A 70,309-nucleotide genomic window follows, 5' to 3' on the forward strand; every position below is an offset into this window, starting at 1 on the left:
ACTGACATCCTCTTTCACGCATTGGCAGTTAAACCGGCTTATCAGCCATTATAAGCCGGCTCTGTTCGGCTGGCTATTATAAGCCGGCTTATCAGCCATGGTACAGTATTTTTCTCTCCCAACAAATCAGTCGTACAAATCAGTACAAGCGGCTTATAGACCAGCCGAACAGAGCCTTAACTATGCGGCACCATGGAAATCGAGGCTTTCCACCTATGCAGCACGGATACTGATACGCTTATCGGTATCGGAAGGATACGGCAATTTCTCAAAAAACATACGTTTTACTATTTTTAATAAAAATAAATAATAATGCAAATTAAAAATGTGGCCGGTGGATCCTATGCTAGGACTAGCTAACAAGCAGTCTAGCACTAGCACTTGCGCCAACACTGTTGAAATTTGGAGAGGCCATCTACTGGATGCAACCGACAAGTGCTGAAGTAGAGTTAGAGTACATCAACAATGAAAAGGGAGTGTACTCATGGCCCATGGGAGATCGGCGGAAGCTAGCTTTGCTGCTTAGTGCTGAATCGTGCTCTCCCCTGCATCTCTCCTCTACATTGCGGGAGCTAGCCGCGTCCGTAGCAGACTGGTGGGTGCTTCCTGGCGTGACGACCTGGAGGACGAGAGGTCGATTGAGGCTTGTTGCCGGCGGCTGGCTGCGGTGGCGCATCTCTTGCGCGGGAGGCGGCGCGAGGGGGGGGGGGGGGGGGGTGCACAGGATGCGGCGCGAGGGGGTGGGAGCTGATCACCGACGACTGGCGAGCTGCGGCACATCTCCTGCACGGGAGGCGACGCGAAGGGGCGGGGGCTCATCGCCGGCGGCCAGCGAGCGGTGGCGCATCTCCTACGCGGGAGGCGGCGCGCGTGTGCAGCCATGCGAGGCGGCGCCGTGTCAGGACTAGGGTGTCGCAACAGGGGAGATAAAGGTAGCCTTGGCTTCTTGTTGGGCTGGGCCGTATCCCACAGGCCTGATACGTATCAGGTCACGTACTCAATATTCCAAAAATTAAATAAAAATAGGATACTCGAATGATACGTATCCCAGCCGTATCTGGTGCGTATCCGTATCGTATCGGATACGTATCCGATACGCGATACAACATCTTCTTCACGTATCCGTGCTACAGAGCTTTCCACAAATTATCTAATAAGGCTCTGCCAACAATTTCACTTAACCTTCCAGACTTGAGGTAGTCTCCTCAACCTTTCAATTTGTTGATTTAATTTTTCTTTTTGCTTATTTGTGCCCTATCTTTTTTGCTTCCAAATATGTATGACATGGCAATTACTATGCTAATATAACTAAGGAGACACACTATGATTCTTTTTTAGAATTGCTTCAAAAATACGTTTTTTTTTCTATTTTACCTTCTGTATACTCATGCCAACTGAACAATGTCAATATATTTTTTTACCAAATGAAATAGTATGGATGGCTAGGTTTACCAAATTTATTTACAGTCCTAGAAAGGAAACTGCTGATTTCTTTTTGCCTTTGGCATTTTCAGCTTCCATACCATGTCAGCACCAGAATTGGATTCAGACAAATGTTCTTCCTCCTTTGTCTCTGTTTACTCAACCTTAATTGTCGATCAAATCATATGTAGCTGATTTAGAAGACAATAGGAACAAATTTTCCATCTGTTCCATCCATCAGGTTCAGATACATCAAACCTTTTTCTCTTTCTGCACGGAGCATTTGATTGTTAGTTCAAAGAAGCTATCTGTGTTAGCTAATTTGTACTGCAGTTATTTGGATACAGTTAATAATCGTAATAATACACCATTGGTCTGCGTGCTTCATCAGCATCAAACTGGAAGTGACAGCGAAACATCGTACTATGTACGTGTTCTCCTGAAAAAAGCAGCTCGACTTACTAACGTTATCTAATTATGAAACATCGGAAAAAAGCAGCTGCATTACTTACTGTATCATGTTATCTAACTATGAAACTATGTTATATAAATATACAAAAAGATCAGATTTAGAAAAGCCTTTTTCTTTCTTTACTGAATTGCCCTTCCATGCAAATGGCATCAGGATCTTTTGAGGATGCGGCCATATCAACATACAGATTGCCAGGGCAAGCACTAGGCAACTGCATCATGTCTACAATTACCAAACCGACACAAGGTATTAAAAAAAGAAAACCATCTAATTTACCTTACCCATTATTTTTTTCCATTGCTCATTTCATAGCATGACATGGCAGTCCAATATTTTTTTTTCCATTGCTCATTTCGTAGTATGACATGCCAGTCCAAGAGAAACAACTGTAATTACCTTTATCAAACCAGGATGCTGAAGCCTTCCATCCTAAACGCTATTTGACCAAGGCGCACCCCTGCTTCTTGGTCAGTGTTGTCTGGGTCAAGTACAAGTACAAGGTGATAGTAGTCATTAAATTTTGCTGATCAGATGTTATAACTTTATTCTTTCCCATATTTTTGTGTCCTAGCAAAATGGTAGTAATAAATTAGAACTACAGAGGAATGACAAATCCATGCTTCTAATGCATCTTCCTGTATTTGTTAAGATGCAACTAATAAGGTAATTAATAACCATATGTCTCCATTTGGATTTGGATAAACTCATATGTGGCTGTCTTTAAATTGTGGAATCATTTCCCGGATGTGTGAAAGTTTTCCATTCACTTCATTTTGTTATGTTACTAGGTGTCTATGTTTGTTATTACGCCCCTATTCAACATATATGACAAAAGGTCTCACATTTCTTGCAGATTTTAGTCAGCCGTTTATTTGCTGGCTAGCGGCATGTCAGGTTTCTGCATCGAGATAGTCTGTAACGGATCCATTTTTACATCAAATGGAAGTACTAATGTATGAGGAAACAACCATTCCCAGTGTATTGCCCCCTTTAGGCCTTCTCTTAATATTTGAGTTTTCATAAATTCAGAGTTGTAGTACCTGCCATATACGAGAGAAGACAAGGCTTATGTTCATAAAATGCAAATTGAAGTTGCCCACTGTTGCGTTATGCTCATGCTATGAAGCTTAGTGCCTAAGGATAGCTAATTAAACAAATATATATAGGCATATGCTTCACGAACGGGCGCAGCGGAGCGCGCCTATCTTCCTAGTAAGAGATTTGGATGCACGGGCGGAGCTACGTTGGGGCCAAGCTGTAGCCTGCTATGTCTTGCCTGACGTTTGGAAGTCTCCGCTCATCCCTCTCCCTGGCTGCCTTCCGTGACTCCACATCTAGTCCATAGGTCTGCAGGACTGCGGCCCAGACAGATGGTGACAGCAGGCGTGCTCCCAGCCTTGCTTTGTCTCTGCGCGTATAACATAGGAGTACAGCCTACAGCTACTACTACTACTACTTTTGTGTTCTCATTGGATCCTTTAATTCTTTTTTACTTTCAAACTCATTAATGTGTATAAAATATGTAGGATATTTTTAGTTCTGTATGTTACATGTATTTTAGTGTATATATGTATACATATATGATACATTAATCTAATATTGTGATTCGCCACAGCAAAACAGACCACCAAAGTCATGAAATATCAGTAGTTGGATCAGGCACATCATCTCGCTGTGATTTCTTCCGCACAGAGATCATGAGTGTTTGTTCGACAATTCTGGACCAATTAAATTAATGTGCCTTTAGTATGTAATATATACTTTGATGCACCCCGTTCGCGTGCCCTTAAATCCGGCTTGATCTGCTTCTTTTTTCATCCGGAATAGTGTTTTTCTTTCACAAATTCCTCCAACATTCGTCCAAACCATCCAAATTCCTCCAGAATTCCTCCAGCCGAACACCCCCGCAGAGTTGAGCTGGTAACGTGACCTCTTCTCTTGTAGCATAATCTGTTCATATCACTCTATGTTGTCACTCTGCGTTGAAATGCACATGCCTTAGCAAACTGTCTCTATGCATTAAATGCAGCCATTGCACCAGGTATTTTCCTGTTCGCTTGAACTTGGCTTATCAGGTATGGTACAATATTTTTCTCTCACAACAAAACAGTATCAGACGGCTTATCAGTCGCATAAACCATCGGCAAACAGCAGACTCGTTCCGATGGAGGAGGAGCTCCCAGCCATAGAACCCGCCCCTTTCCAATAAAAAAAAAATCGATCAGCTCTAACACTGCAAGCCTCTCTTTTTTTCCTGTGCGTGGGTCCGGCTATGTAGCCGGGTCTGGTTCCATACACTGCGAGCTAAACGCTAGGACAAGTCATGTCATTTGTGGGACCCACAATAGGACCGCCCCGTTTCACCACACTGCGGACGCTCTAAAGTAGTACATACACTGGGAAGAAGTAACACAGGCGGCAGAATGAAAAACAATAGTTTCAAATCGTTGCATTGTGCAAACAGAGAAAGATAAGCAGTGTTTTCCTTCTCCCTTCTGAAATATGGAATTTCACAAGTACCAAAAGAAATTTACATACACTGCTTGTTCTGAGGAGTTCACTTCTAACAAGATGTGTCAATTATACAAGTATAAACGCTCCAACATGCCCCGGTGGAGTGTAACGGGTGCAGTTCAGTAAACTCCTTCACGGTATCAGGTAGCAAAGAAATCTACATCATCTCGCTTGAATACAAGATGGACGAAACTAGTGAGTAGTAACTGAGGCATTTCTGATTTTCTTCATGGCAAAGCAGAGCAGAGTCCGAGGATGCTTCACCCGCTCAGCTTATAGGATCCAGTTCAGAGGATCCTATGGGGGCTTCCGGAGCGATCTCATTGGAAAGCCCATGCTGAAAACAAGTGCAAAGTGTTCGCCTGCATCCTGGTAAGAGAAAAAATCCTTACGGCGGATAACCTGCAAAAGAGAGGTTGGCCACATCATGAACACTGCGCATTGTGCAATGGACCCCTTGAAACAGGACTGCACTTATCCTTACTTTGCCCTTTCGCCGAGGAAGTGTGGAGCCGGATTCTATCTTGGGAATCTTGGGAGCACTTCGATGGACAATTGATCCGGACAACTCAGGAACCGCTCCAATTCAGGTCATGGTGGGAGGAGGGCAGGAGGCCGAAACTAAGATAGTCGAGGAAGAAGAAGACGCTTCAATGGATTGGTGATCTTCACATTATGGAATTTATGGAAAGAGAGGAATAGAAGAATCTTCAACAATGCTCATGAATCGGCACTGCAGGTGGCTTCAAAGATCAAAGAGGACATAGAGCAAAGGAAAAGGGCATTAACTTGGAGGGTGTAATTCTCAGGGGCAATCTGTAATCCAATTGCACTCTCTGGCATTTCTTTTTTTCTGAGGTGGGCCGAGCCCCCTTGCTCTGTACATAAACCTCTTTTTCCTCTCTTAATTGAAAGGCAGAGCTCCGGCCATTGCATTAAAAAAAAGCTCGAGGATGCTTCATAGCTTTTGAATTGGTCACTTGGTATATCAGCTTCTGGATTTCTCTCCACAGGTACAGGTCTAGAAGACTAGAAGCGTCAAAATATCCCAACACCAACAGATTGCTTATTACGCCGCATGGCACTCAAGTTCTTCATCTACTTTCAAACATGCATTTCATTTTATCTTGACTTTATGGTCATGGAAGACTGCGATTGCAATGGACCTGCAATAATATGCAAGCATTCAAAACTATGCCACAATTCAAATTGTTCAAGAAATGGAGAAAAATAGAGGTTCCATTTCTTTTTCCTTTCTGCCATATCTCTATTAGCAGCAGTGTAATTACTAAAGCAATTCAATTTCAGATTTGAACTTCTTAATATCTTTTTTCCCTAAACATGATGACTCCTCAAATACTTTTTAATTATGTAGTAGTAGCAACAGACCATGCTGTTTATCCAAGTTAATTTTAGGTGCTCAGAATTTCCTCTGGCTTGCAATAAATAGCGCATAATTGAATGTGAAGAACAGAAGTACTCTCCAGCAGAAATTTTACCAAGGAAAATTACAAAGCGTTCTTGCATTACTTTAGGAGTTGTGTCATCTCTGTACATGTACCTTACATCAGTAGAGACGGGCTCAAAATGAAACTCTGTAGCTTGTGAGACACCTTGCAATATAATCTGACCAAGTCAATGATAAGCCATGATAGCTCATCAAATAGCAGTGAGCAGATGATCCATTCTTCTGCGCACCTCCATACCAAAGTGAGTCATCACGTATGGGCCTGCCCTACCTGAAATCAGAATTCAAGTTAGCACACTCACATGTACATAAGTTGCACATTTTTCAGGCGGTGAGCAGGTCATTGTCTTAGGATAAAGAAAGGAAGAAGTAAATTACAGGAATACCTTTAAGCATGCTTTGCTCACTGGCAACCAGTTGACGATGTTGAAATGTGTGCTTCACAACAATGGTGCTGGCAACATGTAGTGAGCATGTCCCTTGATGAATGTATGTGTAGTACGAATTTTGTCAACAACAGGTAAGACTGTACGCAAGCGCAGAAGCCCAGGGCATACTGTACAAGCAAAACTACAAGGGAGCATGCACCTGAAACATTTGCAAAGAATCAAAAGGAATCAGTAAATAAGTTCTCCTGTGAATTTACCCAAGGGAAAGGGAGCTCATGGCTGGAGATAACTATAGGCTAACAAACTCACCAGATGAAGGGCTAGCAGGCAGGTCCCTCATCGAACCCAAACTGTAGATGAGGGATGTGGCTGGTGAGATGCGAGTCCTCCCCAGTTCCTCTCTTGCAGCGCCTCTCCAGTTCAGGGCAGCCGGTGATCTTCAATTTCTGCAGAGCAGGGAGGCCTTGTATCCACTCTGGCAAAGACGTGAGGCCCTGGCAGTGTGAGATCTCAAGCTCCTCAAGGGTGGTGAGGCGGCACATCGACTTGGGAAGGAAAGTGAGGCCCTGCAAACTGGCAATGCCAAATTTGCAGTAGAGAGCAGAGTTCCCCCAGGCTTTCAGGCAATTGGTGAAGTTCATCGCAGCGTTCTATTCGGAGCTCCTGAAGGGAAGCCAAGTGACCAATTATTTGAAGGTCCCTCAGGCTATGGCAGCTCCGGATGGTCATCTTTTGCAGCAAACGGAGTTCCCCTAGCCACTCAGGCAGCATGCAGATAGCAGAGCAGAAGTTAATAAAAAGAGACCGGAGGGATGTGAGGCTCCTCATGCTGTCTGGCAGCTCAGTTAGGCCACCACACTGGTAAATCTTCAAGGACTCAAGTGCTGTCATGCGTTGTAATAGCTCCCATTCATGTTTAGATCCTGATCCAGGTGCTGCTGTTGGTGACGATGAGGAAGCTGCCATACCCCATAGCTCAAGCTTGTTCAATTGGCTAAAACTGCAAGAGGGTGGGAGACTGGAGGATGAAGAGGGCCCTTCGCCTTGGCCCTGTCCTGGCAATAGTAGCAGTTGATCATTGCTCCTCTTCAACACCAAATGCTCTAGCGAAGACAGGAAGCATGACTTCAGCATCAATTTAGGACATTCCTCAATATGTAGATCTGAGAGGTATTTACCAATTTTTATTCTTCCCCCATCCCCATCAGGCAAAGTCTCGTCTGCCATCCGTACCTCTCCCAAACTACGTAGTCCCTCCATTCTTAGCTTCACCAGCTGAAGGAAATGGGCCTCCGCTTATGCTTCTAAGCAAAGGCATCCATTGCAGCTTAAGCTCCTCCAAGCAAGGCAACTCCATGAGACCTTCCAGATTGTTCAAGTTTTGGAAGCCATATAGCGTCATCACAGTCAATAATGGAAACTGAGGACGCCCCTGTACTCCGCCACCAACTTGATTCAGCATCCACCGTGTGCATCGCACACCTGCATACTCACTAATGTAAAGCTCTTTTATCTCTGGTGGTGGTTGCAGAGCATCAAATATAGCTTCTACGTTCCTCTCCTTGCCTGCGTCATTTCTCCCCCAATGTAGCTGTAACCTCTGCAAGTTTGTCTTCTCTTTCAAGCATGCGTTGTGTGCATCATCCAGGTTCATCACACTCACACATGCAATGCCTCTGATACTTAGGTCCCCAGTGATCATCCTAATATTCCCAAGCTCTGTTATTCTCGCAGATTTTTCACCCTCTGCCACAACAAATGTACTCAGAATTTGTATTTGGTTAAGCTTCCCAATGCCTGTTGGCATTATTCTCAACTTATTACATCCTTTTAGGTTCAATACTTCAAGTTTCTCCAGGTTCTCAATACCTTCGGGCAACTCTACTAGCTCACGACACCACTGAAGGTCCAAACACTCTAGATTTTTTAGTAATATGATACTTGGTGGTAGCCTCTTAATTTTTGTATGACTTATTCTCAGTACTATTAACCTTTTATTTGTACCAGTAAATTCTGGCAACACTTCAAATTCAATGCAACCACTAAGGTCCATGTTTGAAATCATGTGGCAACTGCTAACAGAACCTGGTAAACTCTTAAGCCGTTTACAACATGAAAGGTTGAGCGTTCTTAACTTCTTGAGGTTACCAATGGATTTAGGCAAATTGAGAATATCACCATTTGTTAATTGAAGAGCTTCAAGGCTCCAAATATCTGAGATAGCTTCAGGGAGCATTTCACATTTTAAACCAGAAATCTCAAGATACTTCAGATTTTTTGCCTGAAATATGGTTGTGGGTACTGATTCTGCATATTTCACAGTGATACTACGCAAGTGCTTTGCATTTTGCAAAGCCCTTCCAAACTTGAAATAATCACCATCTGCAACATACACTGCGCGCTCTTCTTTAAAAAGATTCTCAGACAGAAGATTTCGTGGTTGTTCAGTTATAGAAAAGTATCTGTAGCTCTTGGTGGAACTGGTTGCTACCTTTGGCACAAGAGGTAAAATTTCCTCATCCATGATGGCCAGGGCAAGATCATGAATCAGATCATGCATGGTGTATGTCACTCTTCCATATCCTTCATACACTTCTTGTAGAAAAGACATTTGCAGAAGAGAATCAAAGCACCTCTGCCCAATATGCTCCAAGTATTCAACACCGTTCTCTGGAGTGATCATATCATGAGCAATCCATAGGTCAATCAATTTTTCTTTATCAATTTTGTAACCTTTAGGAAACACTGAACATATTGCGAAACACTGCTTCAAATGAAAAGACATATTGAAATAGCTCAAAATCAAACTTTCCAATACAATATGTCTTCTGTCCTCAGCATCGAAATAGTCACCATCTCTTCTGGCATGCCACTCTTCTATCTGTAACTATTTGTTATTACACTGAAGTCGGCTCTTTGCCTCACAATTGCAGAAAATTTATTCTTGATTGCCTTCACCTTGTTTTGAAATATCAATGATTTTGGTATTGTGCACATATATTTGGACATAATACCAGACGCGTCATGTTTCTGAACCTTAAGTTGGAGCTCATCAACAAAACTATCAGCAGCATAAGCAACATCTTTCAACTTTGTAAGCCAACTCCCCGGAGCTTTATCTCCAACAGTTTCCAGCCAATTGTTGGCCTCCTCAACAAGATAATGAAGCTCCTGGAGATCCCTCGTTGCACCCACTATAGAGCTGTATTGACTATTTAGCAGCGGAGCTAACTTGTTCCCCACAAACTTCAATATTCCTGACACTACGGCAGCTTCCATGAGGCCCATTTTTTTTAGAGCTTATGTATCACCAGCCCCTAAAAACTGATTTGAAAATAACCTGTTACAACAAAAATAAAAATAAAAATGAGCAAGTGCTAAAATATGGATATTGTGTCACAGGTTGCAAATGGCTGAGTCCTGTAGTGTTGTCGCCCGTGATTATTTCATCCTTATTTTGCTGATCTCAAGTATGAATAATGCAGACCAAGATCTGACAAGGGTGCATGAAACAGAGGTCGATGATATTGATATCTGACCTGGGAAAATGGGTATGCAGGTGTTCCCGTTTGGCTTTTGTATTTTGCACTGCGTCTTTGCAAACAAAATCTCTGTAGCAACCCTGCTGATAAAAATCACCAGGAACCAATATAAGCAACATATATGGGAGGTACTAAAGTACATGGAGGAATTAACGCACTAATTAATAATAACGAGAGGGTTAGTATACCACAGCCTCTAGCACAGAATAATTAATAGTGATCTTGTATGCAATTATAATCCATGACTTATGAACATTCAGGTCGGAGGCACAGAACCTGAAAAAAGGGGCAAAAATAAAGGTCACTATGGAAGGACTTATCTGCCAAAGCCAAAACTGTTGATGTCGGAGAAGAAATGGACTAAGTACCAGGAAAAGAAACGAAACAGATGCCTTTTAGATTGTCCTCAGTCGAAAAGAGTAAAATACCTGGAGCTCAGATCTGTTCTTTTGAGTGTGCCATCTTCATTCTCCAAACGAGTTCCTCCTTTTCTCCTATGCAAATCAGAGGCCTGGGGTCTGCATAAGGCAGGGGAAACTTATTTTGAGCCTAGATCTAGTTTAGCCTATATGGTCAACCAGGGAACTGTGCCCTTCTGGAGTTAGGATGACCACGATGGGGAGCACCAAGGAGGCAAAGACTCTTATCCGGAATCTGTGAAGATGTAGCAATGCAAAGCACCACTATCCTACCACTGAAATTTTATACACTGATGGATATACATACTGAATTATTATTGTGATTCATAAATCATCTGCGTTACTCTGTTAATGGAAATGGGGAAAGCCTCGATTCAAAAAAAAAAATCATCTGCATCACTGAATCTATCAATGGAGTATGTGGTACTCTCCCACAATCTCATCACGGAAATTTTAGTCCGTAGATATTCCCATATCCTGTCCAGATCACAGAACCAGCCCAAAAGTAGCAAGCACTGACTCTCCTACATACTGCTAATATTTGAGTCACTCACAGCCACAGCCCACAGGTAGCAAAAACCAACATTCTGAACTAGAAAAAGGCATAGGCGAATAGTATGGGCTTCCTTTCAGTAGTCTTCTTGTCGTTGTTATACCAATAATATAGAGATTGCTACTAATTAGTTCATGACTAATCAAATTAGATCTACTCCAACATAGTATACATATTTTACGATTCACTGAGCTAGTTGGTTCGATGAAATCAGGATGGACCGTGGAATGAAAAAAAAAACAAGCTCAAGAAAATAACATTTTTCAGCGAGTCAGACTCACAGCAAGCGAAACAATAAGCAGCCAGATCGGCACAAGACGAGAGAAGAGAGCGGATGACGAGCAAGGGACGCACCCGTGCAACGAAAGATCCAGATCCACGCATCTGATGGTAGTCGCCGGCGCCGGAGTGGGGCAGTACAGTGGAAGGTACGGGGCGATGTAGGTTGCCTAGTCCATTTCAGCTTTCGCTGGTTTTTTGGTTCGACAGGCGTAGACCTTGGAGTCACTCAAGGTAATCGTAAAATTTCATAAACCCCCTCCGAAGTCTCTCCCTCTCCAAAAGCGCATTAAACCCCTCCGAAGTTTTCTTCTCCTTTGAACTTTGAACAGGGGCCATAGGAGTAATTTGTACCGAATACTCACTCCGTCCCGATAGTTCCTGCTGGTTAAATTTTCTTAAATCTCCTGCAATTAAAATGAACAAAGTGTGTATATTTTTTATTGCGATATTTATTTTAGTTCGTCCGTCTGCCCACGTCTGCGATCCCACGATATCTCCTTGATTGAATATTGCATGTCATGTGATATAGGAATCACGGCAAAATAGGAAGTGAAAAATTATTGTGCTATCCATATACACATTCGGCCTGTTCGCTGGTTGGTTTCTGGGCTGGTTTGGGCTTGCTGGTGCTGGTTTATTATGAGAGGAAAACACTGTTGGCTGGCTGATTTGGGCTGGCTGAAAGCAACAAGCGAACAGGCTGATTGCATGTTTGCATGCACCAGCATACATGGCAACGAAAAAAGGAAAGAGAATTAACACAGAAGGAAAGAGAATTAAGACAAAAGTAACCTCTTTGCATTTCTGACAACCTTGCCAAATCTGCCTACATTTAATTACTCCTCATCTTTGCATTTGCAAAAGGGACAACTTTTTCCTCATTTCATTTGGTTTCACGCTCACGTGTTCCATCTGCCTTGGTCTCCTCCCTACTTGTCGCTCCCCTTGCGATCGCGGCATCGCTCCCCTCCCCTCCGTGACTCCCCGCTTGGCCGTGCTGCACGCCTTCGACCACCGTGAGGCGGCGCGGCGTCCACGGTGCTGGAGGGCCAGATCGGGGGCACCGTGGTGCTGGTGAAGGTGGCACAACGTCCCGGTGCTGGAGGCGACGCACGCGTCCTTGCGCGGCATCCCGACGACGTAGGTGGTCAACCAGGGTATGCTCACCCCTTCCCAGCTCTCCCTTCTGTGCGAAAAAACGGACACCTAAGTGGGGAATGTAACGCGGGCAACATGTTCGACAAAATGTGTCTCCATGCTAGCAAATCTTGGTGGTTGTGTCCTCGTAGATGCACCTGCGTCGAGAAGGAGAATGACCTACGTCGAGAATTTTTAGCTCATGTGATTTTTAGCAAGTAGTACTATAAAAGGGTCTCCGGAGATTAATCAGTCTCATGCTGCATGTTCCATCTGATTGCACAATTACCCTCTGGATTTTAGCATGGAATATATACTCAAGGGGAGAATGAGGAAACTGAAAGTCGGTGTGGGATTCAAAATCAAACCTACTATGCTTTTATATAATATATCCATACTGCTTTTTCTCTGCCATTTTTACACTGTAAAAATGCTAATTGTTTCTCCATAATATGGACTGTTTTTGTACATCACTCATGTGATGTTCTTTGAGTTGTATGTAGATTGGACAATTGCTAAAAGAGTCTGATAAATAATCTGGACATCAGAATACCACTTCATCATTGTCAAAATTTATTTCGTTACTGGCTCCTTGGTTAAATCTGCTAAGGTTAGCATTTGTTCAAGTTGACTGTCATGAAGATATTTATAGTTTCCTGATAATCAATTTTTCATGCCTAGCTACGGGTTACAAGAACGCTAAGTCTGTGAACATGCTTTGTTGTTTTGTCAAATCAGCCTTTCTAATTGTCAGTTTTGCTGAAAAATTTATGGTCACCTAATATTAAAAAACAGAAAATATGTAAAATTGACTACTTGTGGAACGTCCTACTTGACCCATCCTCTAACCCTTCTCCATCAGGAATCTGAATGACAAAACATGAGTTTACTCCTGCTTTTATTACTTGGTGTATGCCATCATGGGTATTCATCGATTCTCCAGTTTGGTTGCTGCGATGATTCATATCAATTTTAGATAGCTGCACTGTCAGGTTTAGTGTATGCTATCACGACTATCTATGTATTCTCCAGTTTGGGTGCTATGAAGATTCATCGTATCTGCAACCAGTAATTCAGTGCACTTGGAAATTCTTGTGTTTTTCTTTTCCAATTAGCCATTCACAACTAGACCTGAGATGAAAAGATGCAAAAAATAATTCAGTTATTGTTGGGCTTTTTTTGCTTCATAGTGTCTGTTTCTGTTGATATGCTTAGATTAGGTTCTTATATATAAATTTTGAATGCTTAATTTCAGGAACAACTGAAGGAATGACGCAAGATGCTGATGGGGTTTCGGATGCAGTTCAATAAATAAAAGGAAGACCAAACGTTGTATTAATTTCAGGAACAACCTACGTCTAGATGTTGTTGATATTAGGTAGCGTCAATGGAACTTTTTAGCTTGATGGGATTTCATGAACATCTTTCCATCAACATCACAAGGTGTTACATAATTAGCAATTGATATTAGAACCTAAAAACAATTGATCATTCAGGTAGTCAATAGGATCCTGAATGGGCACGATAGGAGGTGGCGCCCATTCAGGTAGTAAATAGTTTTAGCATGTGTGTCTCTAATGATACTTATTTTGTATCATGAATATTAATATTTTCTAATACAAACTTAGTCAAAGTACATTTTTTTAGACGGAGGGAGTATTTCACTCTTTCTAGCGTCAATGGAACTTTTTATCAACTCTCTCATGGATAAGTTTGATAATACGAATTTATTGGTTAATTTTGTGTTCAGTGAAATCACAATGGAACATATGCAAAATAATGAAGGTCGTGCACCATTTGAAGACTTGACAAACATCATCAATGGAGGTAATTATTTATACTCATGTTCATATATGCATTCACTTGTATTATTTATGGTAATTAAGCAAATATTTATCAACTTATTTTCTAACAGGTAACCATACAACATCAAATTCATAAGCGCAAATAGATGAACGTGCGCAGCGTAAAAGAGAAAGAGAAAATTTAATACAAATTGTTTTTTTCATTAATGTTATCTATTTGAGAAGAAAAAGTGTAGTGGGCAACCCAATTGTGGTTCATGAAAATGTAATAATAAATTAATATTCTTGCAATATATGCCCTTATGTATTTTATTTGAGACCGTACTTTTCTATTATATATAGGTGCTGTAAATGCATCCTGTTCCATCGACAAATTGTCACGTGTCCAAAAGAACGTAAGCGTGAGCTAGATAGAGCACGAAGGGCTGCAATGTCTTCTGAACAAAAGGCGCTTTTAAATAAGAGACGACGTGACTTGTATGCACGGAAAAATGCTACAAGAAAACTGCAAATGACTCCACAAGAGAAGGAGTTGAAACGAAAAGAGAGCCAGAAAAAATACAATAGGATGGTGAGAAAACACCGAGCAAACAATTTGCATCCAGACTCAATAGCCATGGAGAGCCCTCACTTTAACCCTCAGTTTATTTTTCCTTCTTCACCTCAATCGCATGAAGCGCCTTCACACGAGATAGAAATACGCGAATTGAGGGGCACGTCTATTAACGTCGCGCCGACTGTAGTTCAAAATCCAGAAGTCTAGACCCCTGAAGTGGCTGCGACACAGACCATACATAGACAATGAGTGACCACTGGAGAGAGAAATGCCCTTCTATCCTGTCGCAATCAGGCTTAATGCGATTTAAAAAAATATCCACGCTTTGTTCTTTTTAGTTGTAGGAGATTTAAGAAAATTAATCAGCAGGAACTATCGGGACGGAGTGAGTATTCGGTACAAATTACTCCTATGGACCCTGTTCAAAGTTCAAAGGAGAAGAAAACTTTGGAGGGGTTTAATGCGCTTTTGGAGAGGGAGTGACTTCCGAGGGGGTTTATGAAATTTTACGATTACCTTGACTGACTCCAAGGTCTACGCCTGTCGAACCAAAAACCAGCGAAAGCTGAAATGGACTAGGCAACCTACATCGCCCCCGTACCTTCCACTGTACTGCCCCGCTCCGGCGCCGGCGACTACCATCAGATGCCTGGATCTGGATCTTTCGTTGCACGGGTGCGTCCCTTGCTCGTCATCCGCTCTCTTATCTCGTCTTGTGCCGATCTGGCAGCTTATTGTTTCGCTTGCTGTGAGTCTGTGACTCGCTGAAAAATGTTATTTTCTTGAGCTTGATTTTTTTTCATTCCACGGTCCATCCTGATTTCATCGAACCAACTAGCTCAGTGAATCGTAAAATATGTATACTATCGGTCTGTTCGCTGGTTGGTTTCTGGGCTGATTTGGGCTGGCTGGTGCTGGTGTGGTGAGAGAAAAACACTGTTGCCTAGCTGATTTGAGCTGGCTGAAACCAACAAGCGAACGGGCTGTATGTTGGAGTAGATCTAATTTGATTAGTCATGAACTAATTAGTAGTAATCTCTATATTATTGGTATAACAACGACAAGAAGACTACTGAAAGGAAGCCCATACTATTCGCCTATGCCTTTTTCTAGTTCAGAATGTTGGTTTTTGCTACCTGTGGGCTGTGGCTGTGAGTGACTCAAATATTAGCAGTATGTAGGAGAGTCAGTGCTTGCTACTTTTGGGCTGGTTCTGTGATCTGGACAGGATATGGGAATATCTACGGACTAAAATTTCCGTGATGAGATTGTGGGAGAGTACCACATTCTCCATTGATAGATTCAGTGATGCAGATGGTTTTTTTTTTTTTGAATCGAGGCTTTCCCCATTTCCATTAACAGAGTAACGCAGATGATTTATGAATCACAATAATAATTCAGTATGTATATCCATCAGTGTATAAAATTTCAGTGGTAGGATAGTGGTGCTTTGCATTGCTACATCTTCACAGATTCCGGATAAGAGACGATTTGTTGTCTGTAGCAATTTTTCTGGTTATGTTGCTCGATTTGAGTTCATATTGGTCTGGTTATTTGCATGTTTTTTATTCATTCAATGTGTACTGTGACCAGAAAATGGACCTGAAGTCCTGAACTGTCAACTGCTCTGCACTTGATCTGAACGGCCGCTGGTCTCTGCTTGGTCTGAACTACCAGTCGACTTATACTTTCCTGCACTTGCAACAGTGCCATATCTTTGCTCCAGAGAGATATTGTTGTGGTTAAGAACATAGAGAAGATGGAGTTGGTTGTAGGTGCTTCACAAGCCACCATGAAGTCTCTCCTGGGAAAGCTGGGCGGCCTTCTCTCCCAGGAGTATACTTTAATCAGGGGGGTTCGTGGTGACATCCAGTACATCAACGATGAGCTTGCCAGCATGCAGGCATTCCTTCGCGACCTCAGCAACCCAGATGATCAAGACAACCGGACGAAGGATTGGATGAAGCAGATCCGTGACATTGCTTATGATGTTGAAGATTGCATTGATGACTTTGCCCACCGCCTCCCTCATGATTCCATCAGTGATGTCAAATGCACCTTCATAGTCATGAGACTCTACGAACTCAAGACATGGTGGCCGCGCCGTCAAATTGCTACAAATATTTCTGCACTTAAGGTCCGGGCACAACAGATTGCAGAACGACGCAGCAGATATGGAGTTGAAAATCCAATCAAAGGCAACAAAAATAGACCTGGAATCCGATCCACTATGTACAGCGACATTGCTGAGCATCAGGTTGCAGACCATCAGCTCATCAATATTAAGGAGCCTGTGGGGATGAATAACATAAAGGAGCTTCAGGAGTGGGTAACCAAACCTCACCCAGAGCGAACTGTTTTGTCGATTATTGGATTTGGGGGTGTGGGTAAGACCACCATTGCCACAGCATTGTACCGGAGAGTCAGTAATGAATTTGACTGCCGGGCTTTGGTCACTGTGTCTCAGAACTATGACGAAGATGCAGTCCTCAGTAGTATTCTGAATCAAGTCATGCCACAGGACAGAAATCAGGAACAACGTGGCAGTGAGGCAGCAAGCTTCGAAAAGAACCTAGTGATACACATTACAAGCAAACTGAAGCGAGCTGTGTCACTGGACCAAGGTGACAGAAAGCAAGGCAATGATGGGAGTTCTGGTACAAAGCAGATCAAGATAAAAACAACGGGCCGCGATCAACTTGTCAAAGAGCTAAAACAGCACCTGGATGAAAAGAGGTATATATTAAAATTATTTCATTGCTTCTTTGTCAATCCATTATATCCATTCCAAACACAACGACTATTTCCTTCTCAATATGGTTTGGTACTGTTAGATGTGTGTGTTAGGTGTGTATACTCACAGGGGTTTTCTGTATATGTACCTTGTACATCTAGCCCCATTGGCAATGGAATAGATTGAAGTTGCTCACTTCTAACAGGTATTCCGTTCAATCTTGTGATCTGGCCACCAGCTTAATGTCAGCAAGAGGGGATGGATATACATGGTACAATCATTGTCATTCTTTATCTGGACAAGGCAGCCTTGCATGTCTTGTCATTGTTTTCCAAACTAAACCTCTTGAGGAATGCTTGAAAGTGATGACACTTGTGTGCACACGTGGTACGAACATATAATATAAGGACTCCAACTTGCACTCTAGCTCATGGGTCATAACACATTAGCATCACAAATTGAAGCACAATCGCTGCCACTGCACTATGCAACACCCTTCCAGAACATGGCATTCATGGGGGTGGTCTTCCTAATGTTTCCTTTCAGCAGCAGGAGTGCCGACATGGCAGCTCCAAACCTTTTCAGTGTTTAATAAACATACATATATATGATATGGGAAGTTGGGAACCATCTTAAAAATGATGAACAACCTAAGAGAAGCTAAGAAGCTTCATCATTATCTTTTTTTTACTATCCTTGAAAAGGTATCAAGAGAGACTAAAAATTAAACATGGATGTGGTAACTAACTAACTAAAGTACCAAAAATCGGTACCTCCTTGTTATCAATGATCTAGGATTTAAACTTGGGTTGCCTGAATGTAAATCCACACCCCTAAGGCCCTAACCAAGCCAGGATTAGTTCCTTATATTTGGATTTCATAAGCTCAGAAGAAGAAGAACCTCACCTAATAATAAACGGAAAAAGTCTATATAACCCCCCAACTATTCAGGGTGGACTACTTCACCCCCCAAACTATAAAACCGAATTTTCTACCCCCTGAACTTTCCAAAACCGGTCAAATAACCCCCCAGAAGGTTTTGGACAGTTGTTTTGCTACAGTGACGGTGGTTTTGTCTTTTTCTTTTTTATTTATTTGTGCTGAATCTTTGAAAAATCGTAGTAAATCACAGAAAAATCATAAAATGGAAAATCTAATTTTGTTGGACTCCACATGAGTAGATCTACACAGTGAACATATAATATGGTATGCTTTATTACAAAGTTTTTGCTGTAGCTTTATATCTATGTTTTTCTATAATTAATTTAAATAATTCATAGTTGCAGCTTCTATGTTCCAATTGTGGTGAAATTTTTATGGTGGGCTAATTATTGTATGATTGAACTGTAGTAAAAATTTCATACTCATTGGATCATGTATAACTTAATTATAGATTTATTTAGGTTTATTCTTGTTAAATCTGTGTTTTATCTATAACTAAGTTATACATGATCAATGAGTATTAAATTTTTACTATAGTTCAAGCATACAATAATTAGCCCACCATTAAAATTTCACCATAATTAGACCATAGAAGCTGCAACTATGAATTATTCCAATTAATTACAGAAAAGCATAGATCTAAAGCTACAGCAAAAACTTTGTACTAAAGCACACCATATTATATGTTCAATGTGTAGATCTACTCATGTGGAGTCCAACAAAATTAGATTTTCCATTTTATGATTTTTCTGTGATTTACTACGATTTTTCAAAGATTCAGCACAAATAAATAAAAAAGAAAAAGACAAAACCACCGTCACTGTAGCAAAACCACTGTCCAAAACCGTCTGGGGGGTTATTTGACCGGTTTTGGAAAGTTCAGGGGGTAGAAAATCCGGTTTTATAGTTGGGGGGGTGAAGTAGTCCACCCTGAATAGTTGGGGGGGTTATATAGACTTTTTCCAATAATAAACCATGTCTTGGACAGAAGATAACCTTGTATCTCATGCAATTTCTTTTTGTTTTCTTGCTAGGTATCTCCTCCTAATTGATGACATATGGTCTGCAAAAACATGGGAGAGTATCAGAAACTGCTTGCCAGATAATAAGAAACGCAGTAGAATTATAGTGACAACAAGATTTCAAGCTGTTGGTGCCGCATGCTCCCGGCGAGAAAGAATTGATCTTCTGCATAGAATTGATTTTCTCAAAGAGAATGACTCCAAGAGCTTATTTGATCAAAGTGTTTCTGAATCCATAAGCAGCAAACACAGTGAGAAAGTTCAGGAAGACAAACACAGAGTTCAGGATCAAGACAAACACAGCCAGAAAGTTCAGGGTGAAGACAAACACAGCGAGAAAGTTCAGGATCAAGACAAACACAGCGAGAAAGTTCAGGATCAAGACAAGGAGATTTGGAAAATATGCGGGGGGCTGCCGTTGGCCATAGTCACCATTGCTGGCCTTGTTGCCTGCAATCCAAACGGGGGTGAAGTTTGTAGGTCAGTATTTCCAAAGTCAGTAGATCGTCTTACTCTGGATGAGGTCACAAGGATACTCGATTGTTGCTATAATGATTTGCCTGGATATCTCAAAACCTGCTCACTGTACATGAGTGTATTTCCAAAAGGTTGGAAAATTAGCAGGAAGCGTTTGACTAGGCGTTGGATAGCTGAAGGTTTTGTTAGCGAGGGGCAAGGTTTGACAGAGGAGGAAGTTGCAGAAACTTACTTTAATCAGCTCATGAAAAGGAAGATAATACGCCCTTTGAAGCACAGCAGCAATGGAAAGCTAAAAACCTTTCAAGTTCATGACATGGTTCTTGAATATATCGTATCCAAGTCAAGCGAAGAGAATTTTATTACTGTGGTTGGTGGCCACTGGATGATGGCAGCGCCTAGCAATAAAGTCCGTCGGCTTTCTATGCAGGGTAGTGGATCCAAGCCTGGAGATTCAACAAAAGGCATGAACTTGTCTCAAGTGCGATCACTGACGGTTTTTGGGAGTCTGAATCAGCTTCCTTTCCATTCATTCAATAATGGAATAATACAAGTGTTAGATCTTGAGGGATGGAAGGGTTTGAAAGAGAAACATCTGGATGACATATGTAAAATGCTTGTACTGAAGTATTTGAGCCTACGACGAACAGAAATTACCAAAATTCCTTCAAAGATTGGGAAACTCATATACTTAGAAACTCTTGACATAAGAGAGACAAATGTAAGGGAGCTGCCTAAATCTGTAGGCCAGCTAAAATGCATCAGTAACATACTTGGTGGGAACAAAAACCCACGGAAGGGGGTGAGATGGCCTCAGGAAAAAAGTAAGGAAGCAAGAAAAGGTGCATTGCTGCAAGAAAAAAGTAAGGACGCACTGAAATCACTTCGTATACTGTCAGGGATTGAAATTGTTGGGGAATCAACAGCTGTAGAAGGCCTTCATCAGTTGACAGGACTGAGGAAGCTCGTCATTTACAAACTTAGCATACCGAAGGATGGTCAGGCCTTCACAGAATTGCAATCCGCTATTGAGTACCTTGGCAGCTGCAGTCTGCAGACCCTGGCAATCAATGATGAGGGTTCTGATTTTATCAACTCATTGGACTCCATGTCTGCACCTCCAATATACCTCGTTGCCCTTGAGCTGTCCGGCAAGTTGGAAAGACCCCCACAGTGGATCACTAAGCTCCATAGTCTTAATAAGTTATCCCTATCCATGACAGTTCTCCGGACAGATACTCTCGAGCTCCTCCGCTCACTGCCTTCACTGTTTTCTCTCACCTTTTCACTGATTGCAGCAAACCCAGACCAGGACATAGAGGACATTCTTGAGAAGAACAAGACATTGTCTGACGGAGAGGTCTTTGTTACTGCTGGATTCGAGAAACTAAAGCTGCTTCGCTTCTTTGCACCTTTTGTGCCAAAGCTAGTCTTTTCAGACAATGCGATGCCAGAACTCGAGATGATTGAGATGCGGTTTGAAGCCTTCCATGGTATATTTGGCACCGACACCCTAAAAAAACTCCAAGAGGTGCATCTCCGAGTTAATGATCATGCTGATGGAATGACCAGGATCTTTATAGATGATTTGAAGAACAATGAGAGAGTGAGGGTAATCGTTGACTACATCGTCACCGCTTGAAATGGCAGGATATTGCTTCCACCCAGGGCACTTAGCTGTCTTCTGGCACTGCACTGGGATGGACTAGCACTACTATTGGTTGTTTTTCCTTTGTGCTACCGTCATGTTTGATCACAGTTTGTACTGAAGAGAGGATCCTGTAAGAACTATTGCAGTCCTTTTCCTGTTGTATGTTCATGTTTTGGTCTGTCACTCTTGTAATATTACTTTAAAAAACTCGTAATCATGTGGTGTATTGGCATCATGCGTCCCTGCGAGATCTCTTTGTTATGAAAAATTATGTCAAACTGTTCTAAGCCTGTCATGTTACCTACAGATCGTCCTGTTTGCTTGGCTTATAAGCCGTACTTTTTTTAGCCAACGAAAAATATTTTTCTCTTACAGCAAATCAGCCAACAGTACTTTCAGCCATAACTTATCAGCCAAAAGAACGGGGCTCTAGATCAGATCACAGTAAAAGCAGCCTGATCATGAGACCCTTGAACACGTGACGAACAAGAAGCAAACATACATTGGCCTTGTTTGCATGGTAAAACGACGAATAATAAAAACGAAAGATCGGGTATACATATATGTACTTCTTCGGTCCATAAAAAATCACTATAGGACTCGTAAGTATTATAAAAATATATTTATTTTAAAAATACTGGCAATTTTTATATCTTCACATAAATTTATTATAAAAATATATTTAACGATCTATCTAATAATAATACTAATTATATGTTATAAATATAAATATTTAGTTAAAGTTAAACATGTTTAACTTCTCAAGAAGAGAGAATATACCATTTAATCATCTCTTCCTAATTCTTTCTATATACTATTCTGCCGTTCACCATTGCGTGCTCAGCCAGGATTGAAGTTTGACCGACAATTTGGCTTCAAACTAGTGCTACTGCTAGATTAAAAAAAAACTAGTACTACTGCTTTTCATCTCAAATTGGCGCCGTTCACACAAGGGACTGCTCTCCTTTTTTTTTTTTTTTTTTTTTTTTTGAAAACCTTGTGGAAGGAAACTCTGGCGGGGTCTTTTTTTCAGATGGAGAGGGGTTCTTCTTTGTTGGATGGGAAGAGGGGTTTTCACTTTTATGGGAGGAAATCAAGGACCTTTCTTTCGCATTCAGAACAAAAAAAAAAAGAACCTTTCTTTGGATTGGGGGTTTTTGTGTTAGGATGAAATCTTGAATCCTATTTGGAGGGGAAGAATTCTGTCTTCTAAGAAATGCTGATATCATGCTGGATTGATTTGATTCTTGAAACTCTTGCCTTTGTTTTGGGTCGCAGTGCGAGACCGGCCACGTCGTGTGCGGTGCCTGTCGCGGCAGCCACGTCCAGGCCTGCGCCGGCGCCGGCACCTACGTCCCCTGCGCCAAGCTGGACGGGATCGTGCGCGACGCCAAGGTGGCGTGCGCCTACGAGGCGTACGGCTGCACGAGCTGGGTCGTCTACTACGAGGCGCTGGACCACCACCGCTACTGCCGGTTCGTGCCCTGCCTCTGCCCGGACCCTGGCTGCGGGCACTCCATGTTGAAAAATAACCGGTTGCTTGCATATTTCTATTCTTAGTTTGTCTAGCGGTGAGCACGGCGTCATCCGCGTCGTGCGTGTTTCCTTTCATGTAGAGCGTGTGTGTGGCGAAGCTTGGCCCGGCAATGGTGCCCATGTTCCGTGGCTGTGGGATGGCGCAGCTAAAACGGGGCGTGGGCGGATGTGCTTATGGCCTTGCCAACCGTGTAATCGTGTGACTCAATAAAAGGAGAAAGAAAACATAAAAGCAACAGTTCTGCGCGCTACACAAAAATCCCTGAGTTCCATCTGTTCGTCGCGTTCGTCGCGAGTTCATCGAACGAGAGAGAGAGGGAAAGCGAGCGTTCCAGCGAGAATTGATCCTGATCCAGTTTCTACAAGTGGCATCATAGCCCGTTTCCATCGCTGGGATCGTCACCGAGCGATTACCGCAGCATTCATGCCGAGAAATTCGAGATCGCCGGGGTGGCGACGGTCTTGGTCTCCAACCGGCAGCCGCGCAGGAGGAACCGGCGGGGGTGACCGTGGGCTGGTGATTCACCGCGCAGTCAAGGAGGTCGGCAATGCTGGGTGGCCGATGTCAACGAGGACGAACTACACCGACTGGGCGGCGTTGATGCGTGTCATGCTGCAGGGCAGGTACCTGTGGGACGCTGTCAATGTCGGCACCACCAACTTCACCGACGACCGCAACGCCCTTGAGGCGCTGTGCAAGTCGGTGCCGACGGAGCTCCAGGGGAGCATGGTCAACAAGAGCACGGCCAAGGCGGCGTGGGACGCACTGAAGACGCGCCACATTGGCGTTGATCGCGTGCGGAAGGCCAGGGCGCAGACACTGCGCCAGGAGTTCGACGCGCTCACCTTCAAGGAAGGGGAGTCCGTCGATGATTTCTCGTTCCGCATCACCAAGATCACCGACCAGCTCGCGATTTTGGGTGATGTCTACGAAGAGGAAGCGATCGTTCATAAGTTTCTTCACGCCCTATCGGATCGCTTTCATCAGATTGCGGTGGCCATCGAGACCCTCCTCGATCTCGAGGCGGTTTCTCTGGAGGAACTGGTTGGGCGTCTGAAGGCGACTGGAGGAGCGATTCGATCGTGGGAAAGGCAAAGGCAAGGCGGATTAGGCAGCAGCTGGCGTCGGCAAGGAGATCGACGATAAGCTTGTACTTCATCCGAAGAGCATGGTGATCGCCCATCTCGCGTCCCGCCTCAACATTAACGCTGACTGGGTCGGCGGCACGAGGCAAGGCGACGGTCGGCTCTGGCAAGCAGTCGCGGCGGACGTGGTCCGCAGGCAAGGAGCGCGGTAAGGAGACGCGCTCAGGACCTCCCAAGGAGGGCCACGGCGGCGAAGTCGACAACGACGACGCCTGCCGCTACTACGGGAAGACTAGACATTGGATCCGAGAGTGCCACAAGAAGAAGCGTGACGAGGCGGCGCAAGCATAGGCAAACCTCGCCCTAGGTGCAGAGGAAGAGTCGCCAGTCGCTGTTCATGGCGGTGGTGGCACCTACCGAGGAAACCGTCCACAGGCGCGCACAGTCGTCGAACAGGTCTTTCCTCAACGAACGCAAGGTCATGGCGGACATCGAAGACGGCAACGACTGGGGAGAGTTGAAGTGGTACCTCGACACAGGAGCGTCGAACCACATGACCGGCGATGCGTCCATCTTCTCCGAGCTGAACCACGGCGTCATCGGCTCAGTACGGTTTGGCGACGGATCGTTGGTGGAGATCGCAGGGCGTGGCACCATCCTGTTCGAGTCGAAGGACGGCGGCCACCGTGCGTTCCATGACGTGTACCACATCCCACGACTCTGGAGCAGCATCCTGAGCATCGGTCAACTCGATGAGAACGACTGCAAGATTGACATCGACGACGGCGTTCTCCAGATGTGGGATCGTGGCAGCCAGGAGCTGCTCACCAAGGTAAAGCGCTCGACAAACCGCCTCTACATCCTCCCGCTCAAGCCGGCGAGGCCCGTGTGCCTGGCAGCCAGCTACAACGACGACGAGTGGAGATGGCATGCTCGGTTTGGCCATCTCGGGTTCCAGGCCCTGCAGAAGATGAGCCACGGCGGCATGGTTCACGGACTGCCTTCGATTGAGCATGTCGAACATGTCTGCGATGCGTGCCTGGCGGGGAAACAACGTCGAGCACCTTTCCCGCAGGCAGCCAAGTACCGCGCCTCCAAACCACTCGAGCTTCTTCACGGTGACCTGTGCGGCGTGGTGACTCCACCAACACCCGGCGGCAAGCGTTATATATTGCTCGTCGTCAATGACATGTCCAGGTACATGTGGGCGGTACTTCTCGCCAACAAGTCCGACGTTGAGGACGCGTTCAAGAAGCTACGCGCCGGTGTCGAGAATGAAGCGGGGAGGCGGATCAAGGCGTTCCGCACTAACTGTGGGGGGGGGGAGTTCACGTTGGCGAGCTTCCACGAGTACTGCTCCGACCACGGCATCAAGCGGCATCTCACTGCGCCGTACAGTCCTCAGCAAAACGACGTGGTGGAATGCCGGAACCAGTCTGTGATCGCCATGGCGCGGAGCATGATGAAGGCCAAGAACATTCTGGCCTGGCTTTGGGGGGAGGTCGTGATGACAGTCGTCTTCCTGTTGAATCGCGCCCCAACGCGGAGCCTAGTGGGGCGGACTCCATACGAAGCCTGGTACGGTGACAGACCGGCCGTCCACTTTCTACGCGTGTTTGGCTGCGTGGCTCATGTCAAGGTCATGAAGCCGAACGCCAGGAAGCTGGATGACCGAAGCAAGAAGATGGTGATGATCGGCTACGAAGCAGGCTCAAAAGCCTACTGGGTGTTCGACCCCGTCGCGAACCGCGTGCACATCACGCGTGACGCGGTGTTTGAGGAGGGTGCTGCCTAGGACTGGAGCGCGTCTGACAACAATGGCGTGGAAGAGAATGACTACAGTGGTGGCCATGACTCATTTGTCATCGAGGAGTCCTAGGTTGAACTGGACGCAGGGAGCCAGACACCACTTCGTCAGCTAGACACGGGTCCGCAACGTCGACACCAAGGGGCGCGTCTCCATTGTCTGACAGCACCAGCATCGCCCTCTCGGCTTTCATCACAAACGGCACAACCGACATCAGTGCTAGGCTCAGCAAATCAGCGGCGTCCACTGCAACCTCATCACCCTGAGCTCCCTATGACCAAGGTGGACCTGTACCATGGCAAGGGAACCTGCCACCGAAGGGCGCAATCCCCATCGAGTTCGTTTCCCCAACATTAGGCGCGCTAGAGACACTAGACGCCACCGACGACAGCGGCCTCCCTCACCGCTTCAGGGTCATTGACAACCTGATGTACGACAACGACGAGCTCGTGGCAGATGGTGATCTGCTCCTCACCGTCGATGAAGAACCCACTACCTACGATGATGCTGCGAACCTCAAGGAGTGGAAGCAGACGATGGTGGAAGAGCTCAAGTCTATCACAGACAACAAGACTTGGACGCTCACCGACGCACCGCCCGGCAAGAAACCCATTGGCTCAAATGGGTGTTCAAGATCAAGCACGACGCCGATGGCAACATCACCAGGCACAAGACCCGTCTAGTGGCGAAGGGGTACGTGCAACGCGCCGGCATCGACTTTGAGGAGGTTTTCGCGCCAGTGGCGAGACTAGAGTTAGTGCGCTTTCTCCTCGCCATCACCGCGCACCACGGGTGGATGGTGCACCATCTCGACGTCAAGTCGGCGTTCTTGAACGGTGACCTGGTGGAGGAGGTCTACGTCGAGCAGCCACCAGGTTTCACAATCCGGGGCAAGGAGCGCAAGGTGTACAGGCTCCACAAGGCGCTGTATGGTCTCCGACAAGCGCCCAGAGCATGGAACGCCAAGCTAGACAGCTCATTGCTGTCCCTTGGGTTCAGATGCAGCGCGGCGGAATACGCCGTGTATGTACGTGGCACTAGCGACAACCTGTTGCTCGTTGGTGTCTACGTCGATGATCTCGTCGTGGTTGGAGCAAACCAGACGGAGGTCACCCGCTTCAAGGAGGAGATGGCAAGGCTCTTCAAGATGAGCGATCTCGGCCCACTCCACTACTACCTCGGTATAGAGGTACACCAAGGGGAGAAGGAGATCACGCTGTGCCAAAGCTCCTATGCTGATAAGATCATCGCCAAGGCTGGGCTCGTGGGCTGCAACCCTTGCATCACACCGATGGAGCCGAGGCTCAAGCTGAGCAAGGTGAGCTCCAATCCTCCCGTTGATGCAATGTTGTACCGCAGCGTCGTGGGGAGCCTGCGGTATCTGGTTCACACCCGATCAGACATTGCGTTTGCGGTGGGTATGGTGAGTCGGTTCATGGAGGCGCCTACGACGGAACACTGGAGTGCCGTCAAACACCTCCTCAGGTACATTGCTGGTACGCGCTCTCATGGCTGTGTCAATAGACGCTGTGAGGGTGCTCTGGAGTTGATCGGCTACAGCGACGCCGATTTGGCCGGGGACTGCGACAACCGAAAGAGCACTTCAGGTGCCTTCGTCCTCGGCCAGAGCCCAGTGAACTAGCAATCGCAGAAGCAACGCATGGTGGCGTTATCATCGTGCGAAGCGGAGTACATTGCCGGCGCCACTGCGGCGTGCCAAGGACTCTGGCTTTCGCGTCTACTAGCCGATCTGGTGAACGCGAAGGTCGTCGTGCCATTGCTCTACATCGACAACAAGTCCGCGCTTGCTCTCGCCAAGAATCCGATGCTTCACGATCGAAGTAAGCACATTGACGTTCGTTTCCACTTCATTCGAGACTGCATCAACAATAATGGATCGTTGGAGACGGACTATGTCAGGACCGGTGATCAACTGACGGACTTGCTCACGAAGCCGCTTCCACGTGAACGTCTCCAGGAGCTACGCATTCGGAGCGGCATCATCAACGTTGGTGCAGCGCAACATGATTAGGGGGAGTTTGTTGAAAAATAACATGTTGCGTTGCATATTTCTATTCTTAGTTTGTCTAGCGGTGAGCACGGCGTCGTCTGCGTCGTGCGCGTTTCCTTTCATGCAGAGTGTGTGTGTGGCGAAGCTTGGCCCGGCAATGGCGCCCACGTTGATGGCGCAGCTAAAACGGGGCGTGGGCGGATGTGCTCATGGCCTTGCCAACCGTGTAACCGTGTGACTCAATAAAAGGAGAAAGAAAACAGAAAAACAATAGTTCTACGCGCTGCACAAAAATCCCTGAGTTCCATCTGTTCGTCGCGTTCGTCGCGAGTTCATCGAACGAGAGAGAGAGGGAAAGCGAGCGTTCCCGCGAGAATTGATCCTGATCCAGTTTCTACAAGCCACCTCGCCGGCGAGGCTGGCCGAGCACTTCTCCATCCACCACGGCTGGCACATCACCGAGGTCGACTACGCGAAGCCGTGCAAGCTCGCCGTCTGGGGCCCCGAGGACAAGCAGGTCCTGGTGGGCAAGGCGGACGGGTGCGTGTTCCTGATGTCGCCGTGCCTGGTGTGCGTGAGGGCGTGCGGCGACGCGGCCGTGGGGGCACCCCAGTACACCTGTAAGCTCTGGGCGCAGGTCGCTGGCAACAAGGAGAACCTGGCGATGGTCACGTTCATGGTGGCTAGCAGCGACCTGGCCGGCGGCTTCCCGGCGACCGACCAGGGCATGTTCCTGGCGGTGCCGCCGCCGCTGCAGCACGACGAGTCCGGCGAGCGAGCCCCACTCATGATCCGTGTTGACAAAGTTGGCGTGGCCGCTGCCAGTTGCAGGTCAAGGTCGCCGTCCACCACTCCGCCATCGAGCTTGCCCAGGAAGGATGCTGCTCAGTAGTGAGGATTGGAAACTAGACACAAATTACCTTGGTTATTATGTATTTGGCATTGAAACAAATCGGTCTTTCGTATTTGTCACTTAAAATTTTGAATTTTCTTATCTGGCATCAAGTTAAAATTTTCTCCCCTATATGGCACTCCCGTCAATTTCATCCATTCATCTGTTAGTTGACTATTTTGACCGTGTCAGTTTTTTCTTAGTGTGCCCAACATACCCTCTGTTACTCACGTATCCGATTTCTCCCTGGACTTCCCGAGCTGCCGAGTGCTCCTGTCTCCCGTGAGTCCGTGACCTTCTTTCCTGAAAAAACACCAAACCCTAGATTGATGGAAGGAGGAGGAGAGGATGATGGAGCAGAGGATGCTGTGGCCGGTGGCGCCCAGCACCAGCTGCGCGTGCCCTCTAGCGGGGCGACCTCACCCGGCGGAGCTAGGCCGTGGCGTGGTCGTGGCAGCAGGGCCGACGCTCCGGCCAGCCCGCGGCGTGGCGGAGGTGGCGCGGCCCCTCCGGCTAGCCAGCAGCGTGGCGACGGTGTCCAGCGGCTATCTCCCCTGCATCCGGTGAGGAAGCTTCGACGACGGCGCATAGAAGAGCAGCTTGCGGCGGCTCTGCCATCCCCTTCCTTGACGGTATGTGGTGGTGGATCTCGGCGCATCCTTCTCACCTCACCTCCCTGACTGGCCATGGCGGGCCCGCGCAGCCTCTTCCCCCACCGGCGGCGGTGGCCCCTTCCCCCACCACCAGCATCTGCCGCGGCGGCCCCTTACCCCACCACCACCAGCGGCGGCGGCGACCCCTTCCCCCACCACAAGCAGCAGCAGCGGTTGCCCCTTCCCCCATCGGCGAGGATGCTCTACGTCAAGGGCAGCAGCAGCTTCGACGTTGGCACCGGCCCTGCTCGCATCCACGCCGTGGCCTGCGGCCTCCTCGTCGCCCTCTGCCTTCGAATCGAGCTCATCTCTGCGGCTCCGTCAGCGCATCCTCCTGGTCGACGCGACTCCATGCGATCTGGGAGCCGCCTTCCCCCCTCAAGCACGGTTCCTCTGATTCAAATAGCACATCGTCTCCTGACACGAGCAGACCCTAGATGGCATGGGCACCGGCTGGCGGAGCCCAAGCGTGTGCCTCGACGGCCGCCTCTAGGCTGCTGACTGCAAGGATGGCTGCCGGTTGTATGCTTGATTCCATGTTTCTATGTTTTTTTTTCTTATAATGGTTTATATTTATATGTTTCAATGTGTGTGATTTCGATGTTTGATTCCCCAGAGGTGTGCTTTTCGATTAGATCCTGGGGAGCACGTGACGGCGGATGAACTGCTTGAGGTTCGTATGCGGATAGACAGCCATCCCCCACGTGAGCTGGTGTTGGCGGCACTTCCACGGCCGCCGGTGGCGCGTGTCTCCCACCGGCAGAGGCAGTGCCTCTCTCGATCTACTCCGGCAAGTTGCTATGAGACTATACTTCTGATGTTCAATTGTGGAATATGAGTAATTCGTAGTTTCGGTGATTGAGCGAGAAATATGAATACTTGTATACTTCTGATGTTCAATTGTGGAGAACTCTAGACGATTGGCTAGCTGTGACACCAGATGCTCAAACCTATACTATTCTAAGCATTTGTGGAGAAATATCTGTTTGTCGTTGTCTTCATGTCTTGGGATGATCTGACAAGAATATAGGACTGACCAAACTGAGATGAGCGAGCTGCTAAACTGCATCAAACAATTTCTGACCAAGCTAACTAGACAGGGCAAATCCCTCCCGTGCTAAGCCTACCCCAGCGGGACCTGCTCTTGTCTTAGAATTTGAAATTTATTATTTATTTATTTGCATGCTTCGATTATCAAAATCCCATGTTTTAGTTCACAATATATTTGTGATATTTATAATTTTCTTATTTGACAACATGTCCATCTATTATTTCTCTATTTGGCATCATGTATTTCTGCTACAAAGAAGGACATTCATGTCATTTTATCAGCCACTTGACGTCGTTACTAGGCCAAATGGACGGCTATGCTATCTAGGGAAGGGAATTTTAACTTGGTGCCAAATAAGAAAGTTCAAATTTTTTTATGTCAAATACGAAAGACTAATTTGTTTCAGCGTCAGATACATAATTCTCCATTAGCAGAAATACCTACTACTTCAATATTGCAGTGTTCGTAGTAGCTGGTTGTGATCGTTAGCGGTGAGGATCATCAGAATGGATTAGAGTTTAGTACTACTAGTTCTCAGCATTTTACTTGGTGTCTAATTATAGTTTGGTACCTTCAATGCAAGTAGCTCTACTTAACACGAGACCTAAATCTAAAATGGGTCTTCTAACACAATACCTATAGTCCTTTAATAGAGTACCTATCTATTAGGTGCTAGGAGAGGTATAACCCAAATCTAAGTATCCTCTCTCCTGGAGACCCATTTGCAGAAAGAGTTGTCTTTTGGATTCTATCGTTGGAGAAGATAAAAATAGATATTAAACCATTTGCCTGTAGCGCTATCTAAAGGATGAATATGTCTTATATTTTGGGTCACGGTTGTTGGAGACAGTCTAATATTTATGCAGGCTATAATTCCAACAAGATTTGTGCTCCTGTGAAGTTAGTTCGTGCGTTCTTGACGGGCCTTCAGAGTTTGTATTTTGACATATCGGGCATGTTCGTTTGGCTGATAAGACAGACTGAAAAGTATTGTTGACTGATTTATTATGAGAGAAAAACAATATTCGTTCGTTGAAAAAGTACGGCTCATAAGCGAGCAGGTACTCCGTATATGTTACAGTTACTTAATCATCGCTTCTGAATTCTAGATACTGTTGCATTGGCCATTGCTTGCGCAACCAAAGTTTTGTTCGTCTATGTTTTTACTGTAGCTTTATAGTGAATCACTGAACTGATGTGCGGAGCAGCCTGTGCTTCCCCTGGAGCTGGGGGTGGCATTTTGGACGCAAAAGCAAACATGCTGTGCTGCCGCCTACCTATAGATATACGGATTTTTTCGACAATGCAATTCCTATATCCTCACTATATCTAGGGTTTGTTTGGAACGTAGAAATTTTATATGAATCGCAGCAGGAATTTCATAGGAATCAGATCAATTTCACAGAAAAACATAGAAATAAAAAAAAATTTCCCACGTTCCAAACGTGCTCTTAAGCTTAAGAGTCCAGTAAGCTACAACAAAAATCCAGCATTGACGAACTTGGTGCTCTTTCGAGTATTTTGTCTGACTACCTTATTAACTAGGGTTCCTACCTAAGACTTGGTACTAGAGTAGTGGTCTACTAAAACCGACGTTGGAACTACGAAATCAACTTGATCTTCCGCAGATTAGCCAATTTTTTCACGGTCCCGAACATCAAACGATTAGTGTGAAATTTGTGCAATTTTTTTTCAGAGTTTGTCCTAAACATAAAATGACCCATTTTTGTCACCTACTCCACCGTAGTTTCAGTGGAGAAAAGCTTCCATAGAACTGAAAAACTTCCATACAGCTATGCGTGCTTCAGTGGAGAAAAGCTTCCATAGAACTGAAAAGAATCAGCTATGAGTGCCCCTTGCAAAATCCTTTTGATCAGCCTATTACTGAACCATATATTTTTAGGAGAAAACAGCTATAGACAATTCTGATAGGAAATTTACCGGTGAAAACCTGGGGTAAAAAATTCATGACTTTGCGTGACGAGTCTAGTAGCGAGATCCATGCCATCCGCATATTTGCTTACAAAACCACAATCTAAGCATACGATTGAGCTGGGGATGGATGAATGGATCCCTCTCCCGATCTCGCCAACGACAGTGAGAAGATGGGGAGGCCGCAAGCAGCACAGCCCCGAGGCGATCAGAGCTTGTCGATGAGAACGCCAGGGTGGAATCTCCATGGACGCTCCGAGCATCATCACCGGCGACACGCCCAGCCACATCGCGTCCTCCGTCACGGCATCGCCGGGCGCCACGGAACTCGGCACGTCCGATCCGTCTCCATGCACAGGCGAGTGCCCGCGCCCAGTTCAGAACGCACCAATCGCTGTAAGAGTAACTACTACGAACTTAACCAGAACTTCAGAACGCACCAATTTCTCAACAGTCCTGCAATTACGGTAGTGACATATTGTTTACACCAAAATTTGAAAGAAAAGTCACAAGGACTCGAAAGCTCCAAAAATATGTCATCAATGAATCAATTGTGTGCGGATCGGAACCGGCTGATTTGAGTGCAAAAACGGAATCGACTTTCTTCAGATAGCGCCAGCGGATAAGGACAAATGCTACGATCAGCGCCAGGACGAGACATGTTGGACTCTGAAAAAAGAGAAAGATTAGAGTCTTATCTTAAATTAGAAATATTTTCCTTTGTACCTAAGATTGTAACGAATCGTGAACGAGTAGGATTCATGTTTAGACTCCGGGTATAAATACCAGACCTCGGCTATTGTAAGAGGACATCAATCAATCCAAATACAAGTCAATTAGTTTTTTCGGCTCCGGCCACCCCTTAGGAGTAGGAGTAGAGTAGATCTCGATGAGTTCTTCAACGAGTACGGCTGCATCGATCCGGTCGATTTTCACTGTTTGTCTGTCAGTACCGTCATGGTTTATACCTCTGTTCGTATGGCTGCATCGATCCGGTCGACCCCCACTGCGGCTCTCGTATAAGCTAGTTATCGGCTCTTTTTTAATTCAAGTATGACCTGTGTGATTCTGCCTCACACCCCACTGCTTGAATTAGACCAACGATAAGTTATCGGCTCTACTTTAAAATAACAGTCTTTGGTAGATTCATTAAGTTACCGATATTGCTTATTATTTTCATTATTTATCTAATTACAACAATATCACTCTGTCCGATTGAGATTGATTTAGATCGATATTATATCTTATTTAACCCATCGTTTGCTAATCTAAAACTGATCTAATCTATACCTTAAACGATGAGTTATGTTTTATCGACTGTTTTATATCAATCTTAATCGTGCATAGCGTGCGGTTAAGACATATTGCGTCTTGATAGATTTATTGGCTAGCGAGAACCGTTCTATGGCCCGTTATCACGGCCTGTGTGATTCTGCCTCACACCCCACTGTTAGCACCGTGGAGTGGGGATCGTTATTTGATAGATCTATTCCTGATAAGACATGACTTTAACTGTGCGCTATGCCTAAATTGACTGTTTTAGCCGATATCGAGTGCTTTCACGAACAGTTCGCATCACGAGACCGTTGAAGTAAAGATAGGTTGAAAGATATGTTAGCCCCATGATCTTATTATTGTATTACGGCCTGCATGATTCTACCTCATGCCCCACTAATATTAGTAATGAGTTAGGGTCGTCGAGTCTATTGTTATTTCTACGGCCTGTATGATTCTGCCTCATGCCCCACTGGTCATAGCGATAGATGAGATCTAACATGTTTATTAGATTTATTTTTATTAAACGGTTAAGTGATGTTGAATTATTTCTTTATATGAAAAGGGGTTCGGTTACTTATAATCATTGGCTTGGCATAAACCAATCATCATTGATATTTTATTGCCATTGATTAATATTTGCTCAAATAACGATATTTATCCTGAATGATGACCGATTCTTCTTACACAACCCCATGAGCTTTAACCGATTTATTCTCATGAATATACTAGAATCGACTATTTAGTCGATCTCCTTTCATATCGGCTCTCATAGCCGCACATTCGGGACTGTCTGGCAACACCGACAAGTTTCGCCCTTAATTACTGATAAACTTTCTTTCCTTGTCAATTGTAGGGTCAAATTGACTGGCATGTCTCGGGAGGATTGCGCAGGATCGACCATCCCTACGCTAAAGCTAGGCGGATCTGCTCCATCGAGCAGACCCTTTCGGCCTGCTACGTGTCTCCTCGGCATGGGACGAAAATTCTGTGTCGACACACTTTTTTGGCACTCCCGGTGGGACACCACAATTATCATGGCGGCTCGTAACAACAACGACATCCTTATGCTGCATTATAAAGATCTACCTAATGGAGATAAGGGTATCATCAGCAAAGCTATATAAGAGTTTCAGAACAAGTGTCTATTGTCCTACACCAAAACACGTGACAACACAATTGTTCAGAAATTTTCACTACCAAGAGTTCTATTATACGGGCAGATATATACAACTGAGGATGAAGACAGACATTTCTTTAAGGAAGTTGTAGACAAATCTGTTCATGATGCCATATCAAGCCATAATGAAGCTTTCATAGACATATTCCACAACGCCATGAGAGAGACGATTCATGGAGTTCCAGTTGGTCAAGGCGGACCGGCTTATTACAATATTCCAGATCCATCAACCCAAGAGACTAATTAGGTCGGTACCAGCCGTCAAGAAGCAGCACCAGCTGGTAGAGGTGATGTTCAGACAGTTCAGGGTTCATCTGAACAGGCTCAAGGGACTACTGCGAATCAGACATAGTATAATTCTGGATCGCCAATGCAGCATGTGCAACAGCCGGCGGGGCAAAATCAGAACCAGGTGATCAATTTTGGCACATCAGGCCACATACCGCCGTCGACTCAGAAAATAGCACCATTAACTCAAAGGATCCGTAGGGATATAGATCCTTATGTCTACAATCAGAGACTTCAAGCAGCAAGCCAGCAAAGAGCCCAGCAGATCGAGATTCCACAAGGGTATCACTATGGCACGGATTATAATACCCTTCACATGATGCCAAATCCTGGATACCAAGGCACACGGGATTTCGATCCGCAGATGGGTCAGCAGTTACAGAGAAATCCAAATTCAAATGCTGATGAGTTGCTGCTGAGGGTGACCGAGATAATGAAGAATTAGTTTGATCTGAAGCTAAAAGGGCTAACCTTTTCGTACAAACGCCCATTTGGTCACACTTCCCATAAATTACAGGCTCCCAGAATTCGCTAAGTTCACTGGCCAAGACAGTACGAGCACGATAGAACATATCAGTCGGTATCTTACACAATTGGGTGAAGCATCAGTTGAGGACGCCCATCGAGTTCGTTTCTTCTCTCTGTCCTTATCAGGGACAGCCTTCACTTGGTTTTCATCGTTGCCAACCAATTCCATCGTCAATTGGGTTGACCTAGAGAAGAAGTTTCATACATATTTTTACACTAGGACCGGAGAAAAGAAAATTACTGATTTGACAACTATAAGACAGAATACTAATGAATCGGGCACTGAATTTCTTCAGAGGTTCTGAGAAACTAGGAACTTGTGCTTCTCCTTGAACTTGGCCGATGATCAACTAGCTGCTTTAGCTGTTCAAGGAATGCTGCCGATGTGGAAACAAAAACTGCTGGGACAAGAATTTGACAACTTGGGTCAATTGGCTCAACGAGTGGCAACGCTCAATAGACAATTCCAGAGTATGCGCAGAGATGCACGGCTCTAGAAGAGTACAATAGTAGCCGAAGCCTATGATCCATACTCGGTCGATGACGGCTATGAAGATGATGAAGAAGAGGTTGCTGCAGCTGAATGGAACTAGGGCAAGAAAACAGTAATGGTGCCAAATCCTTGGGAAAGAGGAGTCGAGGAGAGCTACGACTTCGATGTCATCAAATCGGATAAGCTCTTCGATTTCTTGCTTGAGAAAGGGCAGATCAAGTTGCCCGATGGTCATATCATGTTACCCCCTGATCAGTTGAAGAATAAGAAGTTCTGCAAGTTCTATAATGCTACTTCGCATTCCACTAATAAGTGTAGAATCTTCAGGCAGCATATACAGAGAGCTATTCAGCAGGGGAGGCTCAGATTTGATACACCTCAAAAAATAAAAGTCGATGATAATCCTTTCTAGGAGATCAAAACATGGTTGATGCTGGGCTATTTAAAGGAAAGACTAAGGTTCTGACATCGACCAAATCGAAAGAAGCTGGAACAATCGATCCCAAGATGCAAATATCGGCTAACAAGTACAGAGGGATTAGAAGACGTCGTACCGAACAAAAGAGCCGATACAAGCAGGGGGAAACGTCAAAAGTAGGGACGACAAAGCCGTGGGTCACTTCTCGGATTCTATTAAATAAATGGTAGCGACAGAAGGAAAAGGATTATCAGCAATGGTTAAAAGATCAAGCGTACCAGCATCAACTGAAAGAAGAAAGTATGAAAGGGAACAAGCCAAATTTCATTGGAATTGTCCTTTCTTCAGGCACTGCTGGAATAAAGGTTTGAAGTTGCCTACCAGACATAACTGTCCAGAATATAGTAATCAATATCAGGAGTATAGGTAGTCTCAAACCAACCGCCGATCTATCCATGCTCAAGATGCATATCACCGTGATAGCATGGATCGGTGCTTAAAAAATAAAAGTGTTCATGATCGGCTTGGAAAAATGGTTGTTGATCAGGACTGGGCTGATCATGAAGAGGAAGGCAATAAAATAAGATATATGTGGCAGGAAGGCCAATGGTGTCCAAGAGGATTAACAAGAAGCCAGAAGAGAAGGGTGCAATGCCTAAGGAATAAAGAGATGGAACAGGCTCAGACATCTGGTAAAACTCAAGTATGACGTGCCAAGCAAATAGCCGATAGAAAGCAATCATCGACTAACATCCAAATGGCTTTTTTGTTGCCATCAGAATTCAGAGCTCTGGCATATCAAGAAGTTTATTTGGATTTCGATGAATCAGAGTATGGAGAGATAGTTGACAAGTTGACAGTTGCACAGCAAGCAATATTTGACAAACCAGTCAAACATCAGTACTTAAAAGCTTTATATATGAAATGTATTGTTGATGAGAAGCTGATGAACAAGATGTTAGTGGATGGAGGTGCTTCTATCAATCTTATGCCTTATGCTACTTTTCGCAAACTTGGCAAAGGACCAGAAGATCTGATGGAGACTGACATGATGCTTAAAGACTTCGGAGGTAATACGTCTAAGACTCAGGGGGGCAATAAACGTCTAACTAACAATCGGAAGCAAGACTCTGCTCACCACATTTTCGTCATCAATGGAAAAGGGTCATACAGTTTGCTCCTCGATCGCGATTGGATTCATGCGAACTGCTGTATACCATCGACCATGCATCAGTGTTTGATTCAATGGCATGGAGATGATATCGAACTGGTTCGTGCTGATGAGTCCGTGAGCATCACAACAGTCGATCCAGTATTTTAGGAACTAGGAGACTTCGAATGTTTTTTTGGCAAGTCATGGGAAGGAGGCTTCATTAAGATCAGCAATGAAAGCCAATAGCCGATGCAAGCGATCGGCTCTGAGAGTTTGTTTTAGTAGAAACAGTTCATGGCTTCGCGTCGGCCATTGGAATAAAGGAAAACAAGCATTAGTTCTGAGGTTTAGGCCGACGTATGAATGCTAAATGGAATTGTAAGTGCAATTCAGAGTTAATGGACTTGAAGAAGTTCTGTTTCGCTTAATAGGATGCTTGACCTGGGTTGATTAATCGTTCGACCTTTGATATGAAAAAGTTCTGCAGTGCGTTATCCTAGCATCTGATCAATACTTGATAGCCGATTCGTTCTCGGCTCTAATAGCCGATACCAGGAGGGTATCGCCTCTAGTTCAAAAAGTGAAAATCGCCACAGACAATAAAAGCTGATACGATATGTATCACCTATAGAGCAAGAATAAAAGATAAAAGCAGTCATACACAAAGGCACTGCATTGAGGCATATTCATGAAAGAACAGGAGTCTTTGTTCATCAGGTTACCCTAAGTACAGACTAATCAAAGACCTTGTTCACCACATCCTGAGCGGATGTGATGTCCATGATGGCCTTCGCCGCTGCAGTGAAATCTTCTATTAAATCTTCATGTCCTTTAGGGCCATCGCCAACCTCCATGGCATGGAGATCATGCCTGGTTTGGACCTACGCCGCAGTTAGCGCCACCGACGCGCCGTGACAAACGTCGTGAAGGGCAATCTCTTGGACGTGGGCTGAGATGTCTTGGAGACGAGCGTCAATGAGGGAACCCCTAGCATTGACGGCGTCTGCGATCGCGTTTGCTGCCAACTCGAGAGACTCCAATTGCACCGTTTGAGCTGGCGATTGCAGAAGAATATCAAGACAAAAGCAATGAAAACCAGAATAGAAACATTCATGGAACTCATCTTACCTGCTACCGCGGCGTCAGACTCATCCAGCCATGCTCGAACGGCACTGGCCTCCTCCTCAGCTATGTTAAGGGTCGCTTGGAAGACCCCTAGATGGATCTCAAGCTGGCGGTTGTTCCAAATTGCCTTGGAATAGCGATCCTCAGCCGCCCTCCATTCTCGGAAGAAGTGCCGGGCATCATCACCGTCGTACGAATTGGAAGAACCCAACGATGAAGCCGGTGCGGAGGATGCAGCATCAATGGGTTTGCCAGTCCTGGAGAAAGGATGAAAGCCGTCATTCACAACAAACCTATAGGCGGGTCAGAACAGATCATCATCATGAACGAAGATTACCGATCTCACCTCATGCGTCAGAGACGCTGATTCATCGGCAGGTCCTCTTCTGGGATCTCCTCCGCGGCTCTGCCGCGCGCTTGCCTCGGTTGTCCTCGCCGGCCATAAGAGATAAGTGAATCTATGGGGGAAAGAAAGAAAACCGCTATAGGGTTTCGGCAGGCGGAGAAGAGCAAAAGAACAGTTGCAAGTGGAGATATGTTTGAGGGCGAAACCACCGGCTGGTATTTGAAGACCTGAAGCGAAGAGGCGGACGCATCGGGACGTGTAAAAGGCAACTGCAATTAATGGAAGGCGAAGCGCCACTTCACTGATGCCAATGGGAGTACGGCGCTGAGCAACTGAAGGCAGGAAATTAAAGGATTCTCTTAATAAAAGCCGTGTTTTCAGACTTGATTGGATTAGAAGTCTGGGATCGGCTCTTTAGCCGAAAAAAGAAGCATAAGTAAATAACGGAGAGTATGATCGATTCTATAGAAGATACGCGTGGACATGCATATCTCAAGTCTAGAACATCATGGGTCACTCTCAATATTTCTAGCCGAAGAGGCATCGGCTCCGGCGATCTGTTTGACTTCTTCGATTGATCTAGGGATGCTCTCGAAAGACATACTCATGACAGCCAAAAAGCGAGATAGCCAATATGGTCACCTAATCAGGAGAAAATTTATCGGATCAAGCATTGCACGCTTGGTACATTTTGGAAACACTGAGAGGAGAAGGATTCGGCAGAGCAATCGAATGGGGAATATTTGAAGGAATATTACCCTAACGTTTGGATTAATACTCGACAACTGATTTGCTCAGTTGACAGCTCTAATAGCTGATACCAAAAGAGTATCGCTTCTGGTGCAAGAATAAACCCAGAAGGGTAAAAGCCAGTACAATATGTATCGCCCGTAGGAGCAAAGCAAATATAGACAGAGTAATGCATATAATATCAAGACAGAGGAATTGTTTGCTAATATCACTTATTACAAACTACAGGCTGGAAAACTCTTTGGCTATTATATCATCAGCCTAGGAGAAAGAGGCTACGGAGTTAGCAGCACTGAAGTAATCCTCAATCAGGTCTTCATAATCCCCAGGGCGCACCGCGGCTGGAAAACCATGGGGAAGGAATCGAAGCTCGTGGCCAGAATGGACTTGCGCAGAAGCCAATGTCATGGCAGCACCATGGCAAACGCCGAGCAAGGCAACCTCCCTGACACGGTTTGAGATGTCGTGTAGGCAAACCACTGGAACGACGCCTCTGGCGTTGACGAAACCCGCCGCATGCTCCACAGCCATCCGAAGGCTCTCCAGTTGGGCAGACAGATCTAAAAACTTCAAAGGAGGGATGATCAGAGTCTTGAAGATGAAATTGAAAAGAAGCAAAGGTTATGACAGGTATCTCACCCGTAATTCTGGCCTCGGCCTTGGCCAACCTATCCTCTGCTGAATCAACCACGAGAGGTGATCGACATCGAACCATGGCCAGGGCCGATTCTGTGAGGGAGAGACATTCAGCGAGACTCTGGCCATGCCGGTCAATGGAGGCAAGCATATTGTTGTTATCAATCCGCCTCCTTTGATGACAAGGGAGCTGGCGGTGAGCCGTCGACAAAGAGGGCCTTAAAGGCCGAGTGGAGTCAGCCCTATCCCCCGAGGCAGTGGGGGCATCACAAGATATACCCTCCTGACGATGAAGGTGCTGACGCGATGATGCAGATCCGTTGAGGGCCTTCTCAGGAAACCTCTTGCTATTCTTCATAACCTCAAGACCTACGGAAAAGTAGGGGCCATGCTGAGGACGCAGAAGGCTTGAAATGAAAGCGAGCTATTTTTTGATCCCCGGCTGTGGCCCAGAAATATATAGCCTAGGAAGACGAGGAGATAGAATCAACCAAAAATATGGGGATGAAACCAGATACGGAAACGGATAGATGCTCCGGAATTTCAGGGGACCGATGGTGAGGAGGTGACAAATTCGGACTTAGTGCTTCCCCGAGCTGCAAAATATCGTGGGATGGATACAAAAGATTTACATTAATCAGTGATCAGCCAAGATCACTTTAGATTGAAGGGAGTTCGAATCCCCATAGGGCCGGAAAGTTATCATGAAAGGAATCACATCGGCCCATTGGGGGAGATTATAACAGAAAACCGCCTACCTAGCAGGTACCCAACTGATTTCTCGGTGATTGGGAAATCACTGGAAAGAAGCTTGTGGCTTCCCTGGTGGGCGTTTGATCGAGCAAACAAGGGGAAGGTGTCCACACATTTTGGCCCCTGCAAACACTGGAACAGCTCTACGAGCATGGACAGAAGACCCAGGCAATGTCACAAGGGTTCTTCTAACTACAGCAGTTGATTCTTTTGTTGGACAAGGTGCCAAGATGAGCGACACAATCACCCTATGCACAAGAATTCTTCTAACCGCTCAAGATCTACATAGCAAAAGGATAGACCATGGAGCATCCAGCGGAGTCAGGAGCACCCGAGGAGGCAGATAGAAGTGAAACATGGCTGAATTGTTGAGTTTGCGCTCGCAAGGGTCGGATAGCCATTTTATAGCCAGCCTAGAAGGATGAATCCAAATGCCCGTGAAGCAATGATGCTCCGAAAAAGTTTGAAAGCATGGGCTCATGAGCTGATATAGACGGCGACAAATAGTAGACCCCAGATCAAGATTCTTTAGCCATGACTGCGGACCTATCAGGAGCACACACATGGTAATTTTGGAATAAAATTTCTTTTATCCCAAAATTGGGGGTCATGTGTTTACACCAAAATTTAGAAGAAGAGTCACAAGGACTCGAAAGCTCCCAAAAACATGTCATCAAGGAATCAATTGCGTGCGGATCGGAACCAGCTGATTTGAGTGCAAAAACATAATCGACTTTCTTCAGATAGCGCCAGCGGATAAGGACAAAGGCTACGATCAGCGCCACGATGAGACATGTTGGACTCTACAAAAATGAAAAGATTAGAGTCCAAGTTATCTTAAATTAGGAATGTTTTCCTTTGTACCTAAGATTGTAACGAATCGTGAACGAGTAAGATTCATGTTTAGACTCCGGGTATAAATATCAGACCCTGGCTATTGTAAGAGGACATCAATCAATCCAAATACAAGTCAATTACTTTTTTCGGCTTCGGCCACCCCTTAGGAGTTGGAGTAGAGTAGATCTCAGCGAGTTCTTCAGCGAGTACGGCTGCATCGATCCGGTCGACCTAACACTTGGTAATAGAGTAGTGGTCTACTAAAACCGACGTTGGAACTACGAAATCAACTTGATCTTCCGTAGATTAGCCAATTTTTTCACGATCCCGAACATCAAACGATTAGTGTGAAATTTGTGCAATTTTTTTTAGAGTTTGTCCTAAACATAAAATGACCCATTTTTGTCACCTACTCCACCATAGTTTCAGTGGAGAAAAGCTTCCATAGAACTAAAAAGCTTCCATACAGCTATGCGTGCTTCAGTGGAGAAAAGCTTCCATAGAACTGAAAAGAATTAGCTATGAGTGCCCCTTGCAAAATCCTTTTGATCAGCCTATTATTGAACCATATATTTTTAGGAGAAAACAGCTATAGACAATTCTGATGGGAAATTTACCGGTGAAAACCTGGGGTAAAAAATTCATGACTTTGCTTGGAGCCACTCCATAGTCGAACGAGTCTAGTAGCGAGATCCATGCCATCCGCATATTTGCTTACAAAACCACAATCTAAGCATACGATTGAGCTGGGGATGGATGAATGGATCCCTCTCCCGATCTCGCCAACGACAGTGAGAAGATGGGGAGGCCGCAAGCAGCACAGCCCCGAGGCGATCAGAGCTTGTCGATGAGAACGCCGGGGTGGATCTCCATGGATGCTCCGAGCATCATCACCACTGACATGCACAGCCACATCGCATCCTCCATCACGGCATCACCGGGCGCCACGGAACTCGGCACGTCCGATCCGTCTACATGCACAGGCGAGTGCCCGCGCCCAGTTCAGAACGCACCAATCGCTGTAAGAGTAACTACTACAAACTTAACCAGAACTTCAGAACGAACCAATTTCTCAACAGTCCTGCAATTACGGTAGTGACATATTGCTTACACCAAAATTTAGAAGAAAAGTCACAGGGACTCGAAAGCTCCCAATAACATGTCATCAATGAATCAATTGCGTGCGGATCGGAACCAGCTGATTTGAGTGCAAAAACAGAATCGGCTTTCTTCAGATAGCGCCAGCGGATAAGGACAAAGGCTACGATCAGCGTCAAGACGAGACATATTGGACTCTACAAAAATGGAAAGATTAGAGTGCAAGTTATCTTAAATTAGAAATGTTTTCCTTTGTACCTAAGCTTGTAACAAATCATGAACAAATAGGATTCATGTTTAGACTCCGGGTATAAATACCAGACCCCGGCTATTGTAAGAGGACATCAATCAATCCAAATATAAGTTAATTAATTTTTTCGGCTCCGGCCACCCCTTAGGAGTAGGAGTAGAGTAGATCTCGGTGAGTTCTTCAGCAAGTACGGCTGCATCAATCCGGTCGACTTCCACTGCTTGTCTGTAAGTACCGTCATGGTTTATACCTCTGTTCGTATGGCTGCATCGATCCGGTCGATCCCCACTGCAGCTCTGGTATAAGCTAGTTATGGACTCTTTTTTAATTCAAGTATGGCCTGCGTGATTCTGCCTCACACCCCACTGCTTGAATTAGACCAAGGTTATGTTATCGGCACTACTTTAGAATGACAGTCTTTGTAAGATTCATTAAGTTACCGATATTGCTTATTGTTTTCATTATTTATCTAATTACAGCAATATCACTCTGCCCGATTGAGAATGATTTAGATCGGCCTTATATCTTATTTAACCCATCGTTTAATAATCTAAAACTGATCTAATCTACACCTTAAACGATGAATTATGTTTTATCGACTATTTTATATCAATCTTAATCGTGTATAGCGTGCGGTTAAGGCATGTTGCGTCTTGATAGATTTATTGGCTAGCGGGAACCGTTCTATGGCCCGTTATCACGGCCTGTGTGATTCTGCCTCACACCCCACTGTTAGCACCGTGGAGTGGGGATCGTTATTTGATAGATCTATTCCTGATAAGGCATGATTTTAACTTTGCGCTATGCCTGAATTGACTGTTTCAGCCGATATCGAGTGCTTTCACGAACAGTTCGCATCACGAGACCGTTGAAGTAAAGATAGGTTGAAAGATATGTTAGCCCCATGATCTTATTATTGTATTACAGCCTGCATGATTCTGCCTCATGCCCCACTGATATTAGTAATGAGTTAGGGTCGTCGAGTCTATTGTTATTTCTACGGCCTGCATGATTCTGCCTCATGCCCCACTGGTCATAGCGATAGATGAGATCTAACATGTTCATTAGATTTATTTTTATTAAACGGTTAAGTGATGTTGAATTATTTCTTTATATGAAAAGGAGTTCGGTTACTTATAATCATTGGCTTGGCATAAACCAATCATCATTGATATCTTATTGCCATTGATTAATATTTGCTCAAATAACAACATTTATCCTGAATGATGACCGATTCTTCTTACACAACCCCATGAGCTTTAACCGATTTATTCTCATGAATATACTGGAATCGACTATTTAGTCGATCTCCTTTCATATCGGCTCTCATAGCCGCATATTCGGGACTGTCTGGCAACACCGGCAAGTTCCGCCCTTAATTACTGATAAACTTTCTTTCTTTGTCAATTGCAGGGTCAAATTGACTGGCATGTCTCGGGAGGATTGCGTAGGATCGACCATCCCTGCGCTGAAGCTAGGCGGATCTGCTCCATCAAGCGGACCCTTCTGGCTTGCTGCGTGTGTCCTCGGCACGGGATGAAAATTCTGTGTCGACACATATGTATGGTATGCATCGAACGTAACCGTTGCATGCTTTCAGGTTTCACTCTATTGGACATGTAAGCCGGCATGTGGGCCGGAGTGAAGGAAGAACCGGAGCAGGGAGGCGTAGCCCACGCCCACGGCGGCGGAGGATCACACGAAGAAGCGGCGGCGGCCGAGCAGGCAAGCCAAGCCTTGGAGCGGCTGCGGATCACCATCAGCGTCGACGTGAGCCTGCTCCACTACGCCGTCGACGAGTGCCACCGCCCCCTCAAGCCTCCCGTAGTCAAGGTGAAATGTCGCGACAACCAAATCTAGGCAACAGATGGTTTGTTTGCTTTCCTTCAATGTCCTTGGATTGGATAAAACGAAGATTGGTTCTTTTGCGCCACAGCTGTGTCATGTTCATCCTTCTGGCTGGCTGCAGTGCGAGGCCGGGCACCTGCTGTGCGGCGCCTACCTCGACGGGGGCTACTGCCGCAAGTGCGACCGCGCCACCGCCTTCGCCCACTGTGGGCCGGAGCTGGACCTGTTCGTCGGCGACGCCAGGGTGCCATGCCCATTCAAGTCCTACGGCTGCGGCGCCTCCGTCGCGTACCACGCGTCTGCCGTGCACCAGGACGCGTGTGCCTACGCGCCCTGCCACTGCGCGGTGCCCGGGTGCCCGTTCACGGCCACCCCGCCGAGGCTCCATGACCACCTCGCCGTCGACCACGCCTGGCCCCTAGACACGCTCCCCACCTACGGGAAGGCGCTCCCGCTCCGCGTCCCGGCGCCAGCGCCGGCGTTGTCGGAGCCGCAGCCGCAGCAGCAGCACCGCCGCCTGCTGGTCGTGGAGGGCGACGAGCGTAGCCTATTCGCGCTGTCCGTGCGGCGGCTCCGGCGCGGCCTGCTGCGCCTTCTCGGTGTCGTGCGTCAGGACGAGCGCCGCCGCCGAGGCCGGCCCGCGGTTCACGTACATGCTCTGGGCGATATCGCCGACGGCCGTCCATAGCATGCCCCCCCGGCAACACGGGCCGCGACCTGATGATGGAGGCGGACGTGGCGAGTTGCGCGGTGCCCGGCGGGGCCGCCGTCGAGGAGGGGATGGCGCTGTACGTCCCGCCGCCGATGCTAAGCGGGCCGTCCAATTGCAAGGAGATGCACCTCAGGGTCTGCATCGACGTGGTCAATTCAGCTCCGGCCCCGCAGCTGCAGCGCTCTGCTAGCTCGTCGTCTCCCAGAGTTTAGTGTTCCAGCCTCGTTCTTGGGCTGGTTTTACGCTAAAACTAGCTTCCAATTCGTTTTATCTAGTTTACTCCTAGCTGGAAGAAAGGCTTGCATGTATATTTTGTGGATGGCAATGGCTGCCAATGGCATGTGCAAATGTAGTGGTTTCGGAGAACACTATGCTAATGTCATTTGCAATTCCATACTATTATGCCATGTTTGATGTAGGTGTATTCACTCCAATTTGGAGCGAAATGGAATGGAATTTAGTTTAATTCTACTCTAATCTACTTCAACACATATAGATTGAGATGAATACATGCACATCCTTACCAGCCTTACAGGAACTCGTTGCAACTAACCTTGCAAATACTACTGTTTCTACCTTCTGAGAAACTACTTGGGGTTGTTTGGGCTTTGCTATGGTCCAGTCCCCTGTCCACCACGACACAGCAAAACATGGTTGCAAGGTGTCACTTGTCACCAAATTTGCTATATATTGCCCAAACATTTCACCTGTAACATTATTGCATGAAGCAGACATGTCCGTTTACAAACTAGGCATGAGACATGTCCGTTTCGACCTAATAAATCATCGAGTCTGTCTACTATACAACCATGTGTTTTATGTAGTTTTAACACATAAATTTTTTTCATCATAGGATTAAGATCCAACAGCCTCCACCCTTCTTCTACTTCCAGCCTTCACAGATCACAGATCACATTTTTTTTTCTATGGAAGAACAAATCACAGATCCATCGTCGCCGTCGCCGTCGTCGCCGCCACTGCCATGGCCGGCGCGAACGCGAAGCAGGGCAACCCGGACCTGATCGGCACAGGCGCTCTGGAGCACGCGTCCATCGAGCAGTGGCTGCAGACGGAGGCGCAGAGCTTCGACTCGCCTAGCGCCGAGATGGTCTACAGCCTCGCCATCCTGCCGCCCACCCTGCCCAGGCAGCAGAACGACAACAACGACAACGACAACGGCAACGGCAACGGGTTCAACGCCAGGGACGTCGCTGTGGGCAGCAACGCCGACGCGTCCAGCGGCAAGCGCGGTGTGGCCGGGTCGCAGCAGCCTGCGGCGAGCCAGAGCCCGGTGAGCCCGCAGAAGGAGGAGGAGATGCTGAAGCTGTTCGAGCAGAGGAAGAAGGACCTGGAGAAGCTGCTGGACATCTACGAGCAGCGGCTGGAGGAGGCAAAAAAAAATCCATGTGTTTTTTTTTTTGCTAAAACACATGTGTGTTTGATAGCATTTATGATCATCTATGGTGTTTCGAAATAAATTTCCTTGCCATGATTTTAGGGACTGTTTGAATCCAGCCGGATTCTAAGAATCTCAGAGAAAAAAAAATCTCAAAATCTAATAAAACCTACTCACGCTGGCTATCCCAGACATGTGAAAATTTTGATTTCTGATGACCAAAGCTGGCTCACGTTCAGGTTCATGCTTGGAAACTGCTACGGGGACAGTACTGCAGGAACTAAAGCTCAACGATATCACGTCGGGCATTTAGGTACTAATTAGAAAGACTAAACATGAGTCTAATTTGACTTAATAGATTCGTCTCATAAATTAGTCTTAATCTATATAATTAGTTTTATAATTAGTCTATGTTTAATACTCTTGACGGAGACTAAATTTTAGTAGGCAGAACCAAACACCCCTGGTACCGGTACATGCACCACAGCACTGGTGGCCTGAAAAGAGAACCCAAGTACAGATCGCTACGGGTACTTCAAGTAGTACACAGCAATATCACATTTACATCTAGTGCAATTCAGCATTTACAAGTCATAAGTTGGCTTAATCGGATGATTCCAAATGAACATAATAAACTTAAAAGTATCCTCACTTCTAAATTTGAGGCTTTTACTTGTGTGCAATTATAAAAGTTGATAATTATCTATAACCCATTAAAAAAGTTGAGTTCTCACGGGTGCCACTGCTGTGAACTCTTTTACTCTCAACACTACTTCCGTCAGTTTTGGCTCTAACGGTGTCAAACCGCTGTTGTGAAAAGTCCAAAATACCCTCAGGTCTGAATATGCAATTAATTTTTTTGGCATCTTAATGACCTCAAATAAAAAAACTTATCGACACAGAATTTCGTCCCGTGTCGAGGACACACGCAGCAAGCCGGAAGGGTCTGCTCAATGGAGTAGATCCGCCTGGCTTCAGCGCAGGGATGGTCGATCCTGCGCAATCCTCCCGAGACGTGCCAGTCAATTTGACCCTTCAATTGACAAGGAGGGAAAGTTCATCAGTAATTAAGGGCGGAACTTGCCGGTGTTGCCAGACAGTCCCGAATGTATGGCTCTGAGAGCCGATATAGAAGAAAATCGACTAAACAGCCGATTCCAGCATATTCGTAAAGATGAATCGGTTAAAGCTCATTGGGTTGTATAAGAAGAATCGGTTATCATTCAGGATAAACATCATTATTCGAGCAATTATTAATCAATGGCAATAAGATATCAATGATGAGTGGTTTATGATAAGCCAATGATTATGAGTAATCAAACCCCTTTTAATATAAAGAAATAATTCAACATCGCTTAACCGTTTGATAAAGATAAATCTAATGAACATGTTAGATCTCATCTATCGCTATAACCAGTGGGGCACGAGGCAGAATCATGCAGACCGTAGAAACAACAATAAACTCGACGACCCTAACTCATTACTAATATCAGTGGGGCATGAGGCAGAATCATGCAGGCCGTAATATAATAATAAGATCATGGGGCTAACACATCTTTTGATTTATCTTTACTTCAACGGTCTCACGATGCGAACTGTTCGTGAAAGCACTCGATATCGGCTAAAACAGCCGATTCAGGCATGGCGCACAGTTGGTGTCATCCCTTATCGAAAATAGATCTATCAAGTAATGATCCCCACTCCACGATGCTAATAATGGGGTGTGAGACAGAATCACACAGGCCATAATAACGGACCATGAAACGGTTTTCGCTAGCCAATAAATCTACTCAAGACGCAACATGCTACAAACGCACGCCATGCACGATCAAGATTGAAATAAAACAGCCGATAAAGCATAATTCATCGTTTAACATGTAGATTAGATCAATTCAGATTAACAAATGATGAACTAGATAAAATATAGGGCCGATCTAGATCAATCCCAATCGGGCAGAGTGATATTGCTGTAATTTAGATAAATAATGAAAGCAACAAGCAATATCGGTAACTTGATGAATCTACCAGAGACTGCCATTCTAAGGTAGAGTCGATAACTTGACCTTGGTCTAATTCAAGCAGTGGGGTGTGAGGCAGAATCACACATGCCATACTTGAATTAGGCAAGAGTCGATAACTAGTTTATACCAGAGCCGCAGTGAAGGTCGACCGGATCGATGCAGCCGTACGAACAGAGGTATAAGCCATGACGGTACTCACAACAAGCAGTGGAGGTCGACCGGATTGATGCAGTCGTACTTGCCGAAGAACTCACCGGGATCTACTCTACTCCTACTCCTAAAGGGTGTCCGGAGCCGAAAAAAGTAATTGACTTGTATTGATTGATTGGATGTCCTTCTTACAATAGCCGGAGCTTGATATTTATACCCGGGGTCTAAACATGAATCCTACCTGATCACGATTTGCTACAAATTTAGGTATGAAGGAAAACATTTCTAATTTAAGATAACTTGGACTCTAATCTTTCCCCTTTCATAGAGTCTGATATGTATCTTCTCGATGCCAATCATATTTCACCATCGTTATCTGCTGACGTCATTTGGAGAGAACCGATCCAGTGTCATGTTCGACTCGGCAGATATCAATTTCTACTCAATCAACTCCTTGATTGGCATGATCTTGGAAGCCTGCGAGTTCACACGCTCTTCTCCCAAATTTTGGTGTAAACACATGCCCCCCAATTTTGGGATAAAATGATTTTATCCCAAAATTCCAGTTCATTTGTTTACCATGCTGCAGCTATACTGTACGCACGACTCTTGACTTTCCGGCCCGAGTCTTATATAACATCCCAACAGTATTTTTTTGCAACCCACTCGGCCTGTTCGCTTTCTCTTTCTCCCTCAAGCAACCTTCAACAGCCGACGTCGTCATCGCCAAGGCCCCAAACCCTAGCAAACTATTTGCTCCAACAAGCCGTCACCCAAGCGATCCTTGCCAGATTCGAACCAATTTTTTGACTGTGATGGCGACCATCGACCACGTCCCTGAGGTATGTCTCCAAGTCCTCATTATCCAATTATCAGCCGCTATCTTGTATTTCTTCTCAAACTTATTTTGCCCGATTTTTAGGAAATGAGGAACGAAATCTTGATTCCATCAGTCGTTTCTCCCAATATCTATTTTCTTGGGCCTATGGGGGACCCCGATCCATCTGACTTCATTCACCAAGAAACCAATCAAATTCCCTTCAAACAATCTGTAGTGGATTTGTCCTCTTGGAATACCAAAACTCTCTTCAGAAATTGGCCCAAGATGCCCAAGGGATGAAGAAATTAGTTCCGTAGGGTGTCCGAGAAAAAGGGTGGCGATTGGGAGCTTTATGATCGGAATCAATGTTTGACTCTTTCATTGTCTAGGATGGAGAAGAACGACTCACTTCTGATTGCTGCATCCTATTTTTGGTCCAATGCCCTGAATGCTTTCATCTTTGGTCACGGCCCGCTGACCATTACTTTGGCCGATGTTTACATGTTGACCGGCCTCAGAATAACTGGACCAATGCAGCCTTATGAGTACTTAAGTGTCGGCTCAAAGAAATTAGCCAAAATAGCAGACTGCATAGGATGGCTGGTTACATTCTGATTCATGTTGAAGATGGATCGGCTGTCAGCGAAAGGGAATACGTGGCCTTTCTGAACATGTGGTTGGAAAGATTCATTTTCTACGGGTCATCTTGTGGTCCAACCTACAATCACAAACTCATGGCAGAGCACCTAGCATTAGGCGAGGATATCCATCTTTGAAAATATCTGCTAGGAGCTGCTTATCATCTAATGTACAAGGTGGCTGCCTAATTACTAAAGAATGAACCAGTGCATACTGTCAGTGGCCCCTGGTGGCTAATACAACTGTGGCTTAACCTATATATGCATAAATTTGTGAGGCCTAATCTCAAGAGTTTGAGTTTCTCCTCTTCCAATTTTGATGAAGAATACAGAGGTGAAGAAGGAAGAACTCGGCAGTGCATGAGCTATGGCGAGGCTACATCGGCCATACCAATTGATTTCGACATTGGCCATCTCTTCAAGAAGTTTTATAGAGGATTTGGTGTAGACTTCCTGACTTGGCTACCATATGATGATGAGAATGATGAGCTGGCCTTCCCATTCAAGTTTCGCTTTGAGTCAGGTTGTTCGGACGATGTGGCGGCTGCAATCTTTAATTCTTTCGTCAAGCCCTGTGTTCTTCTAGCCGAGTTTCGTCATGGTCGTGGCAAAATGGCTATAGGCTCCTTTATTCCAGGCAACCTCCCAACATATGAATTTTACAACCCATCCTTTGTAGCCCGCCAGTTTGGTTTCGGCCAATTGCCTCCTCAGCTATTCTTCAAGAACATACTGAAACCGCGAGAAGACATCGGTGAAGTACTAGAAGTCGGAAGAGTTTTTCAGCTAGGATCAGATCTCCCTTCCCTCTGTTTGCACGATTGGATTAGGGTCAATCTCTCTTCGACTCCTGGTGGCAAGAATGGCATTCCCACATTTTATGTGGATCGGTCCATCCTTTGTGTGTAGCCTTGGATAAAGAATTTGCTTTGGACGGAGAGGTAATTCACTATTTCTCTTCTAGAAAGCTGCTTGATGAATTCCTCTGTTAACCATCCTAATCGACCTTTTCAGGATGTTGAATTTGATCCTCCAAGCTTGGATAGGAAGGGGCGTCCTATAGATTACCAGCCACCATGCCCAGTTTCGAGAATGGGATCGGCTGCGCCTTCTCTGAAGAGATTGATGAAAACTCCTGCTGCCCTCATAATCATGACATACCAATCTTCAAAGCGCAAGGTGGTCCAAGGGGTAACTCAGAAGGCTACTACTAGGAAGAGACTCCGTAGAATGAGACCATCAACTGTCTAGGTAATCAATTCGCCTTTTCCTTGGACTGGTGTTCAACTTTCTAATCTCATCTTTCCACAGCTATCGAGCATCGTGTCCCAGCCTACTTTGGGCGTGGGACTGCTATCCCAGGCATCTGATCAGCACCAACTGAACCTCCATTGGCCGATTCACGAAAGGAGCCGATCTCGGTTGAAATAAATGATACTTCTATGACCACAGAAAATGTAAACTCCATCTCTGATGTTTATTGGAGCATCTTTCTTGATTTCTCGATTTACTATTATTCCTGCCCCCTTATTTGGCTGTTCATTATACCAGACATCCTTCGATGAAACATTCGTGCAAGAACAGGAATCTGGTAGCTCACCTATTAGCAATGATTCGGTTGACGTTGGGAATAATCCTGTGGTTGGTGCTCAGACTGCCGATCTCCCAATCCGACACACACCTGATGGTAAGGAAGCTATACGTCTTTCATATTGCGATGATCATGAACTAAAAATTTTCCCTATCAGTGCAGATGCTAACACTGGAAGTTTAGAGCCGACTCAACTGGATGTTATTGGAGCATCGTCAGCTGTCCCTTTCCATCCGATAGAGGCCGCTACAGAGAAGGCACTATATCTTCTTTGTTGTCCACTTTGTGATAAACCGAGTCAAACCTCCTAATCGAGTTTTCTCTTGTACACAGGCATTCAATCTTCCAGCCCGGAGCCATTCTCTCAATTTTGAAGAATATTTTGATGAGGATGAAATCAGCTCGTCAGCTACTTCTTCTAGAGAAGCCCTATCGGACGAGACCAGAAATCGGCTGAGACACATATTGCCAATGCTTGAGAAGGACGTAGCCGATCTGATCCGAGACACTGACTCAATGCAGAGAGTCTTCTTGGCTATAAAGGGCGATCCTCTCCAACCCTCTCCAGAGTCTTGTTATATTTGTCTTCTTTTGAAGATTAGGCTCTGAAGGTGAAAAAGATTCAGAGAAACCTGTCCAATCATGAAGCTTTGATGGCCCAGGATAGCTCCAACAAGCAAGAGGCTAAAGAGTTGATGCGGCTAATTGATGATCTGAAAAATTCTTCCCCTAGGACCAATCCAGAGCTTTCCCAGTTGGAAATCAAACGCGCTGAACTTGAGAAGGAACTGGAAATCGTGAAAGCTTCTATCGACTGTCGCAAGCTTACTCTGGCCCAAATACCTGATGCCGTTACACAGAAGAAACAGGAATTGTTGGCCAAAGTGAAAAGAAGCAGAGCCATTCATAGCAGTCTTGAGAACACTCCTAGAACAGCCAAAGAGCACGAGCAAAAGATTGCAGAAGTCGACGTCGTCCGGCTAGAACTGTTAAAAATTATCCAGGATGTCTTGAACTTGTAATTCATAGGTTAACACGTGTCTCATGTAAGGTCAATGATAACCATATTTTGTTGTCCCATAGTATTTCTTGTCTCGGCTAGAGAATCGAAAAACAGCTGATCCTAGACTTCTGATCCCAATCAAGTCTAAAAACAAGAGAATCCTTTGATTTCCTACCTTGAGTTGCCTGGTGCCTTTGTGTGTGACTGTTTTTTCTTTTGTTTTTATCCTATAGGCGATACATTTCATATTGGCTTCTATAGTCAGTGGAGATTTTCATTTTATTTGAACTATAGGTGATACCCTTCTGGTACCGGCTATTAGAGCCGAGAGTGAATTGGCTATCGAATGTTGACCGTGTGTCAGGATATTGTTCCACAGAACCCTTCGTATCAAAAGTCGAACGAGTAACCAACCCAGGTCGAACATCCTATCAAATGAAACATAACCTCTTCCAGTCCATTAACTCTGAATTTACCATCTCATTTAGCATTCATACGTCGGCCTAAACCTCAGAACTAATGTTTGTTCTCCTTTATTCCAATGGCCGACGTGAAGCCGTAATTTCTCTACTAGAACAAACTCTCAGAGCTGATTGCTTGCATCGACTGTGGGCTTTCATTGCTGATCTTAATGAAGCCTCCTTCTCATGATTTACCAGAAAAACATTCAAAGTCTCCTAGTTCCCAAAAGACTGGATCGACTATTGCGATGCTTATGGATTCATCAGCACAAACCAGTTCAACATCATCTCCATGCCATTGAATCAAACACTGATGCATGGTCAATGGTATACAACAATTCGCATGAATCCAATCACGACCGACGAGCAAACCGTATGATCATTTTCCATCGATGACAAAGAATGTGGTGAGCAGAGTCTTGCTTCTGATTGTTAGCTCGATGTTTATTGCCCCCCGGGTCTTAGATGTATTGCCTCCGAAGTCTTTAAGCATCATGTCAGTCTCCATTAGATCTTCTGGTCCTTTGCCAAGTTTACGAAAAATAGCGTAAGGCATAAGATTGATAGAAGCACCTCCGTCCACCAGCATCTTGTTCATCGGCTTCCCATCGACAAGACCTTTCATATATAATGCTCTAAGTGCCGATGTTTAACTGGTTTGTCAAATATTACTTGATGTACAACTGTCAACTTAGCAACTATTTCCCCATACTCTGATTCATCGAAATCTGAATAAACTTCTTGATTTGCCGGAGCTCTGAATTCTGATGGCAGTAGAAAAGCCATTTGAATATTAGCCAATGGTTGCTTTCTATCGGCTATTTGCTTGGTGCGCCACACTTGAGTTTTACCGGATGTCTGAGCCTGTTCCATCTCTTTATTCCTTAGGCATTGCACCCTTCTTTTCTGGCTTCTTGTTAAACCTCTTGGGCACCACTGGTTTTCCTGCCACACATATCTTCTTTCATTATCTTCCTTTTCATGATCAGCCCAATCTTAATCAACGACTCTTTTCCCAAGATGATTATGAATACTTTTATTTTCTAAGCGTCGATCCATGTTCTTATGATGGTATGTATCTTGAGCATGGATAGACTGGCGGCTGGTTTGAGACTACCTATACTCCTGATACTGATTACTGCATTCTGTATAGTTATGTCTGGTAGGCAACTTCAAACCTTTATTCCAGCAATGTCTGAAGAAAGGACCATTCTAATATAGCTCGGCATGTTCCCTCTCATACCTTTCTTCTTTCAATTGATGCTGGTATGCTTGATCTTTTAACCAACACTGATAATCCTTTTCTTTCTGCCGCTGCCATTTATTCAACAGAATCCGAGATGTGACCCGTGGCTTTGTCGTCTCTGCTTTCGATGTGTCCCCCTGCTCGTATTGGCTATTTTACTCGGTATGCCACCTTCTAATCTCTCTGTACTCGTCAGCCGATATTTGCATATTGGGATCAACTATTCTAGCTTCTTTTGATTTGGTCGATGTTAAGACCTTGGTTTTTCCTTTAAACAGCCTGGCATCGACCATGTTATGTTCTCCTAGGAAAGGATTATCATCGATTTTCATCTTCCGAGGCGTATCAAATTTGAGCCTCCCTTGCTGAATAGCTCTCTGTATATGCTGTCTGAAGATTCTGCATTCATTAGTGGAATGAGAAGTAGCATTATGAAATTTGCAAAACTTCTTATTCTTCAACTGATCAGGGGCAACATGACATGACCATCGGGCAACTTGATCTGCCTCTTCTCAAGCAAGAAATCGAAGAGCTTGTCAGATTTGGTGACATCAAAGTCATAACTCTCCTCAACTCCTCTTTCCCAAGGATTTGGCACCATCACTGTCTTCTTGTCCCAATTCCACTCCGCTGCAGCAACCTCTTCTTCTTCATCTTCATAGCCGTCATCAACTGAGTATGGATCATAAGCTTTGGCTACTGAGGTACTCTTCTGGAATCGGGTATCTCTATGTATGCTCTGGAATTGGCTATTAAGCGCTGCTACTCGTTGAGCCAATTGACCTAAGTTGTCGAAATCTTGTCCCAGCAGCTTCTCTTTCCATATAGGCAGCATTCCTTGAACAACTAAAGCAGCTAGTTGATCATCAGCCAAGTTTAAGGAGAAGCACAAGTTTCTGGTTTCTCAAAACCTCTGAAGAGATTCAGTGCCCGATTCATTAGTCTTCTGTCTCATAGTTGTCAGATCGGTAATCTTCTTTTCTCCGGTCCCAGTGTAAAAATATGTATAAAACTTCTTCTCCAGGTCAGCCCAGTTGGCGATGGAATTGACTGGCAAGGATGAAAACCAAGTGAAGGCTGGCCCCAACAAGGATAGAGAGAAGAAGCGAACTCGATGGACATCTTCAACTGATGCTTCGCCCAATTGTGTAAGATACCGACTGACATGTTCTATTGTGCTTGTACTATCTTGGCCAGTGAACTTAGCAAATTCTGGGAGCCTATAATTCGTGGGAAGAGCAACCAAATCATATCATTCTGGATATGGGTGTTTGTACGAAAAGGTCAACCCTTTTGGCTTCAGACCGAACTGATTCTTCATCATTTCGGTCACTCTCAGCAGCAACTCATCAGCATTTGAATTTAGATTTCTTTATACCTGCTAACCCATATGTGCATTGAAATCTCTTGTGCCTTGGTACCCTGGATTTGGCATCATGTGAATGGTGTTGTAATCCGTGCCATAGTGATACCCTTGTGGAATCTCGATCTGTTGGGTTCTTTGCTGGCTTGCTGCTTGAAGTCTCTTATTGTAGACATAAGGATTTATATCCCTATGGAAATTTTGAATTGATGGTGCTATTTTTTGAGCCGGCGATCGTATGTGGCCTGACGTGCCAAAATTGATCACCTGGTTCTGATTTTGCCCCATCGGCTGTTGCACATGCTGTATCGACGGTCCAAGATTGTGTTGTGTCTGATTTCAAGCCTGTTTAGATGAACCCTGGACTGTCTAGATGTTACTACTATCAACTGGTGCTGCTTCTTGATGACTTGTACCGACTTGATTAGTTCCTTGGGTTGACGGATCTGGAATATTATAATAAGTCGGTCCGCCTTGACCAACTGGAACTCCGTGAATTGCTTCTTTCATGGCGTTGTGGAATATGTCTACGAAAGTTTCATTGTGGCTTGATACAGCGTCACGCACAGATTTGTCTACAATTTCCTTAAAGAAACGCATGTCTTCGTCTTCAGTTGTATCTGTCTGTCCGTGTAATAGAACTCTTGGTAGTGGAAATTTCTGAACAATTGTGTTGTCACGTGTTTTGGTGTAGGACAACAGACACTTGGTCTGAAATTCTTCTATAGCTTTGCTGATGATATCCTTATCTCCATCAGGTAGGTCTTCATAATGCGGCATAAGGATGTCATTGTTGTTGTAAGCCGTCATGACGATTGTGGGGTCCCACCGGGCGTGCCAGAAATGTGTGTCGACACAGAATTTCGTCATGTGTCGAGGACACACGCAGCAAGCCGGAAGGGTCTGCTCAATGGAGCAGATCCGCCTGGCTTCAGCGCAGGGATGGTCGATCCTGCGTAATTCTCTCGAGACGTGCTAGTCAATTTGACCCTGCAATTGACAAGGAGAGAAAGTTTATCAGTAATTAAGGACAGAACTTGCCGGTGTTGCCAGACAGTCCCGAATGTGCGGCTCTGAGAGCCGATATGAAAGGAAATCGACTAAACAGCCGATTCCAGCATATTCGTAAAGATGAATCGGTTAAAGCTCATGGGGTTGTATAAGAAGAATCGGTTATCATTCAGGATAAACATCATTATTCGAGCAATTATTAATCAATGGCAATAAGATATCAATGATGAGTGGTTTATGACAAGCCAATGATTATGAGTAAGCGAACCCCTTCTAATATAAAGAAACAATTCAACATCGCTTAACCGTTTGATAAAGATAAATCTAATGAACATGTTAGATCTCATCTACCGCTATAACCAGTGGGGCATGAGGCAGAATAATGCAGGCCGTAGAAACAAAAATAAACTCGACGACCCTAACTCATTACTAATATCAGTGGGGCATGAGGCAGAATCATGTAGGCCGTAATACAATAATAAGATCATGGGGCTAACATATCTTTCGATTTGTCTTTACTTTAACGGTCTCCTCCGTCTGTTTTTTGTCCTCATTTTTTTATTCCGTAGTGCCAGCAGGGAAACGATGGATTGACGGCTGGTGTACTGCATCATAGGTTAGCGGTTGGTGAAAGAAATTTTTAGGTGAAGACTCGGTCACTGTGCGTAATCTAATTTTTAAAATGGGTCTTGTGTTTAGATTTGGTCCGTTGGAGATATCCTAACCTTGCAACCCTGGCGCCTGCTGACCCATCTTTTGGTCATGGCCCTATATTTTTTTAGACGACATGCATGCAGGCTTTGTGTATGCGTGCCAGGGACTATCTCCCGTCGCTCTCCAACACGAGACGGACCAGGCGCTTCAACTTTTTGTCAGGTGGCGAGCCACCATCTTTTTAGGCCTGGTTTAGTTTCAAAAAAATTTTACCCTCAATTGTCACATCGAATCTTATGACATATGTATGGAGTATTAAATATAGACGAAAAAAATTAATTGCACAGTTTGGTTGAAAATCGCGAGACGAATGTTTTAAGACTAATTAGTTTATGATTAGCCATATGTGCTACAGTAACTAACACGCACTAATGATGGATTAATTAGGCTTAATAAATTCGTCTCGTAGTTTTCAGGCGAGCTATGTAATTAGTTTTTTTTATTAATATCCGAAAACCCCTTCCGACATCTCCGAAACATTCGATGTGACGGCAAAAAATTTTATTTCGCGAACTAAACGTACCCTTACTTTTTCTTGTCCGAGCCATGGCCTGACAAGGCTACCATCCACTTGTAGCGTTGGGCACGGCCTTAATTCCTCGTACAACAACGCAAGGACTCAAGCAGTACCGAGAGTAGCAGGCCATGGCCTGACAAGGCTACCATCCACTTGTAGCTTTGATGTCATCCACACCTCATTGCCTTCCTTGTCTCTAGCAAGGATCGATCAACCATGGCCCTACCTCTCTGCATTGAGGACAAGCATTCTGGCATGGCATATGGCATGCTTGAGTGGCTGGGACGTTGGGCCAACGCGGCACGGAGAGAAGATAAGCGACGATTTATGAAGATGTTTGGGATTGTTGGACTCCACATTTTTCGGTTTCACTCCATGTTTTTTTGCCGAATAAGTTCAACTTTACGCAACTTTGCTTCATAAAAAAAATAGAGTTGTAAAAACACCTAGCACAAATTTTAGATTTTTTGTGAAGCTGCTCAATGGTGACCCTCTAAACAGGGGATCCGTAGTCGGCAACGACTTTATCACTGCCGACAACTCAGCCACATTGCCCGTGCTTCCGCTTGTATTGCATCAACGAGGTAGCGACAGGGAAGCAAAAGAAAATAAGAAAAAGGTGAAATTCGCGAACGCAACACGAGTAGAAGTAGTACGCAACTCGGTCGGTGCTCGCGAGTCAAGACCAACGCTGCCGTCGTAAAACTAATGTGGGCCCCGTACGTCGGTGTCCATAGAAATCCCGTTTCCCTCCTGACTGTGCCGACACATCTCGAGATTGACGAAGTCATCACAGACGCCTCGCTGGTCGACGAGAACATCACCTACCACTGAAAGCACAATACCGTTAAATCCTGAAATAAATAAATCCAGAAAAACTACGAGCACCCGCGCTGAGTCGAGAACTTAAACTCGGGTAGATAGGTTCCACCACAAGAAACTAACCAATTTCCCTCCTTGCCCTTGTTGTCACCCTAGCAAGTTACCCGTCTGGCCACCTTCCACCGATTCGCGACGGTGCCACACCGCGGCGAGACGGTCGACGATCGACCCTCCAGCACCTTCTCGGATGCTCAACCAGTTTGGGACTTGGGTCCTCCATCCATCCAATGCCATCGTTGAGAGACGGAGATGCTCTGCGGCACCAGCCACCGCCGCCGCCTAAACTTGATGCATCACGGGCGTCCCCGCGTCTGTGCATGGCCACCGTGCTGCTGTCTAGCTCCACTGCTATAGCACGCAGCACGACTGCTCCCTAAAGTCAACCTTGCTCGGCTGCCCCGAGCCGTGAAATTGGCAAATCCCCTCTAGTGAGCGCTAAATACAGCGAATAGTAGCTTCATGGCGGGTTAGGGTATTCAGCTGTAGATTTAAAGGTATTCAGCTGAATACTTATTTTTTTTCTATTTTAACATATAATGTGTATATATATGTATTGGAAAAACAAAACTAAAATTAAAATGAACACACTGTGATGAATTCAGCCAGTCCATACATACTCGTATCCCTCTGCCCCACCAGGCGTCAGGAGAGCATCGGACATTGCCCGCTCCAGCGCTCCTCTGTTCTCTCTCGTTTTCCCCCAAAACCTACCGGTAGGCGGAGGCTGTAGGCGGACAGCGGACTACGGCGGGCGGCGGGTCGGCACATCGTGGCGGGCGGTGTGCGAGCGGGAGGCGCGTCGACCGCGCGAGGCGGCACTACGGCAGGCCGCGGGCGTCGGCGCGAGGCGGCCGCACCTGGCGCTGTGCCGCCGTGGCCCGTGGCGCAAGAAGCTGCCACTGCAGAGCGCATAGGCTGCTGACCGACGGACCGAGGGGCTACTGGAACTGCAGCAGAGCTACAACCGGTGAAATTCAATTTGTTAGTAAAAAATTTCGTCAATTGTCTTCTCAATTCTCCATTCAATATATTACCGATTACAAGCAAAACCACCAACACTAACCATTACTTAGTCTATTTAAATCATACTCTCTCTCTCTATATATATAGGACGAGGCCAGCCGGCAAATGCACCCAGCCGCGAGATGTACCTGGCTAAATTGCATTCTGTATAGAAAAAATGTGATATCTTCTAAACCATATATCTGATTTTAGTTCTGTTTAAAATAGGTTGTTGAAAGAAATATGCTTAACAAAACAAGATCCATGAAGGCTATATTTGGTGAAGTTTTTTTTTTCAAATACGTAATTACAATATGTTGTACTATGAGTTGCAAGCACTTCTACAACACAATTATAACTTGGTTGTAGCGTATTTAGCACTGGTTGCAATGAAGATTGTATTTGATGAAGTTTTTTTTTTTCAAATACGTAATTGCAATATGTTGTACTATGAGTTGCAAGCACTTCTACAACACAATTGCAACTTGGCTGTAGCGTATTTAGCACTGGTTGCAATGAAGGTTGTAGTTGATGAAGTTTTCTTTTTCAAATACGTAATTGCAATATGTTGTACTATGAGGTGCAAGTACTTCTACAACACAATTGCAACTTGACTGTAGCGTATTTAGCACTGGTTGCAATGAAGGCTGTATTTGATGAAGTTTTCTTTTTCAAATACGTAATTGCAATATGTTGTACTATGAGTTGCAAGCACTTCTACAACACAATTACAACTTGGCTGTAGCGTATTTAACACTGGTTGCAACTCGTTACTACACAATTACTACTGGTTGCAACAAAGTTACTACCCGATTGCAAACCAATTACTACTGATTGCAACTAGTTACTACTCAATTGCAACACAATTGCTACTCATATATCATTGCAACTCAGAATTGCAACTTGACGTGATTATAGTGACCAGATGCATATAATACACAGTGTTATAACTAGTTGCAACTAGGTGGTAGACAGAGTTGCAATCGGTAGTACATTGACATGCAACTCGCTTAAAGGATAAAAAATATATCCATATTGGATCTAGTTTTGCTCAGAATATTTTTTTTAAGTCGGATGCAACAAACGGTTTATCAATCGAGGTTACGGTTTAGGAGAAAATTTGTTTCAAAGATTCAAACCAACAAAAAATTCTATGCATGCATACATGTATTCGCTGGTTGCTCTAAGTTGATGCGCCCGCCGGCCTGGGTGCATTCTATATACAGGATCCACCTAGGTGTATATATATATATTAGATACTGATGATTCGTTTAACTCCAGTTGCTGCCTATTGTTGGACAGGCCCAGAGTCTTACTAGTTACTGATGATGGATGCCCTGCCGGATGGCGTCCTTGGGCACATCCTCGGCTTCCTGCTAGCTCCAGAGGCTGTGCGGACGTGTGTTCTCGCTCGGCGCTGGTGCCAGCTATGGAGATTCACTACGGGCCTGCGTGTAGGGTGCCGCCATGAGGATGAACGGGCACCGGTGAAAGAGCACCGCGAGTTTTTGGACCATCTGCTCCTACGCGGAGGCTCGGCTCTTGACTTTTGCGAATTTGGATTTACTGAATTCCAGGACGATGATGAGCCGCGGGTGAATCTCTGGTTCCGCCATACCATCATGTGCAGGGTTCGAGTACTCAAGCTCCATATCTTTTCCATGTGCTATCTTGAGCTAGATGACTTGCCTCTCGTTTCTCAGCACCTGACGAGACTGGACCTCCATGGTGTAGTACTCCACAGCAGCTTTCTCAACTTCTCCAGCTGCCCAGCCTTGGAGCATCTAGAGTTGGTTGAGTGTGGTTTCTTGACTGCCAACAAGATCTCGTCCAAGTCCCTAAAGCATCTGAGCTTGACTAATTGCTTTTTGGATGTATTTTCTCACGTTTACATTTATACCCCACTGGTTTCACTTCGTCTAGATGACCTCCAGGGGATGACTCCCATACTTGATATCGTGCCATCATTAGTGAAGACATTTGTCCGGATAACCGAGGAATGTGAGGATGTCTGTGCAAAACTGTTACACCCAGAAATTTTGGATTGTGTTTGTCAATGGTGTGTCAGTTCTAAGAACATTGATGGCAGCGGCAGTTCTGTGCTCCTAAGAGGTTTATCACAAGCTAAGAGCTTGGTATTGATTTCTGAACTGGACAAGGTAAACGAACACTTTGCCTCAATTATATTATTAATAACTCTATATGACATCCCCTTATTTCTGCTACATTGTCTACATTATTGCATCTTTTTTCCAGGTTGTTTTCAAAAGTGATTTGAGATGGTGCCCTGTCTTTAACAATCTCAAGGCTTTGTTTCTCAATGACTATTGGTGTACACCTGATGACTTCAATGCATTAGTCTGTATTCTTGAACACTCACCGGTTCTTGAGAAGCTTACACTTGAACTGTTTTGTGAGGTATGTTCTTTATAAATAATGAGCAATTGCTTCTCTGCAAATGAGAATAGTTACACCGCTGAGTGATCTTGGGAAAAATGATTTATTTCACTGCAGGGACCTAAGTATAAAATTGAAATGAAAGGAAGCTTCAATCTGAGGGAGCGATCAGCTAAAATTTCAGAACACCTTAGCATTGTTGAAGTCAAGTGTCAAGATGTTGATGAGAGAGTTCTCAAAGTGTTGAAGTTCCTTCCTACCATTAACATATGTAAGCTAACTTACAACTTTCCTGGTGCTTCTATCTGAAAGTTCACTACAAAATTATTGACGAACAAACAACCTGCACTGTGTAAACGTACATTTAGCTGGCAGATAAAATCACAAAAGTCTGAACCTTCACTTGCAGTTAGTAAACTACATGTCAAACAATCAGTAGACCTTTATATTCTAATTCGAAGTTGAAATTGTTGTAGTGTCATAATTAGTAAACTACATGTCAAACAGTTAGTAGTTTTTTTTTTCATTCACTGTCAGGTTAATTGAACATATGACAGTTAATTGGATTAGCCAACAGTTGTTCATGCAGTTTTAAGATTCTGTCAAGTTACTGATTTTCTATTCCTATAGATAACAGTTAACTCTGGAGTTATTATGATTTTCATTTTTGTACAGGTTTTGGTGTCTTAATTGAGGCGCTATGAAATTTGGGCTGTCAAGGGATCTACTATCTTTTAGGCTCGTTTGGAACGCAGGATAGGCAAAGGAATTTCACGGGAATGCAAATCCTTTACCTTGATGACGTCATATGGTGTTTGGATCAAAGGAACGAGCTGTACCATTCCAAAGGAAAGTCTTCCTTTCACCTAGAAAACGTAGGAACGAAAACATCCACTGCTATCTCTTGTTTTTCATTCCTTCACGAAGTCCAAGACACTCATGCTCACTAATACTAGTTGGTGCAGGCTTTCAAGAAGACAAAGGACAAAGCACTCATTGATTAACACTCTAAAGTAGGGTCCATGGTCTGTGCAAACATCAGCACGGCATATATGGCTGATCAGAATATTTTGAAATTCTTTTTGTTAACTAATATATGTTGCTTTATTTAAGAAAAATATTTATCCAATTCTTGTTTAGTCTAAGTAATCATGTTTATCACTAACCCCTAAATTCCTATGCTACTCAGAATCCATTGTTCCAAACACCAAATCTTTTAAAATTCCTATGTTTTCCATTTCTCAGTTATGCACATACATTCCTTTCCTATTCCTGTGTTTCTTCCCGTTCCTCTGTTTTGTATTCCTCCGTTCCAAACAAGGTTGTAAGGCTAAAGTTGGCTGGAACAAGGTTGTCATCTCTATGACTATTATATATGGGCGATTGGGTGTGTAATGTCAGCTACAGACTTATAGTTATAACTAGGTGAATGCCCGTGCTTTGCTACGGGACTTAAAAAATAAAAAAGCAATACAATTACCAGACTCAAACAAAATTGTCAAAATGATAGATTATTAGATTATGTGATTAAATTACAAAAGCTCAAGCCATTTCTATGCACCGACTTTGGTCCATGAATATATAATATGCTATTGCTAGACATGTATTAGTCCTCTAGAGCACTTTGGTCCATGAATATATATGCTATTGCTAGAATGATTATACTTTTAAATCATTATTATTCAAGAGGTAACATACAATTAGAACTAAATACAAGAAAGCATAATACTTATTTATCATTATTAAAGAATTGTCCAACTGGTCACGATCCAAGCTATTAACAAAGTCTCTAATAAATCACAAAAGTATGGGCCTCAACACGGGGGCGGATCCAAGAACAAATGTATGCCAGGGCTGGGATAGTGTACATTGAAATGAGATGAAGCTACTTGAGTTGATTTGGAGCTAGATTAGCCTATTTCCAGTGTATATAACACGTAGATACAGGGCATATCATGGACTGGACCCGGACCCTGTCCTAGATCCACCACTACCTGCATAAATGAAAGTACTTATTAGATGTATAACACAAGAGGCAAGTAAAATATAGTCAGCAGCCACCTATCAACATATAACTAATACCTTAGTTAAATAGTTATGATATTAATGGCATCCTACAAGAACAAGGACTAGGAGACCTGAGTTAGTATGTGAACATCATTGCCCAACATTGGAAACAATGCATGGCAGACCGAGATGAACATATCCAGTACCATATTATTTATCTTCATATTTACCCATATTAAACCAATTTTAGATGGCAAAAATCACAGGGAGATAATTTTAGTTCCATACCTAACATAAACAGGGTGATCAACATGGAAAAAACATCATGAGTGACCTCAAAGAAACCCTTGGCATTGGCTCCCCGTGCATACACAACACTTTCAGGGATACGTTCCCTGTCGAACTGAGGAAGGTTTTCAATTAGATGATAATCCTCAACGATGATGGGTCCTGCCAAAGAAGAACATATTATGGAAAACCATAAATCAGCAATGTTAGCTAATAAAACCGACAAGGAGAGAATCTCACTTAAAAAGGTTATCATTTTTCTGACATAACTGATACAAACATGTTGGGCAATGGGCACAGATAGGTGCATATATCCCTGTAATTGATGGACACTTTTGTGGCAACGACAATTCAGAAGAACCAAACTGGACTTGCAATCGGTTTCAAAGTTTGGCCACACATGCTGAACAGAGAACCAAGGATTAAGCTTTCTAGTAATGATTCAACCCTACCCCAGGACCCAGGTAACCTCTAAAAGTAAATAGACCGGGTCAATAATAATCAACTGTGAATCTGTGATGGCTATCCCTTGACTTCACTATCCTGCAACTGCCCCTTGCGCACCTCAGATTGTCGCTGTGACTCCATGATGGCATTTCCGTATTGAAAAGGCACTTTCTTTCGTTGATCACACTTAAAAACTCTCTTTTAAAGCTAGATGGATGGATGGAACGACATAGACAGACGGAGGAATTTCCCAAGAATAATAGAGAAGGTAGATGTGCCCAATAAAATTTTAGAGCTAAACAATCGTGACAAAAATTAAAGTAAGTAAATATTCTCGCAAGCAGTGGCACTATTTTTTCTACTATATGAAAGTGCATCGAAACCTTTAGTGGGTTTTGAATGATTGATCGATTAAAGATCTAACAAGTTTACTAGGTGTGAAACAGGAAGTTGGTTATCTCACAGGTACTTGCTTAAATTGTGTAAAGCCAAAATGATATGTTGTTGTATAAACAATCTAGTTGAAGCACAAGACAACAATGCAAATAGAATTCATGCAAAGACTTATTTATTGTGAGATTTCCATGATCTATGTGAAAGTAAGCATGATAAGAATTAACTAATGAGACATAAGGGATTGCAAATGGAATGGTCTCATATTTGAAGCTTGTTAAATTAAAATTAAAAAGACAATAATACAAATGAATGGATGATTCAACACAAGATGTGACTTGACGACTTGAGATGGTGAAGATAGTAAGGAAAGGCTTCGAGGTACTAAGCAAGAGTGAAGGGCAAGCGACGGCTTGGCGGCCGAAGAACAGCTAAGGTGAAGAAGAAAGTACTTGCATTTAGTTGAGGTACTAATCAAACTATGAATGTCATATTGATGTAGAGGATCAAAACACTATTGGAGTGTTTGATGAAAGTGACTTGGTACATTTGGAATTATCTATATTTGATGAATGAAATCAAGTCACGTGCTCAAGATGGCTATGCTCAAGAGGAAAGATCAAAGTTGACAAGTTGGCACCCTCACTTGATGAAGATTGAAAGACACGGCATTGATAGAAAGAAATCAACTCAAGAGGTTTAAAATTTATTTTTTCATTGAATCTTGAGTTAATAGAAAAGTCGTACTATAAAGAATGATGCATCATGTTGATAGATGATTATTCATAAGTGCTCAAGCCAACGTAACTCAGTTTGCACTGTGCCCGTTATGCGTGTCCGGTATGTGCGCAGGGCACAGGGGCTCCTCTGTGGTTCTGGGCTCTTCTAGTTGTCCGAAGTCCCGACAAGTGTCGGGAGTTCCGGGAGTCGGAAGTCCCGGCAAGCGTCAGAAGTTTCGACACTTTGCGCTGACTAGAGCTAACTGTCCAGGTCATACCGGACGTGCCTACCGGACGCGTCCAGTACGAGTCCAACGGCTAGTTTCTCAAAGGGGCTATAAATACCTCCAGTTGATACACATACATGTTTTTGAGCCTTGAGAACACTTTCCAACCCTCTCTTAGTGAGTGTCTGATCCTAATCGTAAAATCCAAATTGTGAGTTGAGAGAAATTCAATTTGAGAGCAAGCCAAATCCTTGAGCACTTGTGCATATTGTCGATCTCGTGATTCGTATTTGTTACTCTTGGACTCTTCGGTTCTAGACGACTAGGCGTCGCCGGAGAGCACCCGAGAGATTGTGGTGTGCCTTGAAAAGTTTGTAACAGTCGATCTCACCGCCGAAAGGGAAGAGATCTAAGCTAGTGGAAGGAGGAAAAGCGGTTGGAAAAGACCGCGGCTAGAGTCGACCTTTGTGAGTCCTCTAGGGCTGACCTTCATTGGGTCGCCCGCAGCCACCTCAACGGAGAGTAGGACTCGAAGGAGTCCGAACTTCGGTAAAACAAACATCATGTCTCAATTCGCATTTCACTTGATATTTATGATCCACTTGGTTGTGCAAGTTGTTCTTCAGGTTCTTTGTGTTGAGAAACAACTCTTGTAGACTCCTGCAACTTTTGTGGAAGTTTGGAATCAAACGGAGCAAGATTTGGATTTGAGGTGCTCTGCCCGCACATACCGGACACGTCCGGTATTGGGTGTGCAGAGACAATTTGATTCTTCTTTGTTCTAACTCTTGTGTTGCAGGTTCTAGGGTCCTAGATTATTTGATATTGACTGTATACTCTGTTTGGTTACTCGTGAGGGGTTGTATTACTTTCATTTGGAGTTCCAGCACTAATCGTTTCCGTTTTTGAATGTGTTAATTTTTAGAAACGCTTATTCACCCCTCTAGACGACATCCTCGGTCCTTTCACTGTACCATTCCCAAAAAAATCTAATTTCCATTGGGCAGACACTGGTTGATCGTAAAACAAGGATCACAGTGCAACGATATACCAGGTAACAAGCAAATGATAATACCATTGTCCACTTTAGGACCATTCTTTCCCATTGGACCTGCAAAAACTGAGTTCGGATTAGATGAAGGCAAACGGCACGGTCTTCAAGGTACATCCTCTTGGACAGGAAGTTGATCCCGATAGTTGCCTGCATCCAAGGGAAAATGTGCAGATACATCAGCATGTACCATCAGATGTTGTCGACAACTGAAGATCGACTGACGGCAAGATGGAATGACAATCAAATCTACTTTGCTCTGTTCTTACTTCTACTTCCAAAATTCTGCAGAAATAAAAGTTGAGTTGTGATCTCTCACTGGATCACTTCAGTGCTCCAACCTATTTCGATCGGCTCCCCTTTTTTATACCCCATCTTATTCAATCGCATAAGGACAATTCTTATTATGATTCTACTGTTTACTTCTTAACCTCATGGATCTTAGTTCACTGGAAGAAGCCAGATCCCATAAGATGCATAACCTAGTATTCAGACCCAACTCATTCATCCATATTATTGCACAATTATCCACCATTGCAGCGAAACAAAAGAAAATTATTCATTTTCTTTGCTGTTTTATATAAGTCACATCTTACTGGATGCTAAATCATGAGGTTTGGGTGCAATGTTAAAACTTGCAACTGAATAGAAGTATAACAAAATAAAAAACAGAGATAACTTTGAACTTACTCTTCTTCAATCTTTGCTTTCCAAAGCCAGTGCACAAATGCCCACGGTCTATTCAGGACCACATGCCCCCTGTAAGAATATGTTTTTAACATCCGTGTTTTTGAGACCTATTATTAACCAGGGGCATTACAACTGAAATTCCAGGTTAAAGTGTCTAATAGCTCCCAGAGAAGCTTAATCTCGTGAATTTAAAGAACACATGGTTAAGACATCCAAACAACCCATACTTAGAATAGATCAGACAAATGAACAACCACCTACCTTGCCATAATAAAGAGTTCATGAACCATCCGACAGCACTCCTCGGTATACTTCTGAACCAAAACCAACTCAAAATTCAGAAAAAGACATCCTGATGAAGGTGCAGTCAGTGTGATGAGCAACCACACATGCCAGCAATTTCTTCCATGTGCCTGGCTGGAGGTCCATAAAGGAGAAAAAAAATAGGTGAAGTCTTTGCTGTAAATAATTTCTGAATGCATCCACTGGAATGAAATAACAACCATCTTCGTTAATAAACATGTAAGGCAAGGTAGAGATGGAAAATTACAACAGATGCATAACAGCACAGTGCTTCACATTAACAAAATTTTCCATTGCAACACACGGGCATGATCCTATATACTGACGTAGATTAGAAGAGCGAATAAAACTGCATTTCAATCATAGGTCTTACTGCTTGTTGCCCAATGACTGAAGCTGTGTTGAGTGACAATATGTTTCAGAGAATTTTTCATTGCATCTTGCTGCCTGTACATGTTTAAACATGGTTGCAATCTATGTTTGCGCAGATCGGGCCAGTTAAACTCTGGGAGCCTTGGAATCTGCAGTGCTCGGTAAATTTAGGCCCCTCAACCACGTTCGTGTATGAAAGGATGAAAGACCACCGAGTATTAGAGTTGAGGATGACCTGAAAGTATACAGAATTTACCCAGTTAGTCTAACACAACGTTAGGCATTGCACGGTTTCAGATTTAGAGATGATTTTGAACTCGAGCAACATATCAAAGACCATCCATGTGCAAAGCTTCAAGTAAAAGTTGTGTAACTATGATCTAGGCATATGGTTTCCCCTGATTCTTACTGAACTTCACCGTGTGAGTTTCAGTTGTATTGTAGATTTGTAGTGTAGGGTGTTTTGTATATAGCAAAGAAACTCATGCTATGCTAGTACAGAGCACCATGTACCGCTTATAAATTTTCCATGACAGTGAACAACAGTTCCTTCCTGT

At 44.6% G+C, this 70,309-nt stretch overlaps 5 protein-coding genes, 1 long non-coding RNA gene and 1 pseudogene across 14 annotated transcripts in view; 5 read left to right on the forward strand and 2 right to left on the reverse strand.

The window, feature by feature from the left end:
• Nucleotides 1-1,654: 1,654 nt before the first annotated feature.
• On the forward strand, nt 1,655-2,952 carry LOC136451719 (uncharacterized). Its single transcript, XR_010758635.1, has 4 exons — nt 1,655-1,849; nt 2,048-2,140; nt 2,254-2,394; nt 2,748-2,952. It is a non-coding gene; the product is annotated as an uncharacterized lncRNA (long non-coding RNA).
• Nucleotides 2,953-4,361: 1,409 nt separating this feature from the next.
• Nucleotides 4,362-11,267, reverse strand: LOC136449649 (putative disease resistance RPP13-like protein 1). 5 transcript variants are annotated; one of them, XM_066449766.1, is made up of 10 exons: nt 11,134-11,267; nt 10,236-10,325; nt 9,996-10,083; nt 9,805-9,890; nt 7,444-9,605; nt 6,575-7,368; nt 6,263-6,464; nt 5,970-6,147; nt 4,893-5,574; nt 4,362-4,810 (listed from the first exon to the last, which is right to left on the reverse strand). In XM_066449766.1, exon 5 carries the CDS (start codon nt 9,048-9,050, stop codon nt 7,509-7,511), a length of 1,542 nt encoding a protein of 513 aa, XP_066305863.1. In that variant the 5' UTR covers nt 9,051-9,605; nt 9,805-9,890; nt 9,996-10,083; nt 10,236-10,325; nt 11,134-11,267; the 3' UTR covers nt 4,362-4,810; nt 4,893-5,574; nt 5,970-6,147; nt 6,263-6,464; nt 6,575-7,368; nt 7,444-7,508. The 5 variants fall into 5 exon arrangements, with proteins under 5 accessions (XP_066305863.1, XP_066305866.1, XP_066305862.1 ...); XM_066449769.1 differs by having other exon boundaries at nt 6,575-9,605; nt 9,805-9,887; XM_066449765.1 differs by having other exon boundaries at nt 6,575-9,605.
• Nucleotides 11,268-15,092: 3,825 nt separating this feature from the next.
• On the forward strand, nt 15,093-21,671 carry LOC136449645 (disease resistance protein Pik-2-like). Of its 2 annotated transcripts, XM_066449756.1 has the most exons (4): nt 15,093-15,234; nt 16,153-17,295; nt 17,499-17,564; nt 19,270-21,671. In XM_066449756.1, the coding sequence occupies exons 2-4, from the start codon at nt 16,319-16,321 to the stop codon at nt 21,374-21,376; spliced, it is 3,150 nt and encodes a 1,049-aa protein (XP_066305853.1). In that variant the 5' UTR covers nt 15,093-15,234; nt 16,153-16,318; the 3' UTR covers nt 21,377-21,671. The 2 variants fall into 2 exon arrangements, with proteins under 2 accessions (XP_066305853.1, XP_066305854.1); XM_066449757.1 differs by lacking the exon at nt 17,499-17,564.
• Nucleotides 21,672-22,639: 968 nt separating this feature from the next.
• Nucleotides 22,640-28,717, forward strand: LOC136454377 (uncharacterized; the record flags this gene model as incomplete). The annotated part of the gene is made up of 2 exons (XM_066454823.1): nt 22,640-22,900; nt 28,226-28,717. Coding segments are annotated over 2 exons (753 nt in total), but the record flags the coding sequence as incomplete, so codon positions are not given.
• Nucleotides 28,718-45,112: 16,395 nt separating this feature from the next.
• LOC136454378 (uncharacterized) lies at nt 45,113-46,255 on the forward strand (annotated as a pseudogene).
• A 14,229-nt stretch (nt 46,256-60,484) lies between these two features.
• Nucleotides 60,485-70,309, forward strand: part of LOC136449651 (F-box/LRR-repeat protein At3g59190-like) — a 9,856-nt gene continuing 31 nt past the window's right edge. Inside the window, exons 1-6 of one of the 3 annotated variants that reach the window (XM_066449772.1) lie at nt 60,485-60,823; nt 62,161-63,017; nt 63,115-63,276; nt 63,373-63,526; nt 63,931-64,130; nt 64,221-64,384. In XM_066449772.1, the coding sequence (XP_066305869.1) occupies nt 62,184-63,017; nt 63,115-63,276; nt 63,373-63,526; nt 63,931-63,959 (1,179 nt within the window). In that variant the 5' untranslated portion in view covers nt 60,485-60,823; nt 62,161-62,183 and the 3' untranslated portion in view covers nt 63,960-64,130; nt 64,221-64,384. Of the gene's footprint in view, nt 60,838-62,160; nt 63,018-63,114; nt 63,277-63,372; nt 63,527-63,930; nt 64,131-64,220; nt 64,385-69,868 lie in introns of those variants that run through there. The other 2 variants (XM_066449771.1, XM_066449773.1) reach the window with 2 other exon arrangements.
• LOC136449652 (catalase-like) lies at nt 65,019-69,149 on the reverse strand. Of its 2 annotated transcripts, none has more exons than XM_066449775.1 (4): nt 69,078-69,149; nt 68,412-68,537; nt 65,551-65,712; nt 65,019-65,249 (listed from the first exon to the last, which is right to left on the reverse strand). In XM_066449775.1, exons 2-4 carry the CDS (start codon nt 68,440-68,442, stop codon nt 65,209-65,211), a joined length of 234 nt encoding a protein of 77 aa, XP_066305872.1. In that variant the 5' UTR covers nt 68,443-68,537; nt 69,078-69,149; the 3' UTR covers nt 65,019-65,208. The 2 variants fall into 2 exon arrangements, with proteins under 2 accessions (XP_066305872.1, XP_066305871.1); XM_066449774.1 differs by having other exon boundaries at nt 68,388-68,537.

The sequence above is a fragment of the Miscanthus floridulus genome, chromosome 5, assembly GCF_019320115.1.
Source record: "Miscanthus floridulus cultivar M001 chromosome 5, ASM1932011v1, whole genome shotgun sequence".
NCBI lineage: Eukaryota > Viridiplantae > Streptophyta > Magnoliopsida > Poales > Poaceae > Miscanthus > Miscanthus floridulus.

What these genes read in the sequence shown, in the direction of transcription:
- LOC136449649 (XM_066449769.1), bottom strand. Translation starts at nt 9,050, where the DNA reads ATGTCTTTTCATTTGAAGCAGTGTTTCGCAATATGTTCAGTGTTTCCT.
- LOC136449645 (XM_066449756.1), top strand. Translation starts at nt 16,319, where the DNA reads ATGGAGTTGGTTGTAGGTGCTTCACAAGCCACCATGAAGTCTCTCCTG. An exon ending in CAGCACCTGGATGAAAAGAG is followed by an intron (nt 17,296 to 17,498) that starts GTATATATTAAA and finishes CACTTCTAACAG; the next exon opens with GTATTCCGTTCAATCTTGTG. An exon ending in AGAGGGGATGGATATACATG is followed by an intron (nt 17,565 to 19,269) that starts GTACAATCATTG and finishes TTTTCTTGCTAG; the next exon opens with GTATCTCCTCCTAATTGATG.
- LOC136449652 (XM_066449774.1), bottom strand. Translation starts at nt 68,442, where the DNA reads ATGGGAAAGAATGGTCCTAAAGTGGACAATGGTATTATCATTTGCTTG. An exon ending in TATCATTTGCTTGTTACCTG is followed by an intron (nt 65,713 to 68,387) that starts GTATATCGTTGC and finishes CTTCTTTGGCAG; the next exon opens with GACCCATCATCGTTGAGGAT. An exon ending in GATCACCCTGTTTATGTTAG is followed by an intron (nt 65,250 to 65,550) that starts GTATGGAACTAA and finishes TCATTTATGCAG; the next exon opens with GTAGTGGTGGATCTAGGACA.